At 50.0% G+C, this 70,416-nt stretch overlaps 2 long non-coding RNA genes and 1 pseudogene across 2 annotated transcripts; all 3 read left to right on the forward strand.

Annotated features, from left to right (window-relative positions):
• The first annotated feature begins 1,299 nt into the window (after positions 1-1,299).
• On the forward strand, positions 1,300-5,687 carry LOC132075570 (uncharacterized). The gene is made up of 3 exons (XR_009418785.1): positions 1,300-1,397; positions 2,310-2,410; positions 5,575-5,687. It is a non-coding gene; the product is annotated as an uncharacterized LOC132075570 (long non-coding RNA).
• Positions 5,688-6,334: 647 nt separating this feature from the next.
• On the forward strand, positions 6,335-13,760 carry LOC132075813 (steroid 21-hydroxylase-like; annotated as a pseudogene).
• Positions 13,761-31,506: 17,746 nt separating this feature from the next.
• LOC132075565 (uncharacterized) lies at positions 31,507-35,085 on the forward strand. The gene is made up of 4 exons (XR_009418784.1): positions 31,507-31,717; positions 32,342-32,405; positions 33,090-33,165; positions 33,934-35,085. It is a non-coding gene; the product is annotated as an uncharacterized LOC132075565 (long non-coding RNA).
• Positions 35,086-70,416: the final 35,331 nt, after the last annotated feature.

Consider the following 70,416-nt stretch of genomic DNA (forward strand, 5'->3'; position numbering starts at 1 on the left):
TTTTTGTCACTATTATCACTTGGTAGGGGCAGTCTGCAGTTATAAGAAACAGAATAATTGCTTTACACCATTTTCTGAGTTAGTTACATAGAAGTACTTTAGTTTCTATTTCAACATTTTGCTAAAGCCTACGATATATTTATCAGGCTACTATTCATATGAAATATACAGTGCATACATAAACTGGCATATTACACTATACAAAGCAGTTAAAAGTAAGTATAAGTTTTACCATATCAAAATACTTGTAATGCAAAAAGCTAATCTATGAATGTGAAAGCCAATATTGTTTTATCATCTATAACATCCGACGACGAGGGTGAGCAGCGGGCCCGCAGCAGGCGGAGGGCGGGCAGGGGGACGCGGGCACTTAACTTTGGCCAGGGTGCTGATCTCGGCCAGTCGGGGCAGGCCAAGTCCCCGCAGAAGCGGAAGCACTGCGGTAGAAGAGGCACCCAGAGCCCGCAGCGGGCGCTGCACGCCCTCCCCGCTCCCGAGCCCTCTCCTCACCAAATCGCCGCCGCTCCCTAGTCCGCCCTGCTGCCGCAAAGACGACCCGGAACCCCTCCCGGGCTACACTCCTCTCCGCCTCCTGCCCCGAGTGCCGATGGGGCGCTCCGGTAGGGGCTCTGCGGGGGTCTTTTCGCCGGGACCTGGGCACGAGAGAAGGCCGGAGAAGGGGACGGGGGTTTGGCGAGCGCCGCCGCCGCCGCCGCCGCCGCCGCCTGCGAGCCCTTCGGGCAGCCCGAGCTCCGCCCCACGCTCCCACGGGCCTCAGCCTGACGGCTCCTAAGCCTGCCAATCACGGCCCGCCTTTCTCCGTCCGCCCTGTCCAATCACAGCCGCCCTTTCAAACCGGAAGCGGTCTCGCCGATCTCAGCCCGCTCAGTCGCGGCTCGCCGCCTCAGAGTGGCCCCGCTCGCCCGTACGTCTGAGGCGCCGCTCCCGCCACCGCCGCTTTGGGAGCCGGCGGAGCATCGTCCCCGCTGCCGCTGCCTCGGCAGGCGCTGTTGCGGACGGGAAGGGCGGCCGGGAGCTTCCAGTTCAGGTCCTGGTCGGGATCAGGTTCTGGTCCAGGGAAGCGGGCAGGCGGCGGGCAGCGGGCGGACGCGGCCACAGCAATGGCGGTGGCGGGAGCAGCGCTTGAGGGGACCGCGGGGAGTCGCGGAGCGGAGCGCGGCGGGAATGGGCGGGCTGGGATTGGTGGAGCCGGCAGGCGCTGCCTCGGGTTGTGATTGGCTGGCTGTCCGCCCGTGGGGCATAAATAGCGGGCGTTGGGGCGTGATGGCGTCAGTTCGGCGGTGAAGCTGGGAGCGACGGGAGCTGCGGATGCGCGGTCCGAGGAGCGGCGCTGCGCCAGGACGGGACCCCCGCGGCAGCTGATCCGGGGAGCGCTGGTGAGCACGGACGCGACGCCTGCGGCCGTATCTGGGGCCGGCCGTGTCCAGTTCTTTCTGCCGCGCCCTGCGTGGCTCGGGTAGCCGGCGGCTGGTGTGGGGCCTGGAGTGGCGCGGTGCGGGGGGGGGGGGGGGGCACTGCCTGCTGTCTCTGGGGGCTGAAAGTAGCCGTTTTGCGTTTTCTGGATTTAAAGAAATGTTCAGAATACGAGGAATAAAGCTTGCTTTTTGTATTTTTATTACTTTATTTTGTTTTTACTTGTAGTGTTTTTTTTCTTAATTGTGTTGTTTTATTATTGCCTGTTTTAATACATCTTTTTTGTTTGATTTGTTTTCTTTACTAGATATCTCATGTTAATTCGGTAAGGGTTGTGGGACTGGGGCTGAAGCACCAGTTGTGAGAGCAGTGGGGACATAAAACCCCAGGGTGTGGAATAATGATTTTGGCATGAGCCAGGCCCAAAACAATGTGGAGTGGTGGAAATGCTGAGGCTAGATAAATGCCATGGGAGGAAGGCATGGAGCTGCAGCACAGGGCCTGCAGGTTATGCCTGGGGGATCCCAGCCCCTGCCCTGTGGTACCAACAAGGGGCTGAGGGTGTGAGGGCTCAGAGGGTTCTAGGGCCCAAGAACCAGCCCAAGAGTGCCTTTTGGGATGGGGGGGGCAGGAGTCCAGTGGCTATTGCCAGCCCCTGGAGCTGCCTGAGGGGAGGTGAGGGGGCCTTTGTGCAGGTGCTGGGCTGAGAGCCAGGGTGATGGGGAGGGTGGATGTTGAGCTTCAGGCCTCCAGTGTCCCCAGAGTTGGGATGCCACTTAGGGTTGCCACTTAGGGCTGGGTGGGTGGATGGGACAGCTTCTAGAGATACTGAAATTGTAATGATGGCAGTAACTGATTTGTGGCCTTATCAACAGCCCCAAGGTGCAGTGAGAAGCATGAGCAGCTTTTAGCTGCAGCCAGTAGGAAGCTGAGGAGCTGGAGCTGAGGCAGCAGACCTGGAGGAGACAGAAATATGGTAGGGTTTGGTGTAAAACCCCCGTGGGGCTGGGATAGGGATTGTGGAGCGGGAAGGTGAACTGCATGGTTGGAATTGAAATTGCTGTAAGAACTGTGATCAGAGCTCAAGAATGAGAGCTAAAAGAAAGATCCTGTCCTGAGAAGCACAAGTAGTATTGTGTGGCACTACTGTGAAGATTTAGAGCAGAAAGTGTAAAAGAAGAGCTGGCAGTTAAATAAAGCTTGTGGGACTGGAGCTGAAATCACTGGGGCCGGGGTGGGGACTGCAGTGCTGCAGAAAGAGTCACTGCTACAAGGGATACTCACTGTGGATCTGAGGACTAATCGCAGAATGGGACACAGAGCTGGAAGAAGAGAGCTGGCAGTAAAATAAAGCTTGTGGGGAAAGAGCTAAAAGGGCTGAGATCACTGGGCCTGGTCTTGTCATTGTGCGACTGGAATTGCGGCTTAACACATCGCAGCAACCTTAGGGCTGGTACCCGAGACTGTAGCGTTCTTGCGCCGAGATCACTGTAGGCCTGTGACATGGGTGCAGGGGCTGGGTATTGCCGCTAATAGTAGATCCGGATGTGTGGGGTGGCGAAAGGGAGGCTGCAAGCTTGCGCCTGAAAACCCCGTCGATGGCAGAATATTGCCTGTGCCTGTGATGGCACCTCTTGGGGCGCACTGTGGGGCTGGGAAGTGGACTGCGGGGCTGGCAACGTGAATGAAAATGGCAAAGGCACTAGACCTGTGAACGGGGCTGTGGGCATCCAGGAGAACTTATGCAGGGGGTGGCAAAGTGACTGGGGACTGCTCGCTGGGGGCTAAAATCACTGCAGGGCTAGCATATGGGTGGTGGGGTGGGCTTTCGGAGGCTGGTGCGGGAGCTGAATTGTTTCCAAGCTGGAGCCGAGAGCCAGATGCTGGCATTTGAAGCTGGAAAAACACAGAGCTGGAGCTGCAAGAAGAGAGCTGGCAGTAAAATAAAGCTTGTGGGACTGGAGCTGAAATCACTGGGGCCGGGGTGGGGGCTGCAGTGCTGCAGAAAGAGTCACTCCTACAAGGGATACTCACTGTGGATCTGAGGACTAATCGCAGAATGGGACACCCAAAATCCACCCTGCCCTAGACACCCAAAATCCACCCTGCACCCCCCAAATCAACCCTGGGATCCTCACAAACAACCCCTGGGACACTCCAAATCCACTCAAGAACATCCTGATCCCTCAAATTCACCACGAGACACCCCCTCCCCCCCCCCCAGACACTCTCTACTCCCTGGGACCCTCTGGCAGCCCCCAAATGTAACCTGAAAACCTCTCCCTCCCTCCCAGGAATCCCCCAAACACCAACTGGGACCCTCCAGACTGCCCTTCCACCAGTCTACCCTGGAACACCAAATTCCACCTTCAGAATCCCCACAAACACTCTCTGGAACCCTCAAACCCCCTCCAGACCCCCTAAACCCACCCTCATACACCCCAGAGTGCCTGGGAACCTCACCCCCTCCCAGGACCCTCCAACCCCCATTAGATGCCCCCAAATCCACCCCAGGATCTCCCCTGGGGTCCCTCACCACCTTCTGGATCCCCCAAATCCACCCTGCGATGTGCAAACATCTGCTGAGAAGCCCCTGGGACCACCCAAATCCACCCTGGGCCCCCCTAAAGACTCCCTGGAGGCCCCTGGGACCACCCCTACACAAAGCCCCCCCTCCACACTGTTCCAGCCCCACCACGTCCTTGCCTTCCCCCCAGCACATGGCCTTGTCCTCCTGCAGTGTCCTTGTGTGCCTCCTGATGTCCTTGCGTCCACCCATCCCCCAGGGGATGCATGTCCCCTGTGCCCCTTCCCCTGTGGTGGCACTGGCGCCCTGTCCCATTTGGGGGTCCCTAGAGCACTGTCTCCATGCCCCTAGGCTTTGTGTCCCCTTTCCCCACAGTGGATGTTGCCAGGGGGGTGCCCTCCAAGTCCCCACGCTCAGGATCTCCCCAGGATGTCACCCCCTTGTCCCCCTTCCTGGGGTGTCCCCAAGGTCTCCCCAGGGTGATATGGCCCCAGATCAGGATGTCCCCATCCTGTCTTCCCATGTTCTGATGTCTCCCACAGCCCCCCTCCATGTCCCCTACGCCCACCCACATCATTCCGACTCCTGTGCCTTCCATGACCCCGATGTCCCCATGTCCCCCATATCCCCCTCGTGTCACCACGTCCCCCATGTCCTCCTATGTCCCCCAACATTCCCCGTGTCCACCTGTGTCAGCTGGTGCTGCAGGGGGACCAAAGATGGTCCAAGGGGAACCCTCCTGTGGGGGTTTGGGGTGGGGGGGGGGGGGGGCTGGGAGGGTTCTGTGGGCAGTTGGAAGGGAGCTATGGGTACTCAGGGGGTGGGGGTGTCCAGAGGGGCTGTGGCAGATCCTGGGGGTGGCTCTGGGGGCTTAGGGAGGTCTAGGAGGATATCTGTGGGTGCTAAGGGGACGTTGTTGGGGCTCAGGGAGAGCCCATGGGGCTGACAGGTTTGTAGTGGCGGGGGGTCTGTGGCCTCCATGGATGGAGGGCTGTGGGAAGTGCTATGTGGGGGCCCCTTCCCCCAGGGGGAGGTCTGTCAGGGTATGGGGAGAGGGTCACTTGATACTGGGGCCCACTACCCACTTTGAGGGGTACAGGGTGTTTGAGCTGCCAGTGGCTGGATTTGAAAGGACCCTGTGCCCTGAGAGTGTGTTTAGGGGGTTTCTGCCCCTGGGAGATGCTGCCAAGGGGTCAGGGGATGCTGAGGGGCTTCAGTGCAGGTGATGGAGGATTCATAACTGTTCTCACTGCCCACTGCATCCTCTTGCTCCCCAAGGACCTGCAGCTGGCCCAACACCTGCAAGGGCCCCAGAGGGGGAGCGTCTGATGGGGGGCACCCCCGGGATCCCTACACCATGGCCCAATCCCTGGCACCCACCCACAGGAGCCCCCCTCCTGACACTTTCACATCCCTAATCCTATTGGGGGGTCCCTGAGAGATCCCCACATTGAGACATCCCCCACCTGGAACTCCCTTCTCAATACCCCTCCTGAGGGCCCCCACCATAGCACCCCACAAACTCCCCGGGCAACACATCCCCGGGTGGGGGTCCCCTTCCTGACTTCAGCACTTCTCAGATTATTGTGAGTCCCCACCTGTAATCATTCCAGGACCCGGGAACTGGAGGGACATCATCCCCCAAGGGGACATCCCTAGGACTCACACTCTATTGGAGACCTCCCTCACTTCTGCTGGACCCCAATAAATGTCTCTGATCCTCAAATGCTGCTGCTAGAGTGAGGGAAATTGGGGGCAGGCACCTGTGAAGGAGGCTCTGGGTGCAGGGACTTAAGGGGGGGGGGGGTGGGAGCACCTCCACGAGGGCTGTGGGAATTGGGATAGGGGATATTTGGGGAGGTGAGGAGGAGGGTGAAGCTTAAAATGTCCCCTTAATAAGGTGGTGTTTGGAGGGGCAGGGCTTGAGGGGGCACTTTTATAGTGGTGGGGTCATTTTGGGGGGTTAGGGATTAGAGGTTTGCTTTATGGAGGAATCAATGCATCAGGAGTCAGGGATCCCGGGGCAGGGACTTCGGGTCTGTTTTATAGAGGATGGGGGGCTGCCTCCAGGGCAGGGGTGTAGGGCTCCCCTTTACAAAGGCAGAGCGGCCGGTGCGGGGCAGGGCTTGACGTGAGACGGGGCTTTAAGCCTCCCGTGTGAGGCCCGAGCCTCGAGGGGTGGGGTTTTAAGGGGCGCTCTTTATGGGGCTGGGCCCAGGGTCCACTTTTATGCTGGCGGTGGCGGGTTGTCGTAGTAGGGTGCGTGTGCGCCACCTGAGAGGGGCAGGACTTAGGGGGTGGGGCTGCATGGGGCGTGGTTGTGGGGTTCCCCAATATAAGGGCTCTCCGGTCCGCCCCCCCACCCCGCGGGCCATGGCGGCTGCGGCGCTGCTGCTGGGCCTGCTGTCGCTGTCGCTGCTGTCGCGACTGTCGCGGCGTGGCGATGGGCGCGGCCCGCGCTGGGGCGTGCTGCACCTGCTGCACCCACAGGGGGCGCTGCACCTGAGCCGCCTGACGCGGCGGCACGGGCCCGTGCTGCGCCTGCGCGCGGCGGGCCGCGGTGAGTGCGGGATCCCCGACCCCAGCCGAACTTGCCCGGAACCCCCGAACCCGACCCTGACCGAGCTGCCCGGGACCCCCGAACCCGACCCCACCCCAGCCGCCCGGGACCCCCGAACCCGACACCAACCCAACCGCCCGGGACCCCACAGCCCCCCAAACCCCCATCCCTGCTCCCCAGGGACTCTCCGAGCCCCCAACTCTGCCCTTTCCCCCTGCGGTGGGGACCTCTCCTCAAACCCCCCCAAACCTTTCTTGGGGCCCTAATCCCCCGATGCTCTCCCCAAAATCCCACGCCAGGACTCCCCACTTGGTTTGGGATCTCCCCCAGTTTTGGAGTACCCCCAGCCCCTCCTCTTCCCTGCAGAGGTGCTGGTGCCGAGCTCGGTGGCGACCATCCGCGAGGCGCTGGTCCGGCACTGGGGGGACTGGCTGGGGCGCCCCCACAGCTATCTGGGTATGGCGGCGGGGTGGGGGGCGGTTGGAGGGGTTCCTGTGGGGTTTGGGGAGTATCCTGTGTGTAGTGAAGCCCTTCGGGGGATTTGAAGGGAGTCACTGTGTGGTTTCTGGGGTTCTCTGTGGGGCTCGGGAAGGGTCTCTAAGGGTTTGGGGGGGCCCTGTGGGATGGCAAGTCCTTATGGGGTTTGAGGGCGTCCCTATGAGATTGAAGGGGTTGTTACGGGATTGGGAGGGGGTCCCAATGGAGTTGGGGACATGGGTACTGGGGGGGGGGGCAGTTCTGGAGGGGTGGGTTGTCTGTAGGGGCTAGGGCAGTTTCTAGAGGTCTCTGCCCCACCAGACACACCCTTCAGCCTCCAGGGTGGCATTAGGAGGGTCCCATGGAGGAAGCGGCTATGGGGTTGAAGGAGGCTTTATGAGGTAGTGGGGCCCTGTAGCACACCCCTGGTGTATTGGAGGTGGGTCCCTATAGGGGCTGGGGGGTTTCTGGGGGTCCCTTACTGCTCCTGCCCAACCCCAGGGTCGCTGGTGTCACGGGGGGCCGGGACCTGGCACTGGGAGATCCCTGCCCTGGCTGGCGGCGGCAGCGGGGAGCAGTTCGGGGGGCACTGGCATGGGCTGGGGGGCGTCTCGGGCCCCTCCTTTGGCTGCAGGGCCGGGAGTTGTGTGAGGTGAGACCCTGAAACCGACTCCTGCCCAAAATGATCCTTCTGCAACCCCGACACCCCCAAAACTGATCCTCCCAGCATTGCAAAACAGATCCCCACACAATATTGACCAGCAAAACCCTGGCCAATGCACCCCAAAACTGATACCTTGAGCCTCACTCCCTTCACCCAAACCCCACCCATGCACCTTAACCATGTCCCCTGCATCTGGAAACTGCCCCCCAAACCCTACCCCCTGCACTCATCCCCCAATCTCTGCATCCCAAACCTGATCCCCAAACCCTGCACCCGCATCACTGTCCCCCAAAACTTACCCACCCAAACCTCACCCTCTGCACCCCAAAAGGGCATTATCCCTGTGAGTCCCCATAACTCCCTCAGAGCTCTGCACTTCTCTTGTGCGACCCCCTAAACGAGCCTTGGAGTCCCCCTTTATTTGCTCTGGGCCTCTCTCTAACCTTCTCTTTCCCCCAGGAGCTGCGTTCGTATGGGGAGGCCCCCCTGGACCCCTTTGAGGTGTTCACCTTCCACACCTGCAGGACCATCGCACGCCTCCTCTTTGGGGAGCTGGTGAGGATCTGGCAGGGGGCCCAGGATGGAGACAGGGGTTTGGAGGAGGACCCCAGTTTTTATGGGGGCCCAGGGTTTGGGGGGGACCCAGGAGTCTGTGGAGGGAACATCCAGCTGTTTGGGGGGACTGACCAATTTGTGTGTGGGTGGCAGGGGTTTGGGGGCACATAGGAATTTGAGGGGACCCGAATGTCTGAAATGATGTTCGGGGTGTTCTGGGGGATCCAGAGACAATTGAGTACTGGGCAGTACACAGGTGTGTTCTCCTCCAGGTGCCCCCTCCAGGGGAGCTCCGGGCCTTCTCACGCTGCCTGGGGGAGCTGCTGCAGGTCTGGGGGCACAGCAGTGTTCGGGTGCTGGACCTGCTGCCCCTGCTGCGGGTGAGCCTGGCAGCTCCTGGGGGTGGCTGTGGGGCTGTGGCCTTTTTGCTGCATGAGGGTCTATGGAGCCCAGAGCTATAGAGCCCTATGGGGGCAATAAGGGAATTGTGGAGATCTACAGGGGGACTATGGGCCCTTGGGGGCCTGGGAAGGGCTGTGAGTCTCAGGGGGATTATATGGCCCATGGGAGAGATATGGGGCTGGTGGGATTATATGGGGTTGGGAGTGAGGTTATAGCATCTGTGTGGGACTGGAGAAGGGTATGGAGGGCTGACAGAGAGCTTATAGGGTCCATAGAGAGCTTGGGTGGTGTCTGTGGTACTGGGAAGGGACCCTATAACTAATGGGGCTGGACAGGGGTTATAGTGTTTGTGTGGGGCTAGGGTGAGTGTTACAGGGTCTATATGGTGTTGAGGATCTCTGGGCCTGGGAGGGGCAGTTGTGGGGGCTGTATAGGGCTGAGGTGGGGTAAAGTGTCTCTGTGGTGCTGAGGATGCCTGTAGGACATTGGAGGGGTCTGTATGGCCCAGGGGAGCGGCCATAGGGTATCTCTGGGGCTCAGGAGACTCAGGCAGCATCTCTGGGGGAGCGGGTGTCTCTCTGAGGTCAAAGGTTTCTTGGCGGTGGGGGTCCCCATGGAGTCCCTGTGCGCAGGCCCTGCCCAACCCGGGACTGCGGAAGCTGCTGCAGCTTGTCCAGCACCGTGACATGTTTGTGGAGACCCAGATCCAGCGGCATCAGGTGGGGAGGCCCAGGGAGCTGGGAGGCAGCCCGAGGTCAGGAGCGGTGCAGTTGGAACAGAGCCTCAGGGGAAACCCAGGGCTTTGGAAACTACATGGGGGTCTGGAAGGACTCAGGTTCTGGGTGGAAACCAGGAGTTTGGGGGCTACCCAGGGGCTTGGGGGCACCCACATATTTTTGGGGAAACAGAGGTTTGGGGGGACCCAAGGGGATGGGAGGAGCCGGGGGTCTGGGAGGCTTGTAAGGCCTTGGGGAGGGCCAGGGGTTTAGGTGGACTTGGGGGTTTGGAAGAGACTCCCGTGTTTGGGGGCAGCTGGGGATCAGGAGAAACCCCCAACACGTGTCACCCCTTTGCCAGGCGTGCCCCTCCCCTCCCCCGGACTCAGTTCTGGGGGCACTGCTGGGGCGTAATCCTGGGGCACGGGAGGGCCCCCTGAGCCCCCCCCGGCTGCACATGGCGCTGGTGGACCTGTTCATTGGGGGCACCGAGACCACTGCGGCGGCGCTGGGCTGGGCTGTGGCCTTCCTGCTGCACCGCCCCGAGGTGAAACACATGTCCCTCCATGTCTTCCATGCAGCCCTGGAGGGGTCCTCTGTGTCCCCAGGGGTCCTGTGTCCCCCCCTACATCCTGTGTTCCATATGTCCCTCATGTTCCCTTCTCCGTGGGTTTCCTGCTGCTCTGCCCCCAGATGATGTGGAGCACCCTCTGTCCCCTGTACAGTGCCAGGGCTCCATGTGTGTACTTGGGGGTCCCATATCCCCACCTGTGTCCTACATGTCCCCCACGTCCTCCTCCCCATGGCTGACACTGTGCCCTTGCACCACCCTGAGGTGCCCCATGGATCTCTCAGACATTTCAGAGCTGTGTCTGTGTCTCTATGTGGCTCCTTGGTTTGGGGTTTCCATGGAGAGGTGGCTCAGGGTCCAGGGATAGAGGGTCCTAAGAGAGAGATCTGGGGGCTCAGGGGTGTCCCCAAGGAGGAGGGAGGAGCAAATCTGGGGTGGGGGTTGGGTCTCAGGACAGGTCTGGGGAGGATCTGGGAGTTCAAGGGGGTTGCCAAGGGAGAGGGCCAGGCTTGAGGATGGTTTGGGGTCCCAGGGGCAGGTTGGTGAGTTTGGGGGGGTCTGGGGTTCTGGGGAGTCACCCTGTCATCCCATTGCCACTGTGTGCCCCCTGGGATGCACCCCCTCCCCTGGTGCCCCATGGCAGACATGGCACACCTGTGCAGCTGCAGGTGCGGCTGCGGGCGGAGCTGCAGGGGGCACAGGGACCACCCGGGCCAGGGGACATGGGGCGCCTGCCCCTTCTTCAGGCCACCGTCAGCGAGACCCTGCGGCTGCGACCCCCTGCGCCCCTGGCGCTGCCCCACTGCGCCCTGCGCCACACCAGGTACCAGGGCAGGGAGGAGCCGCCACCGGCCAGTCTGGGTGAGGGGCAACCACCACAGAACAGGAAGGGTCCGCCTGGTATCATCAGTAGGGTCCGGGAGAACCCAGCAGAGCCCATTAGACCCCAGCAAGTTCCGCTAAGACCCATCAGGTCCCAGCATGGCCCGGGTAAGACCCGAATATGCAGAATATTTACCAGTAGGGCCCAGTAGAAGTAGGCCCACAGTAGACTCCAATAGACCAGTACAGTCTGGTAAGTCCTTGTAGGACCCAGTAGGCTTCAACAGGGCCCAATAAATCCCAGTAAGACTCATTAGGTCCCAGTAGGCCCCAGTATAACCCCAGTACATTCCACTTGCCCCAGCAGGTTCTGGTATGACCCCAGTAGACCCTAACAGACACTCAGTAGATCCTAGAAGATTCCAGAATAGCCTCAGTAGGCCCCAGCAGAGCCCAGAAGATCCCAGCAGGAGTTCCCAATATATCCCAGTAAGTCCAAGGTAGCCCCACGAAACCCCAGTAGACATCCAGTAGCCCCCAGAAAAGCTCACGATGGGTCCAGCAGTTCCCAGTGAGCCCAGTAGACCCCAGTATGGCCCCAGTAGACCTCGACAGATAGCCAGTAGATACCAGAGAGCTCCAGTAGGACTCCACCAGATCCCAGTATGGCGCTAGCAGATCCCACCCAGTGTGCCAGTAGACCCCAAATAAATTCTAGTAGGTGTCAGTATGGCTCCAGTAGATTCCAGTATAGCATCAGTAAATTCCAGTAGGCACCTAATAGATCCCAGGAGACCCCAGAGAGCCCCAGTAGACTCCAACAGACACCCAGTAACTCCCAGCAGCACCTACCAGATCTCAGTATAGACCCTGTAGACCCAAACAGACATCCAGTCATACCCAGTGAGCCCCCAGAGAGCCTCAGTAGGTCTCAGTATGGCCCATGTAACTTTCAGTAGCCCCCAGCAGACCGCAGTCTATCTCCATGCACCTTGTCCCCTTCCAGTCTTGGGGGGCTCCCCGTGGCAGCCGGCACTGTCCTGATCCCCAACCTGCTGGCAGCCCAACAGGACCCTGACATCTGGCAGCACCCTGAGGTCTTCCTGCCCGGTATGTGGGTATGCCTGCACTCTGAGTGCCCCCCTGAACTCCTGGGTTTCCTCAAACATCAAACTGGGTTCCCCCAGCCATGGTGTTTTCCCTGATTCCTGGGTATCCTGGGAACACCTTTGTGTCATGTGTCCCCCCCCCCGATGCCTGAACCACCCCAACCCCACACCCCCTCCCCCAAACCTGTGGTTACCCCCCACCATCCCCATTAGTTCTCCCATATATCTGTGTACCCCCCTCAAAACCTGTTCCTCCCCTCTACCCCCCTGCCGAAACCCCTGAGACCCCCCTCAGGTGTCTGAACCCTCCCCAAACATGTGAATCCCCTCTGTCATCCTGGGGTCTCCCCCAAATCTTAGGCTCCCTCTGAGCCCCTGGGTCACCCCAAACCCCCATGTTTCCCTTCTGAACCCCGAAGTCCAACCTGGGGAACCCCCAGGCACCCTCCAAACTTGTGGAGGTCCGCCCCTAAGTCCTGGGTCCCCCCATGGCGCCTGCTCCCCCCAAGCCTGTGGGTCCCCCCCCGGAACCCCCCGATCCTGCGGGTCCCCCCGCACCCCTCGGAGCTGACCCGCCGCCCCCCAGAGCGGTTCCTGGCGCCGGGCGCCCCCTCGCGGTCGCTGCTGCCGTTCGGCTGCGGGGCGCGATCGTGCCCGGGGGAGGGGCTGGCGCGGGCCGAGCTCTTCGTGTTCCTGGGGCTGATCCTGCGGGAATTCCGTCTGGAGCCGGGCCCGGAGGGACTGCCGGGGCTGAGGGGCTCACCGGGCACGGTGCTGCGCTGCCCCTCCTTTCGCCTGCGTATGGTGCCCTGCCAGCCCCCGGGCTTACCCTGACCCTGGCCTGACTCCACTTGACCACTTTATTACTTTTCTGAACACACTGTGACTCACCTGAGGTTTTTTTGACCCTTCTTGAATACACCTGACTTCACCTGAGCCTGTGTGACACTGCCTGAACCTGGCTGACCGTGACCCCCTGACTGACCCCACCTGACATCGGCCTCACCCCTGCCAACCCTATGCCTCACCTTGACACCGGCTATGACCCCAGCTGTGACCCTACCTAACCCCATCTGACTCTGCTTGAACCCTGCGTGACTCCATCCCAACTCACCTGACACCTGACCCCTGCGTGCCCCCATTCAAAACCAGATAGCTGGGTCTCTCCCGGATGCCTGAGTCAATGCCGTGTGGGAGGGCCCCATTTATCTCCTCCTAATAAAATTTGTGCTTTTGAACCCACAAGTCCCGGCTCTTCCTGGGACCCCCTAAACGTCCGGAACGCCCGAAGCCCAGCCTTGCGCCCACCCTGACCGGCCACTCTCGGCACCCGCCACAGCCCTCGGACAGCATCAGAAGATAGCGGTCTGGCTGATTTGCACTTCCCCGCTCCGCAAAGCCCTCCCCGGAGAGGCTGCGGTCCGGGTTGGGCTCGCAGCCCTGCGAGATACGGCGGGTTTGTGCGGGGCGCTGCGTTCTGCTGATCTGACTGGCAACAGGCGACTCAAAGCATGAAGCGCTCTGATTGGCCGAGGCCTGGTGTGCCTGGCAACCGATTGGCTTAGAGCTGTTGGGGGCGGGAGGGGAGTAGAGCGCCGTCCCCAGAGCGAGGGCCTGGAGGAGCGGGCGCTGCAGGGTGGAGTGCCCGCTCCGAACATAGCGGGGGCACTCAGGAGCACTCCCCCGACGCAAAAACCCGAGGGAGAGAACAGCGAGGAGGGGCAGGGAGGGAACGAGACCGTCCGCGCCCCTCGAGTCATGTGTCGAAATGGGGGCAACGGCAAAGGAGGGGTAGGCAAGGCAAGGGAACGGAAAGGTTGGTCGGTGAGGAAAGGCAAAGGAGGAAGAGGCAATTCAAGAGGGCACCAATACAAGGCAAGGCAAGCGTGGGTTAGGTAAGGCAAAAAAAGGAAGGGTACGAAACGCTATGCAAGGGAGGGTTAAACAAGGCAAAACAACAGAGGAGAAGGCAAGACAACAGAAGGGAGGGTTGGTAAAGGCAACACGAGGAAAGGGAGGGGCAGACAAGGGGTCCAGGCAAGGCAAGGGGAGGCAGTGGAAGCCAAGATAATGGAAGGAAATGGAGAGGTAGGCCAGATAAGGCAGTACAAGGCAACGGAGGGGTTGTTACCTGAGCTATCCAGCTGCAGGGTAAATGTTCAAAATAAACATTGGACCCTCAAGGGAAGAGTCTGCAGGGTGCCGCACCGGTCCCGGGGCCCCCCGCCCCGCGGGTGCCGCCCGCAGCTCCCGCTCCATCATCCCCACAGCCCCTGCGCTCCCCCCGCCCCGGTGACATAACTCAGGTTTCCCACAGGGTCCGCATGATTTGCGGAAAAAACTCCACAACTAGTAAAAGTCGTGAAGTGGGTATGTATCTTTATTCAGCGTCGGATGCATGCAGGATAACTCCTTAAAGAACATGCGCGCAATCAGAGAGTCCAAACTCCCCTTTTTCCCCCAGCCTATTGCATATGCATTAAGTTTTGCAATAGGTTCATGCATATTCATCGCATTACAATTAGTTAATGTCAGTCCTTGAGCAGAGAGCTCGCTGTTTGTCAGTTGTGTCCTGCAGCCTCAGTTTTGGCTTGCTTCTTATTTCAAGGTCCAAGGGGCCCCTCTTACCTTCCTCTAGCTTGGAAGCTCACATTCCTTTCACCTTGTTTGAGACAATTTTGAGAGCTACAGGCTTTTTTGAACACAGCAAATTTAACAGACTAAACAACTTAAACAATTCAAAACAGCATATTCCACTTAAATCTGAAGTTGATTTCTAACCCAAGTTAATTCCTAACCTCATGTCTCATTTGACAGGAGATGAAGGATTTTTAGGGATTTTTTTTTAGGACTATTGAGGGTAATTTTAGGACTTTTTATGAGTTAGGGTATCTTTAGGGCTTTTGAGGGAATTTTAAGGTATTTTTTGGGGTAGATTTTTTAGAATTTTAATGAGTTTTGGGGTAGAAGGAAAGGCAAGTCTGGCACCCCATAGTTTAAGGGGCAGACGAAGAGCTGTGTAGGGAAGGGAACACCCCACATGACCTTTTTTCACCTCCTCCCCCGCTCCAAGGTCTAGCAGCCCCCCATGCAACCAGCTGCTTTCAGAGGGTTACCCAGGCACACCTGCACAGGGAGCTGCTAGTCCACAGGGGCTAACGGGGGTATCCCAAGCATCCCTCTGGGAGCTATGGTTGAAGCATCCAGCAGGGACTAGGGAGCTGCTAGGCCAACCTGGGCGTAGAGCATCACTTTGAGAAAATGCCAAGGGAAGAACCCTCTTGCCAAGGGGCAGCACCCGAGCAGGCTAGGCAGCATGTACTACTGATGTACTACTTAGTAATCACCAAGGAATAATTACATAAGTTAACAGCAAATTACCCAATTTAGCTAGATGTGTAACCTTAACACAAAGTTTTATGTTTTACCAGTTTTCTGTTCTTCTGCTCCAAGTAGTTGTTGCAAAAAAGAAAGCGCTGTTATTTTTCTGTAGAGTTTTCTTCTATAACAAGCCCTTTACTGCCCTTGAATCTGAGCCAGAGAAGCCAAACAGCTGCAGCTGCTCTGAGGGCTTGGTGGGATTCGCCCCCTCCCTTTTCCTGGGTGCCATGGGAACGAGAGGCGAGCACAATCAGGGGTATATTAACCCCAGCCTTGGCTGAGGAGCTTCATTCCCTCTCTGGGATGTGCTGGGGTAAGAACTCTCCTCTCATTTCATTGAGGAGGCTCTTTCAGCTTATCTCAGCTTGTTTTCAGCAGGTGTTTCTGGGCATCTAAAGCAATAGAGGCTTGGAAGAGACTGAAGAAAACAGCATGGAATACAGGGAGTATTTAAGTTAACAATTTCGGGTTTTGTGTTTAGGGGTGGTAAAGTGCATTTGCAAGTTCTGGTGTTGTTCTTGTTTTGTTTTTTATTATTTTTTAGGAGGAGTAGATCTTCCAGAGGCTCCCAGTTCTGTCAAGTATAACACTTTGTTCAGCAGATTCATCATGTTGTCACAAGAGGGATCTGCCTAGTGTCAAAGATGATGTTTGAGATTGAGGCTTCAGGCGAGTTAAGGGTTGTGACTAGGAGAGGGAGGGTGAGCAGGTATCCAGGTAGGAGTTATTGTGGGTGGGGGGAGATTTGAAGGCAGCAGGGTGAGAAAGGCTGTTGATTTGAGGACACATTCCCCCCCCCCCCTCCCTCCCCCGCCAAGAGACTTCTCAGAAGCCTAGCAGAGGTTTTCACATGTCTTAAAGCACACAAGGTGATCCACTGCACTCACAGGAATGCCATTTAACTTTGCCTTTCTCTAACCCAGGTGCCACCCCTAATGAAGGCCACAGCCTTGGAATCAGGATGAAGCTGGAGCCTGAAGGAGCCAGGCACACTCAGGAGAGGGCAAGTAGCTGCCTTGCTGGGATTAGGCCCACATAACTCTGAACTCACACTTTGGTTTTGGTTTTCTTTATTGTAGCTGACCAGAGGCTAACAGGTGATCATGGGGCCCTCCGAGGCAGACTCATTGCAGGTGCAACATGGATTCCCATCACCTATCATCCAAAAGATAAGTCGGGGGCCACGGCCTGGAGATGGGAGAGTAGCAGGTTGGGAATCCCTGGGACAGATTTAAAAATTGGCATATATGTAAGCATGTCGCCTTATATTGTGTGTACTTACACTCTATGTGGACTTGCACTGTATGCATCAGCTTATATTGTGTGTACTTACACTGTACCACTTATGATCGCAGCTGCCCTGCCCTGGCACGTAGTCACAGTTAGGTAGAACAGTTATAACAACTTTACTGTTCATCTGTCTTTCGTGGGATTTTGGGTAGAAAATTTATCAGTCCAGAGTGGGGACAAGTCCTAGCTGTCAGCCACCTGTTGACCCTTCCTGTTGTCTCACAGGTCCTCGTGGCTGCTGTTTTCCCCAGGATCTGCCATTTACCTCAAGGAGCGGCAGCCAGAAGATGTGTCAAAGCACCTTCTTCAGCATCTCAGGTAAGGGCCACAGTGAGCATGTAAGTGGAAGGAGTATGTGTGAGAGCACGTGGCTGTGTCTGTCTGCTCGTCTCTGTGTGTGTGAGCGCATGCTGACTGGATTTAACCTTGTGTGTGTGACTTTTGCTTTCCAGGTTTTGCAACTCCTTGTTAAATTTAGAATAAAAAATCCCCAGCTGCCTTCCACCCTGGCTGTTTTTTTTTTTTTGGTCCCGGCCAAGTGAAAACCCAGAAAAATACCACAAGATAGGCTAGAAAAGAACCAAAAAACCAAGAAAAAAAACCCAATATGGGTGAGAATACCGAGAAAAAAACTCCCAAGATGGGCAAGAAAAAAATGCAGAAAACACCCACAGAAAACCAAGAAAAAAACCCCAGGATGGGCAAGAAGAATCCCAGAAAAACAATGCTACATGGACCAGAAAAAACCCAGGAAAAACCAGAAAAAAAAACAGAAAAAAAAGGGAAAAAAATCCCAAGATGGGCAAGGAAAAAAACCCCCCCAAAAAAAACCACAAGATGGGCAAGGAGAAGATCCACAAAAAACCCAGAAAAATCACAGAAAAACCCCCAAGAAGGGCAAGAAAAAACCCAGAAAACACCCACAGAAAACCAAGGAAAAAACCCCAAGATGGGTGAGAAAACTCCCAGGAAAAAAAACCAAGATGGACCAGAAAAAACCCTTAAAAAACCAAGGAAAAAAAAAAAAAAAAAAACCGGAAAAAAACCCAAGAATAGGCAAGAATACTCCAGAAAAAACCTCAGAAATAATCCGCAAGATGTGCAAGAAAAAACCCAGAAAAAAACACAAAAAAAACCCCCATGATGGGCAAGAAGAAATCTGGAACAAACACCCCAAGACTGGCAAGAAAAAACGCCAAGATGGGCAAGAAAAAACTGACGTAAAACCGGCCGCAAAGCCCGACTGTCGTAAAACCAGCCGTAAAGCGCGACTGTCATAAAAGGTGCCGTAAAGCGCGACTGTCGTAAAACCGGCCGTAAAGCGCGACTGTCGTAAAAGGTGCCGTAAAGCGCGACTGTCATAAAAGGCGCCGTAAAGCGCGACTGTCGTAAAAGGCGCCGTAAAGCGCGACTGTCGTAAAAGGTGCCGTAAAGCGCGACTGTCGTAAAAGGTGCCGTAAAGCGCGACTGTCGTAAAACCGGCCGTAAAGCGCGACTGTCGTAAAAGGTGCCGTAAAGCGCGACTGTCGTAAAACCGGCCGTAAAGCGCGACTGTCGTAAAAGGTGCCGTAAAGCGCGACTGTCGTAAAACCGGCCGTAAAGCGCGACTGTCGTAAAACCGGCCGTAAAGCGCGACTGTCGTAAAACCGGCCGTAAAGCGCGACTGTCGTAAAAGGCGCCGTAAAGCGCGACTGTCGTAAAACCGGCCGTAAAGCGCGACTGTCGTAAAAGGTGCCGTAAAGCGCGACTGTCGTAAAACCGGCCGTAAAGCGCGACTGTCGTAAAACCGGCCGTAAAGCGCGACTGTCGTAAAAGATGCCGTAAAGCGCGACTGTCGTAAAACCGGCCGTAAAGCGCGACTGTCGTAAAAGGTGCCGTAAAGCGCGACTGTCGTAAAAGGTGCCGTAAAGCGCGACTGTCGTAAAATCGGCCGTAAAGCGCGACTGTCGTAAAACCGGCCGTAAAGCGCGACTGTCGTAAAAGGTGCCGTAAAGCGCGACTGTCGTAAAACCGGCCGTAAAGCGCGACTGTCGTAAAAGGTGCCGTAAAGCGCGACTGTCGTAAAACCGGCCGTAAAGCGCGACTGTCGTAAAACCGGCCGTAAAGCGCGACTGTCGTAAAAGGTGCCGTAAAGTGCGACTGTCGTAAAACCGGCCGTAAAGCGCGACTGTCGTAAAACCGGCCGTAAAGCGCGACTGTCGTAAAAGGTGCCGTAAAGCGCGACTGTCGTAAAACCGGCCGTAAAGCGCGACTGTCGTAAAACCGGCCGTAAAGCGCGACTGTCGTAAAACCGGCCGTAAAGCGCGACTGTCGTAAAAGGTGCCGTAAAGCGCGACTGTCGTAAAACCGGCCGTAAAGCGCGACTGTCGTAAAAGGCGCCGTAAAGCGCGACTGTCGTAAAACCGGCCGTAAAGCGCGACTGTCGTAAAAGGTGCCGTAAAGCGCGACTGTCGTAAAAGGTGCCGTAAAGCGCGACTGTCGTAAAAGGTGCCGTAAAGCGCGACTGTCGTAAAACCGGCCGTAAAGCGCGACTGTCGTAAAACCGGCCGTAAAGCGCGACTGTCGTAAAAGGTGCCGTAAAGCGCGACTGTCGTAAAAGATGCCGTAAAGCGCGACTGTCGTAAAACCGGCCGTAAAGCGCGACTGTCGTAAAAGGTGCCGTAAAGCGCGACTGTCGTAAAAGGGGCCGTAAAGCGCGACTGTCGTAAAAGATGCCGTAAAGCGCGACTGTCGTAAAAGGTGCCGTAAAGCGCGACTGTCGTAAAACCGGCCGTAAAGCGCGACTGTCGTAAAAGGTGCCGTAAAGCGCGACTGTCGTAAAAGGTGCCGTAAAGGGCGACTGTCGTAAAAGGTGCCGTAAAGCGCGACTGTCGTAAAACCGGCCGTAAAGCGCGACTGTCGTAAAACCGGCCGTAAAGCGCGACTATCGTAAAACCGGCCGTAAAGCGCGACTGTCGTAAAACCGGCCGTAAAGCGCGACTGTCGTAAAAGGTGCCGTAAAGCGCGACTGTCGTAAAACCGGCCGTAAAGCGCGACTGTCGTAAAAGGTGCCGTAAAGCGCGACTGTCGTAAAAGGTGCCGTAAAGCGCGACTGTCGTAAAACCGGCCGTAAAGCGCGACTGTCGTAAAACCGGCCGTAAAGCGCGACTGTCGTAAAACCGGCCGTAAAGCGCGACTGTCGTAAAACCGGCCGTAAAGCGCGACTGTCGTAAAAGGTGCCGTAAAGCGCGACTGTCGTAAAACCGGCCGTAAAGCGCGACTGTCGTAAAGCCGGCCGTAAAGCGCGACTGTCGTAAAAGGTGCCGTAAAGCGCGACTGTCGTAAAACCGGCCGTAAAGCGCGACTGTCGTAAAACCGGCCGTAAAGCGCGACTGTCGTAAAGCCGGCCGTAAAGCGCGACTGTCGTAAAAGGTGCCGTAAAGCGCGACTGTCGTAAAACCGGCCGTAAAGCGCGACTGTCGTAAAAGGTGCCGTAAAGCGCGACTGTCGTAAAAGGTGCCGTAAAGCGCGACTGTCGTAAAACCGGCCGTAAAGCGCGACTGTCGTAAAACCGGCCGTAAAGCGCGACTGTCGTAAAACCGGCCGTAAAGCGCGACTGTCGTAAAATCGGCCGTAAAGCGCGACTGTCGTAAAACCGGCCGTAAAGCGCGACTGTCGTAAAAGATGCCGTAAAGCGCGACTGTCGTAAAAGCGGCCGTAAAGCGCGACTGTCGTAAAAGGTGCCGTAAAGCGCGACTGTCGTAAAAGGTGCCGTAAAGCGCGACTGTCGTAAAACCGGCCGTAAAGCGCGACTGTCGTAAAACCGGCCGTAAAGCGCGACTGTCGTAAAGCCGGCCGTAAAGCGCGACTGTCGTAAAAGGTGCCGTAAAGCGCGACTGTCGTAAAAGGCGCCGTAAAGCGCGACTGTCGTAAAACCGGCCGTAAAGCGCGACTGTCGTAAAAGGTGCCGTAAAGCGCGACTGTCGTAAAACCGGCCGTAAAGCGCGACTGTCGTAAAACCGGCCGTAAAGCGCGACTGTCGTAAAAGGTGCCGTAAAGCGCGACTGTCGTAAAACCGGCCGTAAAGCGCGACTGTCGTAAAAGGTGCCGTAAAGCGCGACTGTCGTAAAACCGGCCGTAAAGCGCGACTGTCGTAAAAGGCGCCGTAAAGCGCGACTGTCGTAAAACCGGCCGTAAAGCGCGACTGTCGTAAAACCGGCCGTAAAGCGCGACTGTCGTAAAAGGTGCCGTAAAGCGCGACTGTCGTAAAACCGGCCGTAAAGCGCGACTGTCGTAAAACCGGCCGTAAAGCGCGACTGTCGTAAAAGGTGCCGTAAAGCGCGACTGTCGTAAAACCGGCCGTAAAGCGCGACTGTCGTAAAACCGGCCGTAAAGCGCGACTGTCGTAAAAGGTGCCGTAAAGCGCGACTGTCGTAAAACCGGCCGTAAAGCGCGACTGTCGTAAAACCGGCCGTAAAGCGCGACTGTCGTAAAAGGTGCCGTAAAGCGCTACTGTCGTAAAACCGGCCGTAAAGCGCGACTGTCGTAAAACCGGCCGTAAAGCGCGACTGTCGTAAAAGGTGCCGTAAAGCGCGACTGTCGTAAAGCCGGCCGTAAAGCGCGAATGTCGTACAACCGGCCGTAAAGCGCGACTGTCGTAAAAGGTGCCGTAAAGCGCGAATGTCGTAAAACCGGCCGTAAAGCGCGACTGTCGTAAAAGGTGCCGTAAAGCGCGACTGTCGTAAAACCGGCCGTAAAGCGCGACTGTCGTAAAACCGGCCGTAAAGCGCGACTGTCGTAAAACCGGCCGTAAAGCGCGACTGTCGTAAAACCGGCCGTAAAGCGCGACTGTCGTAAAGCCGGCCGTAAAGCGCGACTGTCGTAAAACCGGCCGTAAAGCGCGACTGTCGTAAAAGGTGCCGTAAAGCGCGACTGACGTAAAAGGTGCTGTAAAGCGCGACTGTCGTAAAAGGTGCCGTAAAGCGCGACTGTCGTAAAACCGGCCGTAAAGCGCGACTGTCGTAAAAGGTGCCGTAAAGCGCGACTGTCGTAAAAGGTGCCGTAAAGCGCTACTGTCGTAAAACCGGCCGTAAAGCGCGACTGTCGTAAAAGGTGCCGTAAAGCGCGACTGTCGTAAAAGGTGCCGTAAAGCGCGACTGCCGTAAAAGGTGCCGTAAAGCGCGACTGTCGTAAAACCGGCCGTAAAGCGCGACTGTCGTAAAAGGCCCTAGGTAGGTTCTAGATACAGTTCTAGGTCTAGTTCTAGGTGCGTTCTAGGTATGTTCTAGATGTAGTTCCGTACACTGAATATGGTCTGGGTGTGGTCTAGATTACGTTATAGGTGCGTTCTAGACTGCGTTCTAGACTGCGTTCTAGGCATGTTCTGGGTTACGCTCTAAGTTTGTCCTAGAGCGCGTTCTAGGTACGTTCTAGATTGTGTTCCAGGCGCGTTCTAGAGCGCGTTCTAGGTACGTTCTAGATTGCGTTCTAGGTACGTTCTAGATTGCGTTCTGGGTGTGTTCTAGAGCGCGTTCTAGGTGTGTTCTAGATTGCGTTCTAGGTGTGTTCTGGAGCGCGTTCTGGAGCGCGTTATAGCTATGTTGTAGATTCCGTTCAAGGTGGCGCTAGATTGTGTTCTAGGCACGTTCTAGACTCTAAATTGCGTTCTAGATTGCTTTGTATTAGGCTCTAGGTTTGCGTTCTAGGTGCGTTCTAGACATGTTCTAGACTCTACGAAACTTTGTAGATTGTGTTCTAGGTGTGTTCTGGGTTCCGTTCTAGATACAGTTCTAGGTACGTTCCAGAATGTTATGTTCTGTATATGTACTAGATATGTATTAAGTATGCTTCCGGATACGGTTCTAGGTATGGCTCTATGTTATATAGAATTATGTATAATATATATTCATAATATATAATACATACAATATATAATTCTATATAATCTATATAATACTATATATAAAGTATATATTCTATTTACAAATATTAATTAGTTTCACTCCAAGTATGAATTGAATTTGGCTGCTCAGTCATGCAACAAGCCGGTCCTTCATCTGAATGGATGTGCTTGCTTGAATGCTTGCCAGTGCCTGATGGCTGGAAGGCAAATGAAACTTTCCCTCACAAAACTGTGCAGTGGTATCATGGGTTGACTGGCAAAAAATAATGTATTTTCCTATGCCCGTTTGAGTTACTGATGATTATTTTCAGATTCAGAATAGAAGCATAAATTGTCAAAGCAAAATACCAGGTGAGAATTCTCTGAGGAAGAAGGAAAAGCCAGGCGTTTTTATAATCCCTAAAAGTTTGTGTTTTGAAGAATCCAAACATAAACTTAACTCTTGAGCATTTATGTTTATACAATTCATTGTACTCACAGGAAATAACATTAGGAATTGATTACTGCTGGTATCACCCCCTTCATAGCTGTGTGGACTAAGTTGATTCCAGTCATGTACAGAACTTGTGGCATTTTACTTCTTCAATTGTAATTGTTGTCCCAACCTCAATTTGAACCTGAAATGTCACCAGACTATCCTTTTTAGGTTAAAATAGAAAATAAAATATTGGAGCCTTTTGACTTCAGTAGTCTAACTCTGCTGAGTTTTCAGGATCCATCTGTAAATTAGTTTGGCTTTCAGCTTCCACTGTCCATAACATGTTCACTGTTCATAATTTTAACTTCAGACAGGGAACTGATGTTCAGGCAAAAATGGATGGTTTAACACATAGCTCTAGATATAGCTCTAGATATAGCTCTAGATATATAGAATTAGATATAATATATATTAATAATATATAATATATAAAATATATAATTATATATAACAATAGATATAATATTATCTATAAAGTATATATTCTATATAAGATATATTTCTATGAATACTATATATTTATATACATATTTTCAACTGCTTCTCAGATGAAAATGATTCAAGAACACTCCTCTTTCCAGACCAGTGACAAAATTGGATTTTCAGCAGAACAAAACACATGTGAGCTCTCAGGTGGGGAGCTCCTGAGTCCTGAGCCCCCAGCTGATTCCAGTGCTGCCTTCTGTCTAATCCCAGCCTGTGTTGGCAACCTGCCCTCCCATTTCAGCAGAAATTCAGAGAGGTGAGCTGGAATCACTGGGCACAGCACAGTGGCTGGAGCTCATCAGCCTGTTCCATACAGAAACCAGCTCTAGCAGAGTTATTCTGCTCCTGTGGTGTGCTCAGCTGGGCTGAGGTGAATCAGTCTGTTTGAATGGATTGCCTGGGAGCATCATGCAGTAATAGTCTCAAAGTGCATTGTCACCATATCCTTACCTGCTCAAGGAAAATTCCCTGGAGCTTTGAGTGCTAAGAACATGGAGTGCATGGAGGAATGGTTTCCTTCAGGCTCTCTGGTTTCCCAATATGTTTTTGGTGGCGACTGGTTCATGGAGAGGATGAGAAACAAGTATGATGTTCTATAGAAGAAGGTTTATTAGTTCTGTTGGTCTCTGACTATATTTCTGTTATTAATCTGTTTTAGTTAGTAATTGGACAGGTCACCTGTGCATAGGACTGGGAGTTGTTATAACTCCTCTAGGTGAGGCTGTAGCATGTTTCTTCAATCCTTGGCATAGAGAGGAGTCAATACCATGTTATTTAATGGAGGCTGAAGAGTGTTTGTGCTCCTAAAGTATTTGAGACAAGGAAGATCCTGTCCATAGTGATTTGATAAAGGACAGGGATCCTACCCTTTCTGTCTGTCAGTGCTGACTCACATGTGTTTGTTATTTGCACCATACCACTGCCTGTGTAGCTCTTAAGACCCCCTTAGGCATCCAGACACAGTCTGTATCTCAAACAGCCTAAAAATTCAATGATGGGATGAATTCTTTTGGAGACTATTTTTCTCTTATTAGGTTCCTATCTCAAGTGAACAAACTGCTTGATTTACAGCACTGTTGTTTGAGAGGTTCCCTTGTGTAGCTGAAGATTCGTGTAATTGCTACTTTGCAGCAAATAAAAAACATTTCTCTGGTTCAAACTGCAATTTGACTATTTCTGCTGTGTAGAGCCCATTATCAGAGCCTTGATGAGGCGCAGAACAGATTTGGATGAAAATGATGAGATTTGGATGAAATGGCCCTCCATCAGGGCAGGCTACAAAGATCCTCCTCTTTGAGGTATTGGCCCTTTTGATGCATAAAATGCATGAAAATTTGCTTGAAAAGTGCAAGTTGATGAGTAAAAGAGAATTCACAGTAATTGTAGTGAAATGAAAAAAGAAAACAAGGCAAAAGCATTGGAAAGAATATGTTTAATTGCATGTAATTACTTGATGTGGGTTTCAGTCAGGGAAAAAAGGAGAAAGGAACATGCTAAATAGCGCTGGTGTGGCAATTACTCTTTGATGATTTTCTCAAATGACTGAACTTTGTGTATTATTAAAAAAAATAAAGATACAGCAACAACAAAAACAAAAAAAAACCCCAACCAGGAAAACCACACACACTACTTTATGTTGTAAGAACTTTGCTGTATCAGTCAAAATGCTCTGCCACGTCTTTCACCTCATGATTTTTGCATGTATAGACAAAATAAACTTTGTTTCCTGGTAATGCTGTGTCAACATGCTAGGTGGGATGCAAGTTTAATAGTTTTAACTATCAGGGTGTGAGTTAAAACATTGCCTGGGTTATCTGATAGCCTAAGCACTTTGAGATGGAGCTTCTCAGTTGAACAATTTTTTGACATGCCAGGTTTGCTGACAAACAAATCTGAACAAGTTGCAGTCTGGTGAAATAAAAATACAAGAGAAGCAGAAATAGAGGTCCAATAGAGGTGGGACAAGGTTCCTAGCACTAATTCAAATGGTTTTGTCTCTAAACAAGTAATCAGACTGTGGTGGTGTTTGAGGGTCCCCAGGACAAGGGAAGAAATGACATCTGATAATACCTCATCTTCCCTGAGGAGGCTTCCAGTAAGGAAAGGACAAATGCGGGAGTCTGGGGCTTCCCTTCTGGGAAATTGAAAATCGAGGAAGAAAACTAGATAGGGACAAAGAAAACTGATGCTATCCTTCTGATAACAGAACTGAAGTCATAAATGAATTTAGGACTGGTTCTCAGCATCTTTTAGGATTCTGTCAATGCACCTGTGACTGAGACTGGCAGTGATTTTCCCAGGTACAAAAGTACAACTTCATTTCAATGTGAAGGATTAGTCAAGGTCCAGCGGTATTTTGCTTGGGAAAAAATTCTGCCTGCTATATCTGCACCAGAACAGGCTTATTGGTGGAATTCTTTTCTGCAGATGTGGCAATTTTTGGGGGGGCTGTTTTTGGTCCTAATCTGGATTATTTCTTCTGGTTTTTGTGATAACTTTCACAGATAGGCAGGTAACTGGTAGTATTCTCCCAGTCTAAGTAGGTTTCTAGGAAAATGGAGTAGTAATAAAAAAGTAGGCATAGCAAGCTAAGGAAAGAAAAGACCTGTAGCCTTTTTTTTTATTTCACTGTGATGGAACACCACTCAGCTGAGTAGGGAAATATTGTCCAGTTCAGACTGTAATTGAGTAGAATCTGGCTTATTTGGGGCTGAACACAAAAGTGAGGATAAATCAAGGAATTAACAAGACCAAGAGAACAGACTCTACTTTCCAAATCCCAGAGTGCCAGTGCTGGAAAGTTTATTGTAATGGAATTTCAAGCCAGGATTTCCAGGCTCAGGAGGTTTAGTTATTTTGGATGCATTTCAGATCAGCAGTGCCTGCTTGGCATGCTGTCTGCTCCTGTTGCAGCATTTAGTTTTGTGACAGGTTCTGTGTGAGAAACAAGAATGGCCCATATCAGCACACCTTGGCAGCTTTATTTCAGCTGTAGCATTTTCAAGGAGAAGTTCCACAGCTGTTATTCCTTGTAACCCTGGGCCGGTGTCTTTGCTTGAAATGGTTGAAAAGGACGTGCAAACTGAAGGCTCTTCCCCATAGAAAGGTGTCAGCTCAGCTGCTGTCGCTCCCAACGTGTGCAGAGTTACAAACACAGAGCCCTGGGGCAGCAATGCCATCAGCTGGCAGTTCAGCAGTTATAATTTACCACAGGGGATGGAATGGTTTTTTTGTGAGGGTTATCTTAGCAAGGCGCTCACTGGGGGACCCATCTGTTTCTGCTCATGTGCTTCCAAGGGTGACGTTTGCTAGCAGGGCCAAAAACCCCCCGGGAAACTGCATGTGAGCACAGTTCTCAGGCGTAACCCATTGTAACTACATTTCCTCCTGTCTGTGATCTGCAGAACTCATCTGATAGGGAGTTTCTTTCCCAGTACTTTGGGTGAGTAGACTCACTAAATCCTGCTTCCTCTGTTTCTGCACTAGGGTTCATCCAGCACTGAGTACTGTGGGAATGCGTAAAATCAGAGGGGTTTGGGAAAGCTGCAAAAGGCAGGCCTCAGAGACAGCAGAACTGTGATCAGAGCTGAGCAGCAGCCATGAGATTGGTCAGCAGAAAAACTATTTAAACTGTGGAAAAGCAAGAACAAATGGAACAATGGTCTGTGTATTAACACTTGCCTAGAATAACTCCCTAAGCTACAGAAAGTTTATCTAGCAAGATATTAGGAAGTTCTAGGCTTAATACTGGAGCTCTGTGCATTGTGTTTAAGGCTCACAAGCAGGTATTGTATTTGAAATAAGCAAGCATTGTTTAACCAAAGGTACCTGTGCTTACAGTGGTTGGATAGAGCTACTGTCAATGTGCTTTTGCTTTGTGTGATTGGGCAAAAAACTGATAAAGTGAGTTGTGACATTGAGTTCTTGGTCTGCTGCCTGGGATGTGAGCTGGTGGCATCTTCCCATTGCCGTAACCATGGAATGAGGCTGATGCTGGAAAATCAAACGGCTCAAGGCAGTTCCCAGCAGCCCTGCCCTGTTTGTGATTTGTGCACAGACCCCTGCCAGTGTCAAGTACTTGGCACAGAGCTATGGTGAGAGGCACCGTGAAACTCCTGATCTCCTGCCTTCCTGCTTCCTCCCCATTTCCCTGATCCCTGAAAGCGTTTAGCCATGACAGCACTTCTCTTCACTTTAGCCATGACAGCACTGCACTTCATGTCCTAACAAGTGTTGGTTGCACAGAGGTAGTGCTGAAACTGTTGATGGTGCTGTTATTAGATGACCCCTGACACCAACTAACTGAGAAACTGGACACCATGAATTTCCCATTTCTCCTGAAATCACTTTCTTTCAGAAACCGCTGCACAGTCTTCCACACAACGCATTACTTAAAGGCAGAGATGAGAATTCAGGGAGTGGGGTCTGACTTCCAGCTGAGGTAATTGTGCAAGGCTACTGCCAGGGAAGAAGCGAGGCAATCCTCACTGGATTGAAGGCTGCCTCACAGTGAGCAACCCCTGAACCTGGAGAGAACATCTGAGTGCTTGTTAGGCTGCTGAGAGTTGGGTCTGACAGCTGCTCCTTGTGTGCATAAAGACACAGAAAGCACACAGTCCTGAGGAAGGGAAAGTTGGATGTTAATTGGCTCCGAGTGACTTCTGGTGCCAGGAATGCTCAGTATGGGATGATGCTGGGGATGTAAATGGCAGGAGAGAATTAATTGCATATTGTGAGTGAGGAAGGACTATGGTGCTCAGAAATGAGTTTAGCTTGTTTTGTTGGTTTTCTGGTAATTTTTCTACTTTGGGTTAATTTTGTGGTAGTGATTACGCCTAAATGTTTTTCTAAGTCTGAAATTAGTACTGTGGTTATCTGTTGAAAAAGTTCTTAGTCTCTTATCAGGTTGTTTTTGTATATATATATTTGTATATATTTATTTAAATTAAATAAATATAAGTAAAAAAATATGATACAGAAAATATATATCTATTATTATATTAGAAGGTATTCTCTCTAATATATATAATATCTATGAATAAAATAAATAAAAATATCCATATAAATATCATTAAATTTTGAAAAATAAATTTACTTCCTAAATTTTAAATCTGGTTCAAATAAAGGGGTGTCCTTGGTTTTTATTTGGTTAGAGGCAGGAGTTTTATTTTAAATAATATAAGTAATATAGAAATGTGGATCTTAAGATAGAAATATATAATAAATATATAAAGAGAAATTGCTAAAGTATGAATATAAATTTATATATAAATATATGTAAGTAATATGAAGAGTTGTAGTATAGAATATAAATAACATTATATGGGAATATAAATATAAAAATACGTAAATATAGTTTAAAAGAAAGGGAATGTTTTGGCTTTTATTTAAGTAGAGGCAGGGGTTTTATTTTGAATATTATAAGTGTTAGAGAAGTAAAAATCTTGACGCAGAAATATTTAATCAATGCATAAAAATATGTATAAAATATATAAATAACTACTCGCATCAGATGTAATATAGAATATAAATTTATTTATAACTTGACATTGGTAAAGATTAATGTATAAGTGAGCAATAGACATTAATATACATTATAAATACAAATATGAATATAAAAATCAGACATAAGGATAAAACATATTTAAATATTTTTTAAAAGAAAGGGTTGGGGTCTTTTTTAATATTGGGTTAGAGGCAGGGTTTTTATTTTAAATAATATTAATGTAGATATTATTGTTATATATTTCTAAATATTGAGATATAAAATCAAGATATAAATATATATATATAAACACAAAATGTAAGTAAATATAAATAATAGGAAGAGATGTAATGGAGATTACAAATAAGAGTATACATTAGTATACATTTTAAATGTAAAAGTGAATATGAACCTGAAAAACAGAATTTTTAAAAATATTTAAATACAGTTGAGAAGACTGAGGTTCTTTTTGGCTTTAATGTGGGTAGAGGCAGGGGTTTTATTTTAAATAATGTAAGTGTTACAGATGTAAAAATCCTAACACAGAAAGATATAATAAATATATAAAGATATGAATAAAAGTATATAAAAATATAAGTAATAGGAACACATGTAACATAGAATATAAATTTATAAATAAATCGCTAAATATAAATGCAAAATCGATCATACATCAGTAAACATTTTAAATATTAATTTGAAAAATTTTTTTCTAAAAAATTTAAATACAGTTGAGATGAAAGGGGGTTTTATTTGCCATGTATGGGGTAGAGGCAGGGGTTTTATTTTGGGTACTGTGAGTGTTACAGAAGTAAAAATCCTAACAGAAATATATACTTACTATGTAAAAATATGTATAAACATATAAAAATAAATTTAAGTTTTAGGGATATATGCAATATGGAATAGAAATGTATTCATAAAAACAAATGTATAAATGGACAGTGTACATCAATATACATTGTAAATAGAAATGTGAATATTAATATGAAAAAAATATTTTTTTAAATATTTAATTTTTTTTTTTAAGAAATTGTTGAGGTTTTGTTTTGTTTTATCCTATTAGATTAGAGGCAGAAGTGTTTTTTTCCTCTTCCCGGTTGTTTTGGGGCATTTATTTCAGAGCAGTTTTCGGCGGGGATCGCCCCTGTTCTTTTTTGCCGCCTTTGCTGCCCGCAGCCCCGAGGCGCGCTGCGCCCCCGGCTGGGTCGGGCGGCAGTGCTGCCGCCTTGTGGGCAGAGCGCGGTGCTGCAGCCCTGCACCGAGAGGCCGCCACCTTGGGAGTGGCGCGTCGCGGATGTCGCGGACTTTTAATTGACCTTCTCAACAGGGCGGCGAAAAGGGCGGGGAAGTGGAGGACCGGGGTGGATGTCACTGGACTGCCTGCATGGAATACCGACCCCGGCGCGGCCCCGGTGGTATTTTCTGTGACGTTTCAAGTGTACCCGACACATGCTGTGGTCTCAGCGGCGCCGCGGGCGGGCGTATTTCGGCGGGTTTGTGACAGGCATGTGGGTAAACGCCTCGCTGTGCCGGGGTCCTCTCACGGCCGCTTTCCCGCCCTGAGGGAGCCGAGCCGGGCCGAATTGTTCCGAAGAGCCGAAGAGCCGAGTGTGGCCGAAAACAGCTGAGTTTAACCGAAGAGCCGAGTGTGGCCGAAAACAGCCGAGTTTAACCGAAGAGCCGAGTGTGGCCGAACACAGCCGACTTGAGACGAAGAGCCGAGTGTAGCCGAACACAGCCGACTTGAGACGAAGAGCCGATGATAGCCGAGTGTAACCGATAGCCGACTGTAGCCGACATTGGCCGCATTTAGACAAAGAGCCGAATATGACCGACTTTAGCCCAACCGGGCCGAGTTCAGCCGAAGAGCCGGAAAAGCCGAATTTAGACGAAAAGCCGAACCGAAACGATTTTAGACCTAAGCCGAACCAAGCCTAATTTAGCCGAGTTTATTTAAACAGAACCGAACGACGCCGCAGCGCTCTGCCTGCAGAGCGCCGGTGCAGACGGCAGGGGGCGGTGTATAAAGCGAGTATAAAATATCAACTGTATATAAGAAGGAATAAAAAGCTCTGTGTCATGTGCAGCAGTAGAAAATTTCAGGCTCCCAGGGAATAAATAGTTTTCTTTCAATCATTATAGTTTTGGGTTTTTTTTTTACTCCCAGGTAGCCTGAAAGTTACTACTGCTGCTTTTTGATTCTAAAGCTAGGAAGGAAAACCAAGATTACAAATACAAGAAAAAGAAAGGGAAAGGGAAGGGGGAAAAAAGGAAAAAAAAAAAGGAAAGGAAAGGAAAGAAAGCAGGAGAGCAGAAGGGAAGGGAAGGGAAAGGGGTGAAAAACAGCGTTAAAAAAAGAAAAAGAGTTGGAGGGAAAAAGAGAGGGCATTCGGGAGGAGCGGTCCTGCCTCAGGTCCTTCCCCGGCCTGGGACGAAGGACCCGTTTGATGCCCGGGAGGGACTGCAGCTCCCGGTGGCGGGGGACGGAGCCGTGGCTGTCAGCCCGAGACTCCAACTCCCGGCAGGCCCTGCTGCCGGCGCGGCGTGTGACGCAACGGCTATCGCGGCACATGAGTGGCTACCAGCCCGAGACTCCAACTCCCGGCAGGCCCTGCTGCCGGCGCGGCGTGTGACGCAACGGCCGACGCTGCCCGGCATTTTTCTCTAAATTGGCAGTAAATACAGCTGAGTAAAATTAGCTTGGTTTTCTTCCTTCTTTTTTAACTGAATTGTTTTTATTAAAAATCCTATTTGAATATGTAGAAAAAGTGGGGATGTCCCGTAATATATCCTAGCTTTTCTTGTTTATAGGGTGCTCAGAAAACATGCGTCCCTTAGAGTCCCTCAGAAAGGTTCTCAGTGCGATCTCTACCAAGGTATGTATTTACTAATAAGTGATCCCTTTAGATATTTGCCTGTGTACCTTTTCCTGTAATTGAGAGCTTGCGTTCTGTGGGTTTTATGATAAATCTGTAAAACATGTAAGAATGCTTTTGCAAGTCTGAATCGTTGAAGGCAGCAGTAAGTGGATTTAGAGCCTGTTCTTGACCAGACAACGGGAAAAAGTGTGACTTTGATGCTGAACTTGTTTTTTTCATTTTTCATTTGACTTGTCTGGAATGATTTAGGAATAGAGAGAACTAGAAAAAGAGAGAAATAGAATTGATTATTGAGCACTCCTCAAATGCTCACCACGATTCAGTGTAGAGCCGAAGTGAAGGGTGATGGAACAGAGCTCTGTGCTTTAGAAGGAAATAAATTTAAACCTGACCTCCGCACAGAGTCTCACTAACTTCTTTTGTTTTAAAATACAAAATATGATTAGGAAGTGTTGGAAGTTAGTGTTTTGGGAAAGAAACGGCAGTTCCACAGAACATTCCATTTAACAGAGGCTCTGGGAACGATTCATGTTGTAACTGCTGTCACTGCAATCAGTTGGTGGTTCAGCCTTGAAATGTGCACTTGCCCTTCTATAAAGCACTGTTTTGTTTGCCTTTCAGTGCTATGAGTCTTGATAAATTGGAGAAGAGCCCAAGAGAAATTTTTCATCCCTTGATATAAAAGGTAGGAAGTGACTTTTTTTGGTTTGGTTTTTTTTCTTTATTATTTCCTGGAAATAATAGGTACTACTGGTTTGTTTCTTCCAGTAGCAGATGATAACAATAGCAGTAGTAATAGTAAAAATAATAATAGAAATAATAATAATAGCAATGTAATACTACCTAAACTGTCTTTATCCATTGAACTGGCCATTTCAAATCAAAACTTCTAAACACAAATCAAACCATCATCCTCGTAGAATCTTTCACAGCAGTGGGCTATAGATCCTGGTTTTGTTGACAGGATTTATTGGTTCTGGAAGAGCAAGAGGGAAGTACAAGCCTAACTACTTCTAGCTCACAGACCCATCCAGTGAATACTGCTTTGTGTTTTGGTGGGCTTGTGATGACTTTGAAATCAATTGCTCATTCCAGTAAAAAAAATTAATGTTTTTTTGAACCTGACAGCAGAAATAACTTTAGGCACCAACTTAATAATAACAGATCACCAATTTAAGTTCATAATTTTATGCTGTACTATCAAAGTTTAAAGGTAAATTTTTACTTATTAGGAGATGGTATAAAGTGTATGTTCCAATGTGTTGGATGTATGCAAAGGTACATACGTACCCGAAAGTCCTTAGAGGAAACAAATTTTTACGTCTGCTGTTTGATTGTTTATCATACAATATTTGGTTTTATTTCCCAGGGATCGGTGAATTTTAACTTTGGAGTCCTCTGTGCTAAGGATGCTCAGCCTACAGATGATGAAATGTTCAGTAATGGTGAGTTTTTCACCTTCTCTTTAATTGCTATGCTGATGTGAATAAGAAAAAAACAAAAGCAAGAGAAAAAAAAAAGGATGGTTTATTATTTTTTACGCTGTTATGTTTGTTTCCTCAGTATTTGCTGCAGCTCTGCGAACCCAAGCTTTGGGTTCCTTCTGTCCCACTGGGAGTTGCCCAGTTTGGTTGCATCTGGTGAAATTCACCCTGAGACCTTACAGAACTAGCTCAAACTACGTGAGAGCCATTTGCAGTTCTCTCCAGACACCTGGAGAATGGGTGATGTTTCTGAGGGTCTGGCAAGTATACTTCTATCAAAACTCAGTCTGTGAAATTTCTGGGGAAAACCCTTCTGTGTCCTGAAGGGTTCAAACTCTGGTGAGGATCCAGTTATCAGGTGCTCACCTGGATGGTTCCAACTCTTAAAGTGAACACTTGTACTCTTACCCTGTAGTTTACATCTATTGTATTTTTGTTATTTTGCAAGATTTTACGGCTTTGCAAAATATTGTGCATTTCACTCTTTGGAACCTCTCAGATGGTTCTTTGGTGCAGCACCATCCCATGGGACACTTGGCTGCCGTCCTGAAGGGGTTGGTCGCTAGAATTGTAAATCCTGGAGAGTTTATAAGTCTTCTGTCCCCAGGGAGGTATCATGCTTTGTTTCCTTTTGTTCTGTTTGTTAGGCGCTGCTTCTCGTTGCAAGTATGAATTTCAAACTACCCTGTTCTTATTTTAACTGTTTTCCTGGTTCTCTCCCTACGGCAGGGAAAGACTCTTGTATCCTTGTCGTCGGGCTCGGTGCTGTCCAAGAAGATGCAGAGACTAAAAAAATCATAAGAAGCAAAATACGATTGCAGGGAAAAGAAGCTGGAGAGAACAGAAGGTGATATTGTTACCCTTACCCTGTATTAGAAACATCCGCTGTGCTTTGATGCTGGCAGCTGCCAGGGGCTTGTTAGCTCTTTGTAGGCAGGTGTAGGTGTTCACTTGTAGGTTTTTTCTCTGGACAAGTCAATTCAAACTTTGCTAAGCTTATATTTGCAAATTACTCTCTAGCACAGTCCAGCATGACATTTTTGAATGTTGTAAAAATACCATGTTACTTGGAAATTGCTAATGATGAGAAGCTTTAGGGAAAAATAAGATGTCAGGGTTGGGAGATGTGAGAAGAATTTTGAGGGGATGTTAGACTGAAATAAAGCACACTTGAAGCTGGACTGGCATGCTGGCAGATCCCCTATTAAACAGTAGTGCTGAGATTAGCCTGGGGGTTGCCCATTGTTTCTGTAGAAATAAATGTTTTCTGGTCTTCAGAAGTAAGCTGCTTTGAAAAGCTGGAAGGCACAGCATAGTGACAATCCGTGTGCTTCGCATTAAAAATAGATTTCAGAAGGGTCCTAGGCTTTTGTCTTTTCCTAGAAGTCGATGTAATCCTATTGAGGAGTTTTTAATTCTGTGTTGCCATGTCATCCATCAGAGCCCTGTCGTACTAATCGTCATACAGATGCAAAACAAAAAATCAGACCCTGTCCCAACCACTTAGAGCCCAGAACACGATTTCCTCAGGCTGCCATTTGTGTGCCATCAGTACTCACCACAGATGGGAGCTGGGGATTGTTGCACCCATTGGGAACAAACCGCTTCTCGTCACACAGAAATGGAATTGGGACGACGCCTCAGCCAGCCCCTCTCTCCTGAATCTGCAGCAGAGCAGTTCCAGTCCATGCGGGCACGTGTAATCCAGCTCCTGATGATCTGAGCACACGGAGCAGCGCTCAGCTGCTGTGGGGGGCTCAGGGAAGGCAGAGTGTGCATTGTCATCTTCCTGAACCTACAGACGCGAATCAAAGTGAGAAGCCACAGGGTGGAAATCAGTCGCATATATGCTAAATAAAACTTGCAGGTTTTTTTTAAGAATTGTTTTTGCTTGTTCTTTGTTGTGCTTCTGTGCTTAGAAAACCTCCCTTTAAAATCAGTTCAGTCCATCAGTTGAACCTTTGTTTGCAGACTCTCACTGAGCAGAATTTGTTGCAGACTCAGTGCACGCTGTGCAGGCCTCCCGGGAGTGTGAGGAGCTCATGTGTGCTACTTTTTGCTTTAGGACGCTCTGAGGTATTTATTCCTTTTGGGATACATGAGGAGTATTCCCAAGAGAGGTAGTTATAAGGTATGACATTGGGAAAAAGCCTGTGTGGTTGGAATGTTGTTGCTGTCAAAAGTTAATTTTTTCTTAGTCAGTAGTTAGCTTTTTGCTTTATTTTTGTGGTATCAATATTTTATTGTTTAAAAAATTCCTTCAAAATAACTTCAGTCGTCGCCCACCAGTACCTTGTTCAGATTTGCCTATTTGCTTGTAGCTGAAATGTTCACATCTTGTTTATCATTCTATTTAAGAAACTGCTGCCCAGCCAACTAATAACTGAATATCCATCTGTCTAGGACATGGGGAGAGGATTTAGGTAATGTCTTTATTTCCAGGAAAAAGTTCCAGTGTAGTTTCTAAATAGAGGAGAAGGGGGTGAAGACTCGGGGCTCTGATGCCGTTGGGGCACCCCAAGGTCCCCAGGAGAGGGGGCCCCACTGCGGTGCGGGAGCAGGTGTGTTCTCATCTAATATTGAACAAATTATAAATATAAATATGAAAATTATAAACATGAAAATATTTTTAAAATACTTAAATAAAGCGGGTTTTCTTTATTGGTCAATAGGCAGTGTTTTGATTGTAAAAATTATAAATACAAATAATATAAAGGTAGAAATCTAAGTTTAGAAATATATAATAAATACATACAGATAAATATAAAAATTAAAAATATCAGAAAAAATTAGTTGTAGCAGTAGATATTATACATAATTTAAATAATAATTTAAATCTATTTTAAAATTTTATATATATATCATTATTAATGTAATACATCCAAAGAAACGATAAATTAAAATATGAATGTATAATTGTACAAAGTATAAATAAAAAATATTTCAGTATCCTTTAAAAGAAGGGGCTTTTTTATTTATTTGGTTAGAGACGGGGTTTTTATTTGGAATAATGGAAGTATTATAGAAGTATAAAATGAAATATAGAAATATACAGTCAATATAGAAAGATATTTGTAAAAACACGAGCGAACGACGCCTCCTTCGGCCGAACCAAGGCGAGACCGGCGGAACCTGACGGCCTCGAGCGAACCGAGGCCAGGCTTACGAGGCTGCCTGAACGGAGCCGAGCTCAGCCGAACCAAGCCCGCTGCTCTCGTGCGCGCTAATTAGCGCGAGTGCGGTCACAGCCCAATGAGCTCCTGTGCCACGCCGCGCTCCCGATCGTGTCCGTGCGATGGCCGGGCCGCCCGCGGGACGCGGCAGCAGGAGAGCCCCGAGCCGGGCGAGTTTAACGTGAGGCGGCGCCGCTTGCCCGCCGTCAGGGAGCCGAGCCGAGGCGAGCTCAGCCGAACGCGGAGAGAGCGGCTCAGAGTTGGGCCGAAGCGAGCCGAGGCGCGCCGAGCGCAGAGAGCGGCTCCGAGTTGGGCCGAAGCGAGCAGAGCCGCGCCGGGCGCACAGAGAGGCTCCGAGTTCGGCCGAAGCGAGCCGAGGCGCGCCGAGCGCAGAGAGCGGCTCCGAGTTCGGCCGAAGCGAGCCGAGCGCAGAGAGCGCAGAGAGCGGCTCCGAGTTCGGCCGAAGCGAGCCGAGCCGCGCCGAGCGCACTGATCGGCTCCGAGTTCAGCCGAAGCGAGCCGAGGCGCGCCGAGCGCAGAGAGCAGCTCCGAGTTCGGCCGAAGAGAGCCGAGGCGCGCCGAGCGCAGAGAGCGGCTCCGAGTTGGGCCGAAGCGAGCCGAGCCGCGCCGGGCGCACAGAGAGGCTCCGAGTTCGGCCGAAGCGAGCCGAGCCGCGCCGGGCGCACTGATCGGCTCCGAGTTCGGCCGAAGCGAGCCGAGCGCAGAGAGCGCAGAGAGCGGCTCCGAGTTCGGCCGAAGCGAGCCGAGGCGCGCCGAGCGCACTGATCGGCTCCGAGTTCGGCCGAAGCGAGCCGAGGCGCGCCGAGCGCAGAGAGCGGCTCCGAGTTCGGCCGAAGCGAGCCGAGCCGCGCCGAGCGCAGAGAGCAGCTCCGAGTTCGGCCGAAGAGAGCCGAGGCGCGCCGAGCGCAGAGAGCGGCTCCGAGTTCGGCCGAAGCGAGCCGAGCCGCGCCGGGCGCACAGAGAGGCTCCGAGTTCGGCCGAAGCGAGCCGAGGCGCGCCGAGCGCAGAGAGCGGCTCCGAGTTCGGCCGAAGCGAGCCGAGGCGCGCCGAGCGCAGAGAGCGGCTCCGAGTTCGGCCGAAGCGAGCCGAGGCGCGCCGAGCGCACTGATCGGCTCCGAGTTCGGCCGAAGCGAGCCGGGCCGCGCAGAGAGCGGCTCCGAGTTCGGCCGAAGCGAGCCGAGGCGCGCCGAGCGCAGAGAGCGGCTCCGAGTTGGGCCGAAGCGAGCCGAGCCGCGCCGGGCGCACAGAGAGGCTCCGAGTTGGGCCGAAGCGAGCCGAGGCGCGCCGAGCGCAGAGAGCGGCTCCGAGTTCGGCCGAAGCGAGCCGAGCGCAGAGAGCGCAGAGAGCGGCTCCGAGTTCGGCCGAAGCGAGCCGAGGCGCGCCGAGCGCACTGATCGGCTCCGAGTTCGGCCGAAGCGAGCCGGGCCGCGCAAAGAGCGGCTCCGAGTTGGGCCGAAGAGAGCCGAGGCGCGCCGAGCGCAGAGAGCGGCTCCGAGTTGGGCCGAAGCGAGCCGAGCCGCGCCGAGCGCAGAGATCGGCTCCGAGTTCGGCCGAAGCGAGCCGAGGCGCGCCGGGCGCACTGATCGGCTCCGAGTTGGGCCGAAGAGAGCCGAGGCGCGCCGAGCGCAGAGAGCGGCTCCGAGTTGGGCCGAAGCGAGCCGAGCCGCGCCGGGCGCACAGAGAGGCTCCGAGTTCGGCCGAAGCGAGCCGAGCCGCGCCGGGCGCACTGATCGGCTCCGAGTTGGGCCGAAGAGAGCCGAGGCGCGCCGAGCGCACTGATCGGCTCCGAGTTCGGCCGAAGCGAGCCGAGCCGCGCCGAAGGGTCGAGTCCAGCCGAATGCAGATGACAATGGCCGAGTTTAGCCGATTACAGCCGCATTTAGCCGAGCAGCTGTGAGCCTTGCACGCTTGAGGTGAGCGTGCATCGTTGCCGGCCTGGGATTGAGTGAAATGCACTAAGGAAACCAGCTCTGGGGAGGGAGGCAGGGAAATCCTCTCTTAACGTTTACCAATTCGTCCGTCAAACTCATCACGGCAGGACAGAGTGAAGACTGAAAGTGTAAGAAGATGTGGAGGGAAATAGAGAATCTGGCAGGAGCATCGAACGCACAAGTGCACGAATTTTGCTTTTTGCTTGGATGTAAACTCAGAAGTTGTAAGGAATTTGGGAAGGAGAAGGGACATTTCAGAAGGAGAAGAAGTTGTTGTTGGAGTCCTGGCAAAAGCTTTAAAAAAAAAAAAAGTGGTTTCTTTTTTCTTCACTATTATATTCTTTGGTGGTATATGGTGTGCTGTTTTATTTCTTGGTGTTGTTAGCTCTGTGTAAATTGTTTTTTGAGTCAAGCTAACTTTGCATGGGTTGTTTTGTATTTGAGGTAGGATCAATTTCAAGAGGTTTCTTTCACAGACTTCTGATAGGTATTACTGGGATTTTGGTTTTGTTTACTGTATGCATAAACATAGAGATTTGGTAGGGCCAGCTGGGCTGCTGGAGTTTTGGGTGTGAATTTATTAGATGGCTTTTGTTAAACACAGAATAATTATGTAAGGTAACAGCAAATTACCCAATTACCCAATTGATCTAGCTATGTAACCTTACCACAAAGTTTTATATCTTGCCAGTTTTCTGTTCTTCTGCTCCAAGTAGTTGTTGCAAAAAAAGAAAGCACTGTTCCTTTTCTGAAAAGTTTTCTTCTATAACAAGCCCTTTACTGCCCTTGAATGTGAGTCAGAGGAGCCAAACAGCTGCAGCTGCTCTGAGGGGTTGGTGGGATTTGCCCCCTCCCTTTTCCTGGGTGGCGTGGGAACGAGAGGCGGGCACAATCAGGGGTATATTAACCCCAGCCGTGGCTGAGGGGCTTCATTCCCTCTCTGGGATGTGCTGGGTTAAGAGCTCTCCTCATTTCAGTGAAGAGGCTTTTTCAGCCCGTCTCAGCATCTTTTCAGCAGGTGTTTCTGGGCATCTAAAGCACAGAGGCTTGGAAGATTCTGTGAAGAAAACAGCATGGAATACAGGGAGTATTTAGGTTTGTGATTTTGGGTTTTGTGTTTAGGAGTGGTAAGGTGCTTTTGTAATTTTTAGTTTTGCTCTGGTTGTTTTTTTGGTTGGATTTCTTTCGGTGGAATTTTTGTTTTTTTTGGTTTTCATTTTGGGGTTTTTAGTTGGTTTTTGTGGGGGTTTTGGATTTTTTGATGTTTTCTGTGGTTTTTTTGTTTCTGTGGGGAGTTAGGTGTTTTAGGATTTATTGTTTTTGTGGGGTTTTGTTTGTTTCTTTTTTTTTTTCTTTGTTTGTTTTTGGGATTGGTTTTGGTTTTGGTTTTTTTTTGGTTTTTTTTTTTTTTAATTGATGAGTGCAACTCCCTGAAATTCCAAGCTGTGTCAAGCACAACATTTTTTTCAGCAGATTGATCATGTCACAAGAGGGATCTGCCCAGTGTCCAAGATGATGTTTGAGATTGAGGCTTCAGGTGGGTTGAGGATTGTGACTGGGAGAGGGAGGGTGAGCAGTTAGGAGTTCTTGGGAGGGGGTTTGCAGGCAGCAGGGTGAGAAAGGGTCTTTATTTCTTTATTTGTTTATTTGAGGCCTCCCCCACACAAGGCTTCTCAGAAGCCTAGCAGAGGCATTCCCATGTCTTAGAGCACACAAGGTCATCCACTGCACTCAGAGGAATGCCATTTAACTTTGCCTTTCTGTAACCCAGGTGCCACTCCTAATAAAGGCCACAGCCTTGGAATCAGGATGAAGCTGGAGCGTGAAGGAGCCAGGCACACTCAGGAGTGGGCAAGTAGCTGCCTTGGTGGGATTTGGCCCACATAACTCTGGACTCATACTTTGGTTTTGGTTTTCTTTATTGTAGCTGACCGAGAGGCTAACAGGCCATCACGAGGCCCTCCAAGGCAGACTCATTTCAGGTGCAATGTGGATCCACATCACCAATCAACCAAAAGATAAGTCGGGGGCCTTGGCCTGGAGATGAGAGAATAGTGGGTTGGGAGTTCTTGGGGCAGATTTGAAAATTGGCAGCAGGAAAAGCAATCTTCTCCAAGGGCCTCTTAGGACAGCTAAAGGGAGAGGCTCTACTTTTGATGGCAGCTTTCAGGCGGGCAGTGCAGAACAGCTCTGGTCTGTGTTGTGTTGTCCAGTGTTCTGTGTTCCCTAGTGTGTCTTTGGGGTCCCTTTTGCCTTCTCCCCTCGAGGCCCTCACCACAAGCATGATGTGTCGTGTTCCATGTCCCCCCTGTTTGCCACGTTCTGTGTCACGGGTGTGTGCACGCATTTGTGCCGGAGCTGTTCTGCCCTGCTGCATGGCGTGCTGCAGTAGGAGAAACCGTGGGGCGTTGGAATTGGTAATGTTGGCTGTACTTGGGCTCTAGATGCTATTCCTAGATTGACATAAGGTGTTTGCAGCTTTTGAGTTAACCTGGTGGTGTTTGACATATGTTCTAACTTTCTTTCAGGTGCAGGTGCATTCCATGTGTGGCAGAGGGTCAGGGTTAGGAGGTGGCAGGGCCTTCTTAGGAGCGTGGTGAGTAGCTGAGTGGTGGGGTTTTGGCCGATGCGGTGCCAAGATCAGGGACTGATGTTTGGTTCTCTTTAATACAGCTGTCTGAGAGACCCCAGCCCCGGTGCCAGCAGGACCTTCCCAGCTGACGAGGTGGCTTTTCTTTGCACCTGACAGGTACCAGCATCCCCAGATGTCTGAGAGATAAGTAGAAGGCTGTGACCCACAGAGGGGATGAAAGCAGGGTGCTGGTTTGGGAATTCCTGGGAGGGGGTTTTGAGTCCAATTTTGGGGGGGTGCTGTGGTGTGTTCATGAAGTGGCCCCTTAGGCCCCATAAAAGCCAAGTCTCACTTTTGATTGCAGTGCTGAGGTGTGCAGCAGGGCAGAGCAGTCCCGGTGTGTCTCGTGTCACTTGTCTATTGTGCATTATGTGTTGTTTGTGTATGCTATATCTTCCACTTTGAGGGTCCTGTCAGAAACCCTGGCATCATTGGTAGCATCTGTGATCTCTGCACTCCTTGGCCTGGTGCCCAGGCCACAGAACTTTTGACTCGGGAGCTCAGACAGGCATCAGACTCTCTTCTCTCTTTGGAAGCATCCAGTCAGACGTCTTTTCAGGTCTTGTTCTGAGCTGTATGGACAGCTATGCCCCAGCTGGATCCATTATGGTGGTTTAGGACTTGTAATATTACGAGGTTAGGTAGAGGATTTTGACTGTAGGATTCCTAGGCATCCGTCTTTGCTGTTCTTGGAATTAATCATTCAGTTATCATCTCCGTCCCCCAGGGTTCTCTGAGACTCATCAGCTCACCATCGGTCTCAGCTCGGTCATCTCCTTTTGCATTCTCTCAGTCCTTGCAGCTGTTTTCCTTGCCAAGAGATTTCTGTTCCTGTTGTCTGTCCTGTCCTGTGTCACGGCTCTCAGCACACATTTGTGCCGGAGCTGCTCTGCCCTGCTGCACAGCCTGGTGCAATAGGAGAAGTCTTGGAGACTTGGAATTTGTAATGTGGGGTGTAGTTGGACTCTAGATGGGATTTGTAGATGGGCACATCATATCTGGAGCTCATCAGTTATCCTGCATCAGTTTGACTCTTGTCCTAACTTTTTTTTCAGATTCAGATGGATTAAATGTGTGCCAGAGGGCCCCATGCCAGGTGTGGGGATTCTCCCAAGTAGGTGAGGCCCCATTTGCCTCTGCAGCAGACTCTGTTACACCTCTCAACTGACTCTGTTACACTGCTGTTCTTTGTCTTTCTTTTAGGAAGTAAATCTGGATGCCAGCAGTCAACGTGAGCAGCGGAGAGAAGTGGTTGTTATTGCTCAGCTCTCAAGCACAACAATTTTTCAGCAGATTCGTCGTGTCACAAGAGGGATCCGCCGAGTGTCAAGGATAATGTTTGAGATTGAGGCTTCAGGTGAGTTGAGGATGGTGACTGGGAGAGGGAGGGTGATCAGGTATCCAGTGTAGGAGTTCTTGGGAGGGGGTTTGCAGGCAGCAGGGTGAGAAAGGGTGTTTATTTGAGGGCCCCCCCACACAAGGCTGTTCAGAAGCCTAGCAGAGGCATTCCCATGTGTTAGAGCACACAAGGTCATCCACTGCACTCACAGGAATGCCATTTAACTTTGCCTTTCTCTAACCCAGGTGCCACTCCTAATAAAGGCCACAGCCTTGGAATCAGGATGAAGCTGGAGCCTGAAGGAGCCAGGCGCACTCAGGAGAGGGCAAGTAGCTGCCTTGGTGGGATTTGGCCCACATAACTCTGGACTCATACTTTGGTTTTGGTTTTCTTTATTGCAGCTGACCGAGAGGCTCACAGGCCATCACAGAGCCCTCCAAGGCAGACTCATTTCAGGTGCAGCGTGGATTCCCCTCACCGATCATCCAAAAGATAAGTCGGGGGCCGCGGTCTGGAGATGGCGGAGTAGCAGGTTGGGAGTTCTTGGGACAGATTCAAAAATGAGCAGAGAGGAAAGCAATCTTCTCCAAGGGCCTCTTAGGACAGCTAAAGGGAGAGGCTCTACTTCTGATGGCAGCTTTCAGGCGGGCAGTGCAGAACAGCTCTGGTCTGTGTCGTGTTGTCCGGTGTGCCGTGCTCCCTGGTGTGTCTTTGGGGTCCCTTTTGCCTTCTCCCCTCGAGACCCTCACCACAAGCATGATGTGTCGTGTTTCATGTCCCCCCTGTTTGTCACGTTCTGTGTCACGGGTGTGTGCACGCATTTTTTGCCAGAGCTGTTCTGCCCTGCCGCATGGCCTGCTGCAATAGGACAAGCCTTGGGGAGTTGAAATTTGTAATGTGGGCTGTACTTGGGCTCTAGATGTTGTTCCTAGATTGACATATGGTGTTTGCAGCTTGTGAGTTATCCTGGTGGTGTTTGACATATGTTCTAACTTTCTTTCAGGTGCAGATGCATTGCATCCATGGCAGGGGGTCAGGGTTAGGAGGTGCCGGGCCTTCTTAGGAGCACTGTGAGTAGCAGAGTGGTGGGGTTTTGGCCGATGCGGTGCCAAGATCAGGGACTGATGTTTGGTTCTCTTTAATACAGCTGTCTGAGAGACCCCAGCCCCGGTGCCAGCAGGACCTTCCCAGCTGACGAGGTGGCCTTTCTTTGCACCTGACAGGGACCAGCATCTCCAGATGTCTGAGAGATAAGTAGAGGGCTGTGACCCACAGTGGGGATCAAGGCATGGTGCTGGTTTGGGAATTCCTGGGAGGGGTTTTTGAGTCCAGTTTGGAGCGGGGGTGTTCATTAAATGGCTCGTTAGGCCCCATGAAAGCCAAGTCTCACTTTTGATCACAGTGCTGAGATGTGCAGGGCAGAGCAGTCCCGGTGTGCATCGTGTCACTTGTCTGTTGTGCATTGTGTGTTGTTTGTGTATCTCCTGTCTTTTAGCTTAGGCCTTTGAGGGCCCTATCAGTACCCCTGGCATCATTGTTAGCATCTGTGATCTCTGCATTCCCTGGTTTGGCACCCGGGCCACAGAGCTTTTGACTCGGGAGCTCAGACAGGCATCAGACTCTCTTCTCTCTTTGGAAGCATCCAGTCAGACGTCTTTTCAGGTCTTGTTCTGAGCTGTATGGACAGCTGTGCCCCAGCTGGATCCATTATGGTGGTTTAGGACTTGTAATATTACGAGGTTAGGTAGAGGATTTTGACTGTAGGATTCCTAGGCATCCGTCTTTGCTGTTCTTGGAATAAATCATTCAGTTAGCATCTTCTTCCTCCAGGGTTCTCTGAGACTCATCAGCTCACCATCGGTCTCAGCTCGGTCATCTCCTTTTGCATTCTCTCAGTCTTTGCAGCCATTTTCCTTGCCACGAGATTTCTGTCTGTGTCTTGTGCCCATTGTTTGTCACGTCCTGTCCTGTGTCACGAGTGTCTGCACACATTTGGGACGGGGCTGCTCTGCCGTGCTGCACAGCCTGGTGCGATAGGAGAAGTCTTGGAGACTTGGAATGTGTAATGTGGGGTGTAGTTGGACACTAGATGCGATCTGTGGATGGGCACAGGGTATCTGGAGCTCATCAGTTATCCTACAACAGTGTGACTCTTGTCCTAACTTTTTTTTCAGATTCAGATGGATTAAATGTGTGCCAGAGGGCCCCATCCCGGGTGAGGGGATTGCCCCGAGCAGGTGAGGCCCCATTTGTCTCTGCAGCAGAAGTGTGTATGGTGAGTGTGTTACAGCTCTGTTCTTTGTCTTTCTTTCCAGGATGTCAATCTGGATGCCAGCAGTCGAGGTGAGCAGTGGAGAGAATTGGCTGTTATTGCTCAGCTCTCAAGCACAACAATTTTTCAGCAGATTCATCGTGTCATAAGAGGGATCTGCCCAGTGTCAAGGATGATGTTTGAGATTGAGGCTTCAGGTGAGTTGAGGATGGTGACTGGGAGAGGGAGGGTGATCAGGTATCCAGTTTAGGAGTTCTTGGGAGGGGGTTTGCAGGCAGCAGGGTGAGAATGGGTGTTTATTTGAGGGCACCCCACACAAGGCTGTTGAGAAGCCTAGCAGAGGCATTGCCATGTCTCAGAGCACACAAGGTCATCCACTGCACTCACAGCAATGCCATTTAACTTTGCCTTTCTCTAACCCAGGTGCCACTCCTAATAAAGGCCACAGTCTTGGAATCAGGATGAAGCTGGAGCCTGAAGGAGCCAGGCACACTCAGGAGTGGGCAAGTAGCTGACTTGCTGGGATTTGGCCCACATAACTCTGGACTCACACTTTGGTTTTGGTTTTATTTATTGCAGCTGACCGAGAGGCTCACAGGCCATCACAGAGCCCTCCAAGGCAGACACATTTCATGTGCAATGTGGATTCCCCTCACCGATCATCTAAAAGATAAGTCGGGGGCCGCGGTCTGGAGATGGGACAATGGGAGAGTATCAGGTTGGCAGTTCTTTGGCCAGATTTAAAAATTGGCAGTGGGGAAAGCAATCTTCTCCAAGGGCATCTTAGGACAGCTAAAGGGAGAGGCTCTACTTTTGATGGCAGCTTTCAGGCGGGCAGTGCAGAACAGCTCTGGTCTGTGTCGTGTTGTCCGGTGTGCCGTGCTCCCTGGTGTGTCTTTGGGGTCCCTTTTGCCCTCTTCCCTCGAGACCCTCACCACAAGCATGATGTGTCGTGTTTAATGTCCCCCCTGTTTGTCACGTTCTGTGTCACGGGTGTGTGCACAAATTTTTTGCCGGAGCTGTTCTTCCCTGCCGCATGGCCTGCTGCAATAGGACGAACCATAGGGAGGGGGAATTTGTAATGTGGGCTGTACTTGGGCTCTAGATGTTGTTCCTAGATTGACATAAGGTGTTTGCAGCTTGTGAGTTACCCTGGTGGTGTTTGACATATGTTCTAACTTTCTTTCAGGTGCAGATGCATTACATGTGTGGCAGGGTGTCAGGGTTAGGAGGTGCCGGGCCTTCTTAGGAGCGCGGTGAGTAGCAGAGTGGTGGGGTTTTGGCCAATGCGGTGCCAAGATCAGGCACTGATGTTTGGTTTTCTTGAATATAAGCTGTCTCAGAGACACCAGCGCGGTGCCAGCAGGACCTTCCCATTTGACAAGGTGGCCTTTCTTTGCACCCGAGACCCGCATCCCCAGATGTCTGAGAGATAAGTAGAGGGCTGTGACCCACAGTGGGGATGAAGGCATGGTGCTGTTTCGGGAAATACTGGGGGGGGTTTTTGATTCAGCTTTGGAGGTGGGGGATGTTCATGAGGTGGCCCCTTAGGCCTCATAAAAGCAAAGTCTCACTTTTGATCACAGTGTGGAGGTGTGCAGGGCAGAGCAGTCCCGGTGTGTCTCGTGTCACTTGTCTGTTGTGCATTATGTGTTTCTTGTGTATCCCATGTCTTTTACCTTTGGAGGGCCCTGTCAGTACCCCTGGCATCATTGTTAGCATCTCTGATCTCTGCATTCCCTGGCCTGGCACCCAGGCCATATATGAGTTTCTGATACCTGTCTGAGCTCCCCAGTCAAAAGTTCTCTCTTTGGAAGCATCCAGTCAGATTTCTTGTCAGGTCTAGTTCTGAGCTGTATGGACAGCTATGCCCCACCTGGATCCATTATGGTGGATTAGGACTTGGCGTAATATGAGGTTAGGTAGAGGATTCTGACAGTAGGATTCCTAGGCATCCATCTTTGCTGTTCTTGGAATTAATCATTCAGTTATCATCTTCGTCCCCCAGGGTTTTCTGAGCCTCATCAGCTCACCATCGGTCTCAGCTCACTCATCTCCTTTTGCATTCTCTCAGTCCTTGCAGCCATTTTCCTTGCCAAGAGATTTCTTTTCCTGTTGTGTCCCCGTTGTCTGTCCTGTCTGTCCTGTGTCACGGGTGTCAGCACACATTTGGGATGGGGCTGCTCTGCCCTGCCGCATAGCCAGCTGCAATAGGAGAAGTCTTGGAGACTTGGAATTTGTAATGTGGGGTGTAGTTGGATTTTAGATGGTATTTGTAGATGGACACAGGATATCTGGAGCTCTTCAGTTATCATGCAGGTTTGACTCTTGTCCTAACTTTTTTATTCAGATTGAGATGGATTAAATCTATGCCAGAGGGCCCCATCACGGGTGAGGGGATTGTCCCGAGCAGGTGAGGCCCCATTTGTCTCTGCAGCAGAAGTGTGTATGGTGACTGTGTTACAGCTCTGTTCTTTGTCTTTGTTTTTAGGAAATAAATCTGGATACCAGCAGCCAAGGTGAGCAGTGGAGAGAAGTGGTTGTTATTGCTCGGCTCTCAAGCACAACAATTTTTCAGCAGATTCATCGTGTCACAAGAGGGATCTGCCCAGTGTCCAAGATGATGTTTGAGATTGAGGCTTCAGGTCAGTTGAGGATGGTGACTGGGAGAGGGAGGGTGATCAGGTATCCAGTTAGGAGTTCTTGGGAGAGGGTTTGCAGGCAGCAGGGTGAGAAAGGATGTTTATTTGAGGGCCCCCCCACACAAGGCTGTTCAGAAGCCTAGCCAGAGGCATTCCCATGTCTTAGAGCACACAAGGTCATCCACTGCACTCACAGCAATGCCATTTAACTTTGCCTTTCTCTTACCCAGGTGCCACCCCTAATGAAGGCCAAAGCCTTGGAATCAGGATGAAGCTGGAGCCTGAGGGAGCCAGGCACACTCAGTAGAGGGCAAGTATCTGCCTTGCAGGGATTTGGCCCACATAACTCTGGACTCACACTTTGGTTTTGGTTGTCTTTATTGTAGCTGACCAAGAGGCTCACAGGCCATCACAGAGCCCTCCAAGGCAGACTCATTTCAGGTGGAACGTGGATCCATATCACCCATCATCTAACAGATAAGTTGGGGGCCACGGCCTGGAGATGAGAGAATAGTGGGTTGGGAGTTCTTGGGACAGATTTAGAAATTAGCCAAGGGAAAAGCATTCTTCTCCAAGGGCCTCTTAGGACAGCTAAAAGGAGAGGCTCTACTTTTGATGGCAGCTTTCAGGCGGGCAGTTCAGAACAGCTCCGGTCTGTGTCGTGTTGTCTGGTGTGCAGTGTTACCTAGTGCGTCTTTGGGGTCCCTTTTGCCCTCTTCCCTCGAGGCCCTCACCACAAGCATGATGTGTCGTGTTTAATGTCCCCCCTGTTTGTCACGTTCTGTGTCACGGGTGTCTTCCGGTATTTGTGCCGGAGCTGTTCTGCCCTGCCGCATGGCCAGCTGCAGTAGGACAAACCATGGGGAGTTGGAATTTGTAATGTGGGCTGTAGTTGGGCTCTAGATGCTGTTCCTAGATTGACATAAGGTGTTTGCAGCTTGTGAGTTATCCTGGTGGTGTTTGAAATATGTTCTAACTTTCTTTCAGGTGCAGATGCATTCCACATGTGGCAGAGGGTCAGGGTTAGGAGGTGCCGGGCCTTCTTAGGAGCACTGTGAGTAGCAGAGTGGTGGGGTTTTGGCCAATGCGGTGCCAAGATCAGGCACTGATGTTTGGTTCTCTTTACTCTAGCTGTCTGAGAGACACCAGCCCGGTGCCAGGGGGACCTTCCCAGCTGACGAGGGGCCTTTCTTTGCACCTGACACAGACTGGCATCCCCAGATGTCTGAGAGATAAGTAGAGGGCTGTGACCCACAGTGGGGATGAAGGCATGGTGCTGGTTTGGGAATTACTGGGAGGGGTTTTTGAGTCCAATTTGGAGGTGGGGTGTGTTCATGAAGTGGCCCCTTAGGCCCCATAATAGCCACGTCTCACTTTTGATCCCAGTGCTGAGGAGCACAGGGCAGAGCAGTCCCGGTGTGTCTGGTGTCACTTGTCTGTTGTGCATTATGTGTTGTTTGTGTATCCCATGTCTTTTACCTTAGGGGTGCCTGTCAGAAACCTTGGCATCGTTGTTAGCATCTGTGATCTCTGCATTCTTTGGCCTGGCACCCAGGCCATAGATGCGATTCTGATACCTGTCTGAGCTCCCCAGTCAGAAGTTCTCTCTTTGGAAGCATCCAGTCAGGTGTCTTGTCAGGTCTTGTTCTGAGCTGTAGGGACAGCTATGCCCCACCTGGATCCATTATGGTGGATTAGGACTTGTAAGAATGTGAGGGCAGGCAGAGGATTCTGGGCATAGGATTCCTAGGCATCGATCTTTGCTGTTCTTGGAATAAATCCTTCAGTTAGCATCTTCTTCTTCCAGGGTTCTCTGAGCCTCATCAGCTGAGTGTCAGTTTGAACTTGGTCATCTCCCTTTGCATTCTCTCAGTCCTTGCAGCCATTTTCCTTGCCAAGAGATTTCTGTTCCTGTTGTGTCCCCGTTGTCTGTCCTGTCCTGTCCTGTCTGTCCTGTGTCACGGGTGTCAGCATACATTTGTGCCGGAGCTGCTCTGCCCTGCCGCATAGCCAGCTGCAATAGTAGAAGTCCTGGGGCCTTGGAATGTGTAAAGTGGGGTGTAGTTGGACTCTAGGTGGGATTTGTGGATGGACACATCATATCCGGAGCTCATCAGTTATCCGGCAACAGTTTGACTCTTGTCCTATTTTTTTTATTCAGATTGAGATGGATTAAATCTGTGCCAGAGGGCCCCATCCCGGGTGAGGGGATTGCCCCGAGAAGGTGAGGCCCCATTTGTCTCTACAGCAGAAGTGTGTATGGTGACTGTGTTACAGCTCTGTTCTTTGTCTTTGTTTTTAGGAAATAAATGTGGATACCAGCAGCCAAGGTGAGCAGTGGAGAGAAGTGGTTGTTATTGCTCGGCTCTCAAGCACAACAATTTTTCAGCAGATTCATCGTGTCACAAGAGGGATCTGCCCAGTGTCCAGGATGATGTTTGAGATTGAGGCTTCAGGTGAGTTGAGGATGGTGACTGGGAGAGGGAGGGTGATCAGGTATCCAGTTAGGAGTTCTTGGGAGGGGGTTTGCAGGCAGCAGGGTGAGAAAGGGTATTTATTTGTTTATTTGAGGGCCCCCTCCCCACAAGGTTGTTCAGAAGCCTAGCCAGAGGCATTTCCATGTCTTAGAGCACACAAGGTCATCCACTGCACTCACAGGAATGCCATTTAACTTTGCCTTTCTCTAACCCAGGTGCCAGTCCTAATGAAGGCCACAGCCTTGGAATCAGGATGAAGCTGGAGCCTGAGGGAGGCAGGCACACTCAGGAAAGGGCTAGTAGCTGTGTTGCTGGGATTTGGCCCACATAACTCTGGACTCACACTTTGGTTTTGGTATTCTTTATTGCATCTGACCAAGAGGCTCACAGGCCATCACAGAGCCCTCCAAGGCAGACTAATTTCAGGTGCAACGTGGATTCCCCTCACCGATCATCTAAAAGATAAGTTGGGGGCCACGGCCTGGAGATGTGGGAGTAGCAGATTGGTAGTTCTTGGGACAGATTTAAAAATGAGCAAAGGGAAAAGCATTCTTCTCCAAGGGCCTCTTAGGACAGCTAAAGGGAAAGGCTCTACTTTTGATGGCAGCTTTCAGGTGGGCAGTGCAGAACAGCTCTGATCTGTGTCGTGTGGTCTGGTGTGGCGTGTTACCTAGTGTGTCTTTGGGGTCCGTTTTGTCTTCTCCCCTCAAACCCCTCACCACAAGCATGCTGTGTCGTGTTTCATGTCCCCCTGTTTGTCACGTTCTGTGTCACGGGTGTCTGCAGGTATTTGTGCCGGAGCTGTTCTGTGCTGCCGCCTGGCCTGCTGCTGTAGGACAAACCATGGGGAGTTGGAATTTGTAATGTGGGCTGTAGTTGGGCTCTAGATGCTGTTCCTAGATTGACATAAGGTGTTTGCAGCTTTTGAGTTATCCTGGTGGTGTTTGACATGTGTTCTAACTTTCTTTCAGGTGCAGATGCATTCCACGTGTGGCAGAGGGTCAGAGTTAGTAGGTGCCGGGCCTTCTTAGGAGCGCGGTGAGTAGCAGAGTGGTGGGGTTTTGGCCGATGCGGTGCCAAGATCAGGCACTGATGTTTGGTTCTCGTTAATCTAGTTGTCTGAGAGACACCAGCGCGGTGCCAGCAGGACCTTCCCAGCTGACGAGGTGGCCTTTGTTTGCACCTGACAGGGACCAGCATCCCCAGATGTCTGAGAGATAAGTAGAGGGCTGTGACCCACAGTGGGGATGAAGGCATGGTGCTGGTTTGGGAATTACTGGGAGGGGTTTTTGAGTCCAATTTGGAGGTGGGGTGTGTTCATGAAGTGGCCCCTTAGGCCCCATAATAGCCACGTCTCAGTTTTGATCCCAGTGCTGAGGAGCACAGGGCAGAGCAGTCCTGGTGTGTATCGTGTCACTTGTCTATTGTGCATTATGTGTTGTTTGTGTATCCCATGTCTTTTACCTTAGGGGTGCCTGTCAGAAACCTTGGCATCGTTGTTAGCATCTGTGATCTCTGCATTCCTTGGCCTGGCACCCAGGCCACAGAACTTTTGACTGGGGAGCTCCGACAGGCATCAGACTCTCTTCTCTCTTTGGAAGCATCCCATGTGATGTCTTTGCAGGTCTTGTTCTGGGCTGTATGGACAGCTATGCCCCACCTGGATCCATTATGGTGGATTAGGACTTGGCGTAATATGAGGTTAGGTAGAGGATTCTGACAGTAGGATTCCTAGGCATCCATCTTTGCTGTTCTTGGAATTAATCATTCAGTTATCATCTTCGTCCCCCAGGGTTTTCTGAGCCTCATCAGCTCACCATCGGTCTCAGCTCACTCATCTCCTTTTGCATTCTCTCAGTCCTTGCAGCCATTTTCCTTGCCTAGAGTTTTCTGTCTGTGTTGTGTCCCCATTGTCTGTCCTGTCCTGTGTCACAGGTGTCAGCACACATTTGGGATGGGACTGCTCTGCCCTGCCGCATAGCCTGGTGCAATAGGAGAGGGCCCGGGGATTTGGAATGTGCAATGTGGGGTGTAGTTGGACTCTAGATGGTATTTGTAGATGGACACAGGATATCTGGAGCTCTTCAGTTATCATTGAACCGTCTGACTGTTGTCCTAACTTTTTTTTCAGATGCACCTCCTCAGATGACTGCAGTAGTTCTGTACGTTCCTTCTTCTGAAAGGGAATAGGGCTCAAGAATTCATCTTCCAGAGAATTTTTGCAAGTCCTGGTTTGTATTGTATCTGCCTATGGTGGCTTATGTTGTATGTACCTATACATCTGTCTTTTTTTGGGTTTTGGGTAGAAAATTTATCAGTCTAGAGTGGGGACAAGTCCTAGCTGTCAGATAACCACTCGTTGACACTTCCTGTCGTCTCGCAGGTCCCCGAGGCTGCTGATTTCCCCAGGATCTGCCATTTTACCTCAAGGAGCAGCAGCCAGAGGATGTGTCACAGCACGTTCTTCAGCATCTCGAGTAAGGGCCGCAGTGAGCGTGTAAGTGGAAAGATTGTGTGAGCGTGTGTGAGAGCACGTGGCTGTGTCTGTCTGTGTCTGCTCGTCTCTGCGTGTGTGAGCGCATGCTGACTGGATTTAACCTTGTGTGTGTGACTTTTGCTTTCCAGGTTTTGCGACTCCTTGTTAAATTTAGAATAAAAAATCCCCAGCCAGGTTCTATTGCATGAACTGACATGATATGTACCGATTTTGGCTTAAAACCCAGAAAAGCAGACGAAGATGAGCAGGAAAAAACCAGAAAAAAACCCCATGATGGACAAGAAAAAAACCCAGAAAAAGCCCAGGATGGGCAAGAAAGAAACGAGAAAAAAAACCCCAGAAAATAATCCCAGATGGGCAAGAAAAAAAACAGAAAAAAGTCTGAAGATGGGCAAGAAAAAACCCGGAAAAAACCCCCAAGATGGACAAGAAATAACCCAGAAAAAAATTCGAAGAAGGGCAAGAAAAGACCCAGAAAACACCCAGAAAAAAATCGCAACCCAAGTATAAATATAGAAATGTTTGTCAAGTATATGCAGATCTATGAAGAAATGTTAAATTATTTGAAATATAAAATATATACAGTTGTATTATGGATCGTATTGATTTATGTTTATTTCCTATAATACACTACAATATTTATATCAATTTTACATCTATCATATCTATCATTTGTTATATGTTATACCATATTGATATACTCTAGGTTTTTTTAAGTAGTTTAAAATAAAGGCGAGTTTTTTTTTTTTATTTGGCAAAAGCAGGTGTTTTAGTATAAAAATTATAAATACAAATAATATAAAGGTAGAAATCTAAGAATAGAAATAGACCATAAATAGCTGAAGGTTAATATAAAAATTAAAAATGTAAGAAAAAATAAGTTGTAGCAGTAGATATGGTACATAATTAGGAAAATAATTTGTCTCTATTATTTGAATAGGATACATGTTATACATAATGATTAATATAATACTTAAGTATAAACTATAAATATAAATGTGAATATAGTCATGAACGCTATAAATATAAAAATATTTCAGTGTAGTTTTAAAGAAGAGAGCTTTTTTGTATTTAGTTAGTTAGGATGGGATTTGTATTTTAAATAATGAAAGCATGATAGAAATGTAATTTTAGACATAGAAATATACAATCAATGTGGAAAGATATTTATAAAAGCACAAAATCTAAGTAAATATAAATAATAGAAATAGACAGAATATATTATATAAGTTACATGCTACATCAATGTCCACTCTAGCTATGCATGTGAATATAAATACGAAAAATGGAAATAAAAAATTTATTTAAACATGGCTTTAAATTAAGGGGGCTTGTTTGGTTCTGGTGGGGTAAGAGGCAGGTTTTTGGCATTTATTTCAGAGCAGGTTTTGGTAGGGGTCGGCCCTGTTCTTTTTTGCCACCTTCCCTGCCCGCAGCCCCGAGGCGCGCTGCGCCCCCGGCTGGGGCGGGCGGCAGTGCTGCCGCCTTGTGGGCAGAGCGCGGTACTGCAGCTCTGTCGCTACCGGCAGCCGCGAGGCCGTCATCTTGGGAGTGGCGAGTCGCGGGTGTCACGGACTTTTCCTTGACCTTCTTAACATGGCAACGAGAAGGGCGGGGAAGTCGAGGGCCCGCGTCGGTCTAATCGGCTGCCTGCATGAAACACCGACGCCATGGCGGCCCCGATGGATTTTTATGTGGCATTTTAAGTGTATAAGACACGGCCTATGTGGTCAGCGGCGCCGTGGGCGAACATATTTAGGCGGGTTGCTGAGAGGCATCTGGGTAAAACCCTATTTCTTCCGAGGGTCCTCCTCGGCCGCCATTTTGGGAAGGGCGCGTCGCAAATGTCGCGGACTTTCTTTGACCTTCTCAAGATGGCGGCGAAATGGGCGGGGAAATCGCATACCCCGATAAATCTCCTCCCCCTGTGGCCACAGAGCGGGATCGCACCCCCCCGAGCCAGCGCCCTGCCCCTCGCCGCTGAGTGCCGGGGGCGGGGCAAGGACGCGGCTGCCGAGCGAGGGAAGGGCGCTGGAGCCAGCGGCGGTCGGGCCAGGGTCTGTAAATGGCGGGGGCGGGTGAAGGACATTCGGTCATGCAAAGGGATGCGATGGCCGAGAAGAACGGCCGCGGCGGGGGCGGCCGGGCGGGGCCGGTTTCGGCGGGCGGCGGAGGTGCGGTCGCAGCGCTCCGCGGGCCGGGGCAGCGGGCGGGGGCGGGCGAGCGGCGTCGGAACAGGGCGGCAGCCCCCGAGCCCGCGCTCGCCCCGCTCCAGGCGCTGGGAGCGACCGCGGGCCGGACAATCCCGGCGGGGCGGCCCCGGGGCGGCGGGCAGCCGGCGGAGCGGGGCCGTGGCGCTCCCCGCCCTCGCTGCCGCCAGCTTTGGAAGGTCGGGCCGGGCGCCCGCTCCGTCCCGCTGCCTCCCGGTCTCTGTAAACTCCTCTCTGGCTTCGTAGGTCCATGCTGGAGAGAGGGACAAAGGGCCCCGCTGGTTGCCGTGTCATCGGGGGGCAGAGAGTTCTGACCTTGGCCGCATGGGCTGCTGTGTGTTGGAACAATGGGGATGCGCTGTTATGTATTTAGTGACATTTATGTATTTTTATTTGTGTACATTTTATGCATTTAGTGACATTTAGAGATTTATTCCCCTGCTTCAGGTGAGCGTGCATCATTGCCGGCTTGGGATTGAGTGAAATGGCTGATGGAACCAGCTCTGGGGATGGAGGCAGGGAAATCCTCTCTTTACCCATTCGTCCGACAAACTCATCACGGCAGGACAGCGAGAAGACTGAAAATGTAAGAAGATGTGGAGGGAAACAGAGAATCTGGCAGGAGCTTCGAACGCACAAGTGCACGAATTTTGCTTTTTGCTTGGATTTAAACTCAGAAGTTGTGAGGAATTTGGGAGTGAGAAGGGATATTTGAGAAGGAGAAGAAGAAAAAGAAGTTGTTGTTACAGTCTTGGCAAAAGCTTTTGTTCTAGCTAATAAAATAAGTTAGTTTAAATAAAAACAAAGAAAAAAAAGTGGAGTTTTTTTTTCCTTCACTATTATATTCATTGGTGGTATATGGTGTGTTGTTTTATTTCTTGGTATTATTAACTCTGTGTAAGTTGTTTTTTGAGTGAAGCTGACTTTCTGGCTGGGTTGGTTTGTATTTGAGCTAGGATTAATTTCAAGAGGTTTCTTTCATAGACTTCTGATAGGTATTACTGGCATTTTGCTTTTGTTTAATGTATGTATAAACATACAGCTTTAGTAGGGCCAGCTGGGCTGCTGGAGTTTTGGGTGTGAATTTATTAGATGGCTTTGGTTAAATGCAGTTTTTCATTTTTGAAATGTTTTTCAATGTAGTGGTTTTAAGGTGGTTTTTAAGAATTCACTGTATTGTTTTATGTTGTTTGTAGTTGGTGTATGATAAGGGATGTGGTGTGACTTCTTGAACGCTATGGTTTTAGTGTTTCTAAGTTCCGATTTCTTTCTGGTTCGTTAGGTGTTTTTAGTTTTATTGTTGGGGAGAGGGGCATTTATATGGTGGGTTTTTATAGGCAATATTTTTTAAATTTAGTTAGTGATATTTTTTAGTATTTTAGTAGTTTAGATTTTTTTATTTTCATGCTTTTAGTTAATTTGTAATTTTTTTTCAAATAACTTTTCCAGATTATCGGTTATTATTTGTGCATAAACGTAGAGCTTTTTTTTGTTAGTACTGTTTTGGGTCAGTTGTACAGTTTTGAGTTTAGTGAGTTAGTTTGATTTAATTTTTAATGGGTGTTTGTTTTTATTAATAGTTGTGTCATTTTCAAGGTGTATTTGAGTTTTTTGGGTGTTTGAGATATTGGTTTAGGAGGAAGTTTATGAGGAGAATGTGTGGAGGGGCTTTGGGCTGCTTATAGTGGGATTTAAAATTTATTTACAGTTAGGTTTATTTGAGTTTTTATTAGGGTTCAATGTTGTGGGATGTTTGTTCCGTTAGTAATAGAAATAGGTTTTGTTTTCATGTGCTGCAATGGGATGAGCGCGGGCTGCGTACAGGTGCTGACAAAGGTACGGTATTGTTGTGGTTCTGATGTGTCGGGTTAATGAACTTATATGGTCTAACATATACAAGAAAATAGAAATAAATATAAATTTAAAAATAAATATGAAATTAGAGTGGTAGACATAGATAACAGATACATACATAAAAGTATAATATATGGTATATAATTGTAACATATATAGAGTGGAGTGTAATTTATATATAATAAGAAAGATATATAAACATAGAATGTAAATATAAAAAGGTTAAAATAAATTGGAGATTTTTTTCGTTTATTTTTTAGGTTGTAGGCTGGTTTTTTTAATAAATAATATAAATAGAAACAATATAAAAGTAGAAATCCAGATATACAAATATATAATTTATATACCAATATCTATAAATATTTAATATGAATAAATACAAGTAAAATAAATACATAATATAAAAAGAATACATCTATTATTATAATAAAAGGTATTCTCTCTAATATATATCTATAAATATAATAAATAAAAATTTTAAAGGTAGATGTGAATAGAATTTTAACTATTGTTTAAATCAAGGGGTGTCCTCGGTTTTTATAGAGGCAGAAGTTTTATTTTAAATACCATAAGTCTTATAAAAATGTGAATCTTAAGGTAGAAATATATAATAATTATATAAAGAGAAATTGCTAAACTATTAATATAAATTTAAATATTAACATAAGTGAGTAAAATGCAGATTTGTAATATGGAATATAAATAACATACGGCACTATAAATTATAAATAGGAATATAAATATAAAAATATGTAAATATATTTCAAAGGAAAGGAATGTTTTTGGCTTTTATTTAAGTAGAGGCAGATGTTATTTAAAATGAAACCTAAGTGTTACAGAAGTAAAAGTCTTGACAGGGGAATATATAATCAATATATAAAAATATGTATAAAATAGATAAATAAGTGCTTGGAGTAGATGTAATGTAGAATAAAAATTTATTTATAAATTGACATTGATAAAGATAAATGTATAAGTAAGGAATATACATTTATATTTATAATGAATATTAATGTGAATGTAAATTTGAAAACATAAGGATATATATATTTAAATATTTTTTAGAAGAAAGGGTTGGGGTTTTTTTTGGTTCTTACTGGGTTAGAGGATGCCTCCCAGACCCAAGCTGCCACCTCAGCCGACTCAAGCAATCTGCAACAAGGAATCTGGGGGGCTGAGTTGTGCTCACCTGGGGAAAGGGTCAGCATTAGTTTTCAGGAGCATGTGGCCCGGAGTGGCTGTCTGTTTGCCTTCTGAAATTCTGCATTGTGCAGGATGCCTCCCGGACCCCAGCTGCCACCAGCATAAAGTCAGGCTGATTTGAGAGTCCCAAGTGGCTCCAGCAATCTGCCATCAGGAAGCTGTGCTGCTGAGTTATATTTACCTGTGGATAGGGTGGCATTGGTGCACAGGGCCCTTAGTGGCCCATAGTGGCCTGCTATGTCCTGAAATTCTGCATTGGTCTGGATGCCTCCCAGCCCCAAGCTGCCACCTGTGCCTAGTTGATCTTGTTTGAGAGTCCCAAGCGCCTTGAACAATATGCCACCAGGAACTTGGGCGGCTGAGTTTTGCTTACCTGGGAAAAGGGACAGCACTAGTGTTAGGAGCCTGTGGCCCGGAGCGGCCGGCCGTCTGGCTGCTGAAGTTCCGCATTGCGCAGGATGCTTCCCAGACCGAAGCTGCCACCTCAGCCGAGTCGAGCTCGTTTGAGAGTCCCAAGTGCCTCCACCAATCTGCAACAAGCAACCTGGGGGGCTGAGTTTTGCTTATCTGGGGAAAGGGTCAGCATTAGCGTTCGGGAGCTTGGGGCCCGGAGCGGCCAGCTGTCTGCTGAAATGTAACATTGCGCAGGATGCCTCCCAGACTCAAGCTGCCACCACCGTAAAGTCAGGCTGGTTTGAGAGTCCCAAGTGGCTGTAGCACTCTGCCCGCAGGAGCCTGAGCTGGTGAGTTACACTTACCTGTCTAAAAGGCAGCATTGCTGTCCAGGGCCCAGGGGCCCTTAGTGACCGGCTGTCTGCTGAAATTCTGTATTGCACCGGATGCCTCCCGGACCCAAGGTGTCAACACTGTAAAGTCAGGCTGGTTTCAGAGTCTCAAGTGGCTCTAGCAATCTGCCATCAGGACACTGAGCTGGTGAGTTATAATTACCTGTGTAAAGGGCAGCATTGGTGTCCAGGGCCCTTAGTGGCCCGTAGTGGTCCGCTGTCTGCTGAAATTCTGCATCGTGCAGGATGCCTCCCAGCCCCAAGCTGCCATCTGTGCCTAGTTGATCTCGTTTGAGATTCCCAAGCACCTCAAGCAATCTGCTACCAGGAACTTGGGCTGCTGAGTTTTGCTTATCTGGGAAAAGGGTCAGCACTAGTGTTCAGGAGCCTGTGGCTCGGAGGGGCCGGCTGTCTGCCATCTGAAATTCTGCATTGCACAGGATGCCTCCCGGACCCCAGCTGCCACCACTGCAAAGTCAGGCAGGTTTGAGGGTCTCAAATGGCTCCAGCAATCTCCCATCAGGAGCCATGGCTGCTGAGTTTTCTTCTTCTGGGAAAGGGCTGGCATTGGTGTTCAGGAGGCCTCGCCTGGACTGGCTGGCTGCCTGGTGATATTTCTGCATTGCCAAATGTGCCTCCCAGACCCAAGCTGGCACCAGTTCCAACTCCAGCTGCTTTTGCCTCGCCACGTGTCTCCTGCTACCTGCCATCAGGAACCAGGGTGTCCGAGGTACGCTTTCTTGAGAAAAGGGCTGGCCTTCATGTTCAGGGGAAGGGGTCTCTTAGTGGACGGCTAGGTCCTGAAATTCCCCATTGCGCAGGATGCCTCCCACATCCAAGCTGCCACCTGTGCCGAGTTGAGCTGGTTTCAGACTCCCAAGCACCTCCAGCAATTTGAAATCAGGAACTGGGGTTGCTGAGTTTTCTTTACCTGGGAAAAGGGTCAGCACTAGCGTTCAGGGGCCTGTGGCCCTGAGCGGCCAGTTGTTTGCCTTCTGAAATTCTGCATTTCCCAATCTGCCTCCCAGACCCAGCTGGCACCTATCCCAACTCCAGCTGCTTTGGCCTCGGCACGTGTCTCCTGCTATCTCCCATCAGGAACCTGGGCTGCTGAGTCAGGCTTACCTTAGAAAAGGGCTGGTGTTCACGTTCAGGGCCCAGGGGCCCTTCGTGGCCATCAGCCTGCTAAAATTCTGCATTGCGCAGGATGCCTCGCTGACCCAAGCTGCCACCACCGTAAAGTCAGTCTGGTTTTAGGGTCCCAAATGGCTCCAGAACTCGCAGCAAGAACATGGGGGGCTGAGTGTTGCTTACCTGGTCTGCCCCCTCCTATGGGAACTTCTTTTAATGGACATAGACCAATTCCTTTATCCCATTCTTTTTTGATTTTTATCCTCTATAGCTTTCTTCCCGTACTTTTAGGAAGAAGCAGGAGAGGGCTTTCTTTTAACTGATCTTTTAGTGTTTCGAGAAGGTGATTCCTTTAGAAAGTTCCCCTGAGCAGCCGGAGCTGTGGTTACCAAGGGAACGGAGCTCAGGGCGGGACGGGGGAACTGGGCACAGCTCAGGTTTCGGTCCTCCAGAGGCGGGATCTGCAGCCGGGATCGGCGGAGGGGCCGTTCCGGTGCAGACCGAGCTGGAGCGTGCATGGCTCCCGCGTGGCTCACGGCGGCTGATCCGGCAGAGACAAAGCCGGGACTGACGCCGGCTGCAGCGGAGAGAGCCGAGCAGAGTGAGAACAGACGGGACCCCGCTCCGTGCGGTGACCACGGTGCGCACGGCAGGACCCCCCCCCTCCCTCCCCCGGCACGGCCGGCGGAGCAGCCGCGGGGCAGGCGGCCAGACCGAGACAGCCCTAACCTCAGCCTAACCAGCCCCCCTAAAAACAGCCTTTTCCCCCAAGAGCAGCAGCACAACACAGCAACCCTAACAGCGAGACCAGACAGCAGCCTTCACACACCAGGTCAATGACAGAACCCTCAGAGACCAACAGCCCCACTGCAAAAAGGTAGGGGTGACGTCTGTGCACTAGACAGCAAGAGGTGGAGTTCGGAGACGGAGCACGTCTTTTTGAGTGTTTTTGTCTAGGACTTTTAAAGGTATTTAGAAGATTTTGGAAGGGACTTTTCAGGGTATTGTTGGGGCTTTTTCCAACCCATTCTATGATTCTTTAGCATATTTTCAAGATTATGGTCAGGGTCAGAGGAAACACCCTCTGAAAAGGCAGAGTTTTAGGACTGCAGTGGAATGCTTTAGAAAGGGGCCAGCGGTGGCACAGCGGGTCGGGTCCCACACTGCCAGTCCAAAGGTTGTAAGTTTTAGACCCAGCTAAGTTGTTGTGGTTAGGGTTAGATGCTCTCAGGTTTGGTCCGGGAGAACTTCTGCACAGAAAAACTCACCCCCTGAGTTTCCTGATGCCAGTTTGCACTAGGAGGTGCTTGGCACTGCCAGGGCAGCCCGAGTTCTCGGTGGGGGCATCTTTGCTCCTGGAGAAATCCTGTGCCGGCCGTCTTCCCTGTAAAACCAAACTCACCCCTGCTGCGTGTCGACGTCCGTCCACAGGAGGCACGTGGCACTGCAAGGGCAGCGAGAGTTCTTGGTGTCAGCAGCTGCGGGCTGTGAGAAATTGTTCTCTGCAGTTTTGGAGGCCGAATTGCAGTTTCAGCCATGGGCACACAGAGAGGAAAGGCTGTTAATTTCCTTCGAAAGGAAAGTCTGGCACCCCATGGTTTAAGGGGCAGAAGAAGGGCTGTGTAGGGGAAGGAGCTCCTCACAGGACCTTTCTTCACCTCCACCCCCAGTCCAAGGTCTAGCAGCGCCCCGTGTGACCAGCTGCTTTCAGAGGGTTACCCGGGCACAGCTGCACAGGGAGCTGCTAGGCCAGAGGGGCTAACAGGGGTATCCCAAGTGTCCCTCCATGAACTATGGTCAGAGCATCCAGCACGGACTAGGGAGCAGCCGGACCCACCCGGGCACAGAGCATCACTTTGGGAAAACGCCAAGGGAAGAGCCCTTTTGCCGAGGGGCAGCATCTGAGCAGGCCAGGCAGCATGTGGGGTTCCAGGAGAGGGCTTGCAACTGTCCCCTTTTACTGTGTCAGTCCCTCTCCAAAGCCCCAGACCCTCCAGAGCACTCCCAGAGAGGAGAAGGGTTATTAGGAGAAAAAGGGTTTAGGGAAAAGGGGAAAAGCTTCCTTTTCCATTACTTTTTGTGTTCAAACTGGTAGGGACTTGGATTCCCCTGCAATTGTAATGGTCTCAGTTGAAAGAATCCCTGCCTTTTCTATGCTGTTAGGGGTGTTAATTGACAGTGAGTCCCCATTCTGTATTATTTGGCAGTTTAAAAAAAAGGGGAAAATCTTGACAATGTTTCTTATGGGTTTGAATTAAGGGTAGCCACCCCGTTTTTGTTGTCCTGAGGCCCAAATTGAGGGAGAAGCCCAGCTATCCCTCCATCCTAAGGTTTTGAACTGAGGGAAAAATCCTTCTGTTTTCATCACTGGAGAGATTCCACGTGAACACTGGAAAGCCCCTCTTTTCCCAATACTTAAGGAGAGCAAATTAAATAGCAGAAACTATGTATTTGTCATTGCATTACCTTCAGTAGAGGTAACTGCCCCATTTCCTCTTTTTAAGGAGGTCACTTGAAGGAAGCTCTGCCTTTTTCAGCATTTTAAGGGTTTAAAACTACATTTCAGGGCACTTCTTTCTGTGCTATAGGACCAAGTATCTCAGAGAAGGACGAGCCTGGCATGCACTTAACCCTAACACTGCCTGGGAGGCTTTTATCTTTCTTATTTTTACTTATAAGGTAGATGGCCAAAACTAGAGGTCCCAAGGAGACTTAGACTATTCATATCATTAGTATTCTTCTCCACCCAGTTTAATCACATGGGAAGTACTACTTAGTAGCCACTAAGGAATAGTTACGTAAGTTAACAGCCAATTACCCAATTTATCTAGTTATGCTGCCTAAACAGAAAGTTTTATTTCTTACCAGTTTTCTTCACTTGTGGTCCAAGCAGTTGTTGTAAAAAAGAAAGCGCTGTTATTTTTCTGAAGAGTTGTTTTCTATAACAAGCCCTTCACTCCCCTTCAATTCAAGTCAGAGGGGCGAAACAGCGGCAGCTGCTCTGAGGGCTTTTATACCTGGTGGGAGTCGCCCCCCCTCCCTTTTCCCGGGTGCCATGGGAACGAGAGGCGGGCACAATCAGGGGTATATTAACCCCAGCCTTGGCTGAGGGGCTTCATTCCCTCTCTGGGATGTGTTGGGGTAAGAGCTCTCCTCTCATTTCAGTGAAGAGGCTCTTTCAGCTTATCTCAGCTTCTTTTCAGCAGGTGTTTCTGGGCATCTAAAGAACTGAAGCTTTGAAGATTCTGTGAAGTAAACAGCATGGAATAGAAGGTGCATTTAGGTTCACGATTTTGGGTTTTGTGTTTAGGGGTGGTAAAGTGCATTTGTAATTTCTGGTTTAGGTATTGTTTTGTTTTGTATTTTTTTTTAGAAGGAGTGCAGCTTCCAGAGATTCCGGGTTGTGTCAAGTACCATGCTTTTTTCAGCAGATTCGTCATGTCACAAGAGGGATCTGCCCAGCGTCAAGGATGATGTTTGAGACAGAGGCTTCAGGTGAGTTGAGGATTGTGATTAGGAGAGGGAGGGTGAGCAGGTATACAGTTAGGAATCATTGTGGGTGGAGGGAGTTTGAAGGTAGCAGGGTGAAAAAGGATGTTTATTTGAGGACCCCCCCCTAAGGCTTCTCAGAAGCCTAGCAGAGGTATTCCCATGTCCTACAGCACACAAGGTTATGTACTGCACTCCGAGGAATGCCATTCAATTTTGCCTTTCTCGAACCCAGGTGCCGCTCCTAATAAAGGCCACAGCCTTGTAATCAGGGTGAAGCTGGAGCCTGAAGGCGCCAGGCACACTCAGGAGAGGGCAAGTAGCTGCCTTGGTGGGATTTGGCTCACATAACTCTGGACTCATACTTTGGTTTTGGTTTTATTCGTTGTAGCTGACCCAGAAGCTAACAGGCCACCACGAGGCAGACTCATTTCAGGTGCAATGTGGATCCACATCACCAATCAACCAAAAGATAAGTTGGGGGCTATAGCTTGGAGATGGGATGATGAGAGAGTAGTAGGTTGGGAGTTCTTGGGCCAGATTTAAAAATTACCAGATGGGAAAGCAATCTTCTTCAAGGGTCTCTTAGGATAGCTAAAGGGAGAGGCTTTACTTTTGATGGCAGCTTTTAGGCGGGCAGTGCAGAACAGCTCCGGTCTGTGTCACGTTGTCCGGTGTGCCGTGTTCCCTAGTGTGTCTTTGGGGTCCCTTTTCCCTTCCCCCCTCAATCCCCTCACCACAAGCATGATGTGTCGTGTTTCACGTCCCCCTGTTTGTCACGTTCTGTGTCACAGGTGTCTGCACATATTTGTGCTGGAGCTGGTCTGCCCTGCCGCGTGGCATGCTGCAGTAGGACAAGCCTGGGAAGTTGGAAGTTGTAATGTGGGCTGTACTTGGGCTCTAGATGCTATTCCTAGGTTGGCATAAGGTGTTTGCAGCTTGTGAGTTGTCCTGGAGGTGTTTGACATATGTTCTAACTTTCTTTCAGGTGCATATGCCTTGCATCCCTGGCAGAGGGTCAGGGTTAGGAGTAGGAGGTGCCGGGCCTTCTTAGGAGCACTGTGAGTAGCACACTGGTGGGGTTTTGGGTGATGTGGTGCCAAGATCAGGCACTGTTGTTTAGTTTTCTCTGTAATACAGCTGTCTGAGAGACACCAGCGCGGTGACAGGAGGACCTTCCCAGCTGACGAGGTGGCCTTTCTTTGCACCTGAGACCGGCATCCCCTGATGTCCGAGAGATAAGTAGAGGGCCATGACCCACAGAGGGGATGAAAGCGGAGTGCTGGTTTGGGAATTACTGGGAGGGGTTTTGGAGTCCCCTTGGAGATGGGGGTGTCCATGAAGTGGCCCCTTAGGCCCCGTAAAAGCCAAGTCTCACTTTTGATCACAGTGCTGAGGTGTGCAGGAGGGCAGAGCAGTCCCGGTGTGTATCGTGTCACTTGTCTATTGTGCATTATGTGTTGCTTGTGTATCTCATGTCTTTTTCCTTAGCCCTTTGAGGGTCCTGTCAGAAACCCTGACATCATTGGTAGCATCTGTAATCTCTGCATTCCTTGGCCTGGCACCCAGGCCATAGATGCAATTCTGAAACCTGTCTGAGCTCCCCAGTCAAAAGTTCTCTGTTTAGAAGCATCCAGTCAGTTGTCTTTTCAGGTCTTGTTTTCAGCTGTATGGAGAGCTATGCCCCACCAGGATCCATTATGGTGGATTAGGACTTTGTAATAATACGAAGTTAGGTAGAGGCTTCTGATTGTAGGATTCCTAGGCATCCATCTTTGCAGTTCTTGGAAGAAAGAATTCAGTTTAGCATCCTCTTCCTTCGGGGTTCTCTGAGCCTCATCAGCTCACCATCGGTTTCAGCTCGGTCATCTTGTTTTGCATTCTCTCAGTCCTTGCAGCTGTTTTCCTTGCTAAGAGATTTCTGTCTGTGTCTTGTGTCCTTTGTTTGTCACGTCCGGTCTGTCCTGTGTCACGGGTGTCTGCACATATTTGGGACGGGGCTGCTCTGCCCTGCCACATAGCCAGCTGCAATAGGAGAATCCCAGGGACTTGAAGTTTGTAATGTGGGGTGTACCTGGACTCTAGATGGGATTTGTAGATGGACATAGGATCTCTGGAGCTCTTCAGTTATCATGCAACTTTTTGACTCTTGTCCTAATTTTTTTTTTCAGGTTCAGATGGCTTAAATCTGTGCCAGAGGGCCCCATCCCAGGTGAGGGGATTCCCCCAAGGAGGTAAGGCCCCATTTGTCTCTGCAGCAGAAGTGTGTATGGTGACTCTGTTACAGCTCTGTTCTTTGTCTTTCTTTTTAGGAAGTCAATCTGGATACCAGCAGCCAAGGTGAGCAGCGGAGAGAAGTAGTTGTTATTGCTCAGCTCTTAGGCATAATGATTTTTCAGCAGATTCATGGTGTCACAAGAGGGATCTGCCCAGTGTCAAGGATGACGTTTGCGACTGAGGCTTCAGGTGAGTTGAGGATTGTGACTGGGAGAGGGAGAGTGAGCAGGTATCCAGTTTAGGAGTTCTTGGGAGGGGGTTTGCAGGCAGCAGAGTGAGAAAGGGTGTTTATTGGAGGGCCCCCCCACACAAGGCTTCTCAGAAGCCAAATAGAGGCGTTCCCATGTCTTACAGCATACAAGGTCCTTCACTGCACTCAGAGGATTGCCATTTAACTTTGCCTTTCTCTAACCCAGGTGCCACCACTAATGAAGGCCACCGCCTGGGAATCGGGATGAAGCTGGAGCCTGAAGGAGCCAGGCACACTCAGGAGAGGGCAAGTAGCTGCCTGGCAGGTATCTGGACCACGTAATTCTTCGCCCATGCGGTGCCAAGATCAGGCACTGATGTTTGGTTCTCTTTATTATAGCTGTCTGAGAGACACCAGCGCGGTGCCAGCAGGACCTTCCCTGCTGACGAGGTGGCCTTTCTTTGCACCTGACAGGGACCAGCATCCCCTGATGTCTGAGAGATAAGTAGAGGGCTGTGACCTGGGGAGAGGATGACAGTGGCGTGCTGGTTTGGGAATTACTGGGAGGGGTTTTTGAGTCCAATTTAGAGGTGGGGGCGTGTTCATTAAACGGCTTCTTTGGCCCCATGAAAGCCAAGTCTCACATTTGGTCACAGTGCTGAAGTGCGCAGGGCAGAGCAGTCCCGGTGTGTCTCGGGTCACTTGTCTGTTGTGCATTATGTGTTGTTTTTGTATGCCATGTCTTTTACTTTAGGCAGGCCTGTCGGAAACCTTGGCATCATTGGTAGCATCTGTGATCTGTGCATTCCTTGGGCTGGCACGCAGAGCATAGAACTTCTGACTGGGGAGCTCAGACAGGCATCAGACTCTCTTCTGTGTTTGGAAGCATTCCATGTGGTCTCTTTTTAGGTCTTGTTCTGAGCTGTATGGACAGCTATGCTCCACCTGGATCCATTGTGGTGGATTAGGACTTGTAATAATATGAGGTTAGGTAGAGGATTCTGACCATTAGATTTCTAGGCATCCCTCTTTGCTGTTCTTGCAATAAATCATTGAGTTAGCTGCTTCTTCTTCCAGGGTTCTCTGAGTCTCAGCAGCTGACCTTCAGTGTCAAGTCAGTCATCTCCTTTTGCATTTTCTCAGTCCTTGCAGCCATTTTCCTTGCCAAGAGATTTTTGTCCGTGTGTTGTGCCCTTTGTTTGTCACGTCCTGTCTGTCCTGTGTCACGGGTGTCAGTGCACATTTGGGCCGGAGCTGCTCTGCCCTGCCGCATAGCCTGGTGCGATAGGACAAGTCCTGAGGGCTTGGGATGTGTAATGTGGGGTGTAGTTTGATCCTAGATGGGATTTGTAGATGGACACAGGATGTCTGGAGCTCATCAGTTATCCTGCAGCAGTTTGACTCTTGTCCTAACTTTTTTTCCAGATTCAGATGGATTAAATCAGTGCCTGAGGGCCCCATCCAGGGTGAGGGGATTCCCACAAGCAGGTGAGGCATCATTTGTCTCAGCAGCGGAAGTGTTCCGATGACTCTGTTACAGCTCTGTTCTTTGTTTTTCTTTTTAGGAAGTCAATCTGGATTCCAGCAGTCAAGGTGAGCAGTAGAGAGAAGTAGTTGTTATTGTTCAGCTCTCAATTGGTGATGCAGTTCTAAGTTTTCATTCTCATTGGTGTGCTTTAGGCAATCTACTCGGAGCAGGCCAAGCCCCCGTCGCCACCCGGCTCACGCACTGGGTCTCCTGCAGATGCGAGTCCTGCGCATGTGTTACAGGACCCGGTGATGAAGCCCTGAACTTCTGTATTTAATGGCGCTATCTGCGTGGCCTTTGGCAACTGCCGAGATGTTTTGGTGAGCGGTGGAAGTAGGGAGGAGGAGCGAGGGTTCGCTCAGGTTTCAGCTGTGCCAAATCACCTTATTCTCTCTTAATCCAGGTGTCCCCTGTGACTATGGTCTCGGTCTCTGAGCGTGCACGAAGCGCGTAGCCTGAGCCGCCGGGCATTCCTAGGAGCACTGTGAGTAGCAGACTGGTGGGGTTTTGGGCAATGGGGTGCCACGGTCAGGCAGTGACGTTTCGTTGTCTTTAATACACATGTCTGAGAGACACCAGCCCAGTGCCAGCAGGACCTTCCCAGCCAACGAGGTGGCTTTTTTTTGCACCTGACAGGGACCAGCATACCCCAATGTCTCAGATAAGTAGAGGGATGTGACCCGCAGAGGGGATGAAAGCAGGGTGCCGGTTTGGGAATTACCGGGAGGGGTTTTTGAGTCCGCTTTGTAGGTGGGGGGTGTTTATGAAGTGGCCCCTTAGGCCCCATAAAAGCCAACTCACTTTTGATCACGGTGCTGAGGTGTGCACGGCAGAGCAGTCCCGGTGTGTCTCGTGTCACTTGTCTGTTGTGCCTCGTGTGTTGTTTGTGTATCTCATGTGTTGTACCTTAGCCCTTTGAGGGTCCTGTCAGAAACCCTGGCATCATTCTTTGCATCTGTGATCTCTGCATTCCCTGGTCTGGCACGCAGGCCATAGAACTTCTGATCTGGGAGCTCAGACAGGCATCAGACTCTCTTCCCTCTTTGGAAGCATCCCATCTGATGTCTTTTTAGGTCTTGTTGTGAGCTGTGCGGACAGCTGTGCCCCACCTGGATCCATTGTGGTGGATTAGGACTTGTGATTATATGAGGTTAGGTAGAGGATTCTGACTGTAGGATTCTTAGGCATCCATCTGTGCTGTTCTTGGAATAAGTCATTCAGTTTGCATCTTCTTCTTCCAGGGCTCTCTGAGCCTCATCAGCTCACCATTGCTGTCAGCTCGGTCATCTCCTTTTGCATTCTCTCAGTCCTTGCAGCCATTTTCCTTGCCAAGAGATTTCTGTCCGTGTGTTGTGCCCATTGTTTGTCCTGTCCCGTCTGTCCTGTGTCACGGGTGTCCGCACACATTTGTAGCGGAGCTGCTCTGCCCTGTTGCCTAGCCTGGTGCAATAGGACCAATCCTGGGGACTTGGAATTTGTAATGTTGGGTGTAGTTGGACTCTAGATGATATTCCTAGGTTGATAGAAGGTTTCTGCAGCTTTTGAGTTATCCTGCTGGTGTTTGACCTATGTTCTTACTTTCTTTCAGGTGCGGGTGCATCGCATCCATGGCTGCGCACCCTATCGTGTGTGAGGGGATTCCCGAAATCAGGTCAGTCACCATTTGTCTGTGCAGGGTGTGTGGCAAGTGTGACCCTGTTACAGGTCTGTTCTTTGTCTTTATTTTTAGGAAGCATAGCTGGATCTCAGCAGTCAAGTTCAAGAAGGCAAGGTGAGCAGTGGCCAGTAGCCTTCATTGTTGCTGAGGTCTCAGTTCCTGGGGCAAGTCTAAGTCTCTATTCTTGTTTTTGTGTCTTAGTCAAGCCGCTCTGAGCACGTCAAGCTGCCATCCCCCACCAGAAGATGGACCGGTTTCGCTGCCCTCGTCAGCCCTGTCTTCCGGGTAGCTGTCGGGAACCGCCGAGGAATTGCGGCGAGTCGGGCAAGTAGGGATGAGGAGCGAGGGTCCACTCAGTTTTCAGCAATCCCACATCATCTCCTGTCCTCTTCATGCAGGTGTACTCTGTGATGCTGGCATTGGTGTCTGAGCATGGCTGACGCGTGTCACTCCAGGAGATCGGCCATTGTTAGGAGAATGGTGAGTAGCAGGCTTGTGGGTTTTGGCCGATGCGGTGCCAAGATCAGGCACCGATGTTTGGTTTTCTTTAATCTAGCTGTCTGAGACAACAGCCCGGTGGCAGCAGGAACTCCCCAGCCGGTGAGGCGGCCTTCCTTCGCACCCGATACGGACCAGCATCACCAGATGTCTGAGAGATAAGTAGAGGGCTATGAACCACAGAGGGGATGAAAGTGGGGTGCTAGGTCAGACTCCCAGGGTGGGGGGTTTGAATTGGCTCTGGAGATGAGGGTAGGCAAGATGTGGCCCCTTAGGCTTCATAAAAGCAAAGTCTCAGTTTTGGTTACGGTGCTGAGCCGGGCAGCAGGGCAGAGCAGTCCCGGTGTGTCTCGTGTCACTTGTCTTTTGTGTGTTGTGTGTTATGTGGATATGTCATGTCTGTGATCTTAGCCCTCTGAGGGGCCTCTCAGAAACCTTTCCTAGCATCCGTGATCTCAGCGTTCTTTGCCCTGGCACCCGTGCCACGGAACTCTTGACCCGGGAGCCCAGACAGGCATCAGAATTGCATCTCTTTTTAGAAGCATCCCGTCAGATGTCTTTTCAGGTCTTGTTGTCAGCTGTATGGACAACTGCACCCTGTAAGGTTCCATTATGGCTGATTAGGACTTGTGAGAATGTGAGCTCAGGTAGAGCATTGTGACTCTAGGGCTCCTGGGCATTGATCTTTGCAGTTCTTGGACCGAATCATTGAGTTTAGCATCTTCTTTTTCCAGGGATCTCTGAGCCTGATCAGCTCACCATCAGTCTCACCTTGGTCATCTCATTTTGCATCCTCTCAGTCCTTGCAGTCATTTTCCTTGCCTAGAGGTTTCTGTGTGTGTTTTGTCCCCGTTGTTTGTCACGTCCTGTCCCGTGTCACGGGTGTCTGCACAGATTTGTGCTGGAGCTGCTCTGCCCTGCCCCGCCCCATAGCCTGGCGCAATCGGAGGCATCTCGGGGGCTTGTAATTGGTAATGTGGGGTGTAGTTGGACCCTAGATGGGATTTGTAGATGGGCACGAGATGACTGGAGCCCATAAGTTATCCTGCAGCCCTTTGACTTTTGTCCTAACTCTCTTTCAGATGCAGAAGGATAAAATCCAGGGCAGAGCCCCCCATCCCGGGTGAGGGGATTCCCCCAAGCAGGTCAGTCACTGTTTTCCTTGGTAGAGGAAGCATAAATGATGGCTGTCACAGCTCTGTTGCCTTTCCTTTTAGGAAGTCAAGGCAGAGAGCTGCAGTCCAGGCCAGTGGGCAAGGTGAGCATTGCGTAGCGTGCACAAGCAGTTTTATTGCTGAGGTCTCAGTTTCTGGTGCAGCTCTAACTCTCCTCTTTTTTTTTTTTTTTTTTTTTTTTTTTTTTTTTTGTTATTTTAGGTGGTCCACTTGTGATCTATCCTGGCCGAG

Source organism: Ammospiza nelsoni, chromosome 7, assembly GCF_027579445.1.
Source record: "Ammospiza nelsoni isolate bAmmNel1 chromosome 7, bAmmNel1.pri, whole genome shotgun sequence".
In the NCBI taxonomy this organism is placed as follows: Eukaryota; Metazoa; Chordata; class Aves; order Passeriformes; family Passerellidae; genus Ammospiza; species Ammospiza nelsoni.